Source organism: Melanaphis sacchari, unplaced genomic scaffold (assembly GCF_002803265.2).
Source record: "Melanaphis sacchari strain LSU unplaced genomic scaffold, SCAv2.0 Contig113_pilon_pilon, whole genome shotgun sequence".
In the NCBI taxonomy this organism is placed as follows: Eukaryota; Metazoa; Arthropoda; class Insecta; order Hemiptera; family Aphididae; genus Melanaphis; species Melanaphis sacchari.
This window is the reverse complement of record NW_020270439.1, coordinates 613,093-685,181: the sequence shown is the minus strand read 5'-3', so window position 1 is coordinate 685,181 and position 72,089 is coordinate 613,093. Positions and strand designations below refer to the sequence as shown.

General features: G+C 27.3%; 6 protein-coding genes across 15 annotated transcripts in view; 4 read left to right on the top strand and 2 right to left on the bottom strand.

Annotated features, from left to right (window-relative positions):
• LOC112603915 (serine/threonine-protein kinase 10) overlaps positions 1 to 943 on the bottom strand; it is an 11,898-nt gene extending 10,955 nt beyond the window's left edge. For 2 of the 7 annotated variants that reach the window (XM_025352743.1, XM_025352742.1), the window contains exon 1: positions 387 to 942. The gene's annotated coding sequence lies outside the window, so the exon portion shown is untranslated. Of the gene's footprint in view, positions 7 to 134; positions 190 to 228; positions 346 to 386 lie in introns of those variants that run through there. The other 5 variants (XM_025352737.1, XM_025352739.1, XM_025352736.1 and 2 more) reach the window with 4 other exon arrangements.
• Positions 944 to 1,165: 222 nt separating this feature from the next.
• LOC112603916 (rho GTPase-activating protein 19) lies at positions 1,166 to 5,058 on the top strand. Of its 2 annotated transcripts, XM_025352744.1 has the most exons (10): positions 1,167 to 1,399; positions 1,471 to 1,681; positions 1,741 to 1,904; positions 1,972 to 2,181; positions 2,238 to 2,449; positions 2,541 to 2,693; positions 2,760 to 2,978; positions 3,037 to 3,105; positions 4,005 to 4,319; positions 4,490 to 5,058. In XM_025352744.1, exons 2-10 carry the CDS (start codon positions 1,551 to 1,553, stop codon positions 4,877 to 4,879), a joined length of 1,863 nt encoding a protein of 620 aa, XP_025208529.1. In that variant the 5' UTR covers positions 1,167 to 1,399; positions 1,471 to 1,550; the 3' UTR covers positions 4,880 to 5,058. The 2 variants fall into 2 exon arrangements, with proteins under 2 accessions (XP_025208530.1, XP_025208529.1); XM_025352745.1 differs by lacking the exon at positions 4,005 to 4,319 and having other exon boundaries at positions 1,166 to 1,399.
• Positions 5,059 to 7,626: 2,568 nt separating this feature from the next.
• On the top strand, positions 7,627 to 12,723 carry LOC112603911 (neuronal acetylcholine receptor subunit beta-2-like). The gene is made up of 9 exons (XM_025352732.1): positions 7,627 to 7,690; positions 7,771 to 7,940; positions 8,971 to 9,015; positions 9,992 to 10,101; positions 10,946 to 11,174; positions 11,347 to 11,521; positions 11,609 to 11,761; positions 12,257 to 12,441; positions 12,511 to 12,723. The coding sequence occupies exons 1-9, from the start codon at positions 7,627 to 7,629 to the stop codon at positions 12,673 to 12,675; spliced, it is 1,296 nt and encodes a 431-aa protein (XP_025208517.1). The 3' UTR covers positions 12,676 to 12,723.
• A 5,832-nt stretch (positions 12,724 to 18,555) lies between these two features.
• LOC112603895 lies at positions 18,556 to 30,581 on the top strand. 3 transcript variants are annotated; one of them, XM_025352706.1, is made up of 17 exons: positions 18,556 to 19,050; positions 20,857 to 20,942; positions 21,008 to 21,148; positions 21,217 to 21,362; positions 21,419 to 21,606; positions 21,673 to 21,806; positions 21,874 to 22,029; positions 22,099 to 22,174; positions 22,242 to 22,457; positions 22,874 to 23,227; positions 23,760 to 23,946; positions 24,623 to 24,837; positions 24,906 to 25,341; positions 26,040 to 26,563; positions 26,663 to 26,798; positions 27,326 to 27,469; positions 30,013 to 30,581. In XM_025352706.1, exons 1-17 carry the CDS (start codon positions 18,823 to 18,825, stop codon positions 30,213 to 30,215), a joined length of 3,570 nt encoding a protein of 1,189 aa, XP_025208491.1. In that variant the 5' UTR covers positions 18,556 to 18,822; the 3' UTR covers positions 30,216 to 30,581. The 3 variants fall into 3 exon arrangements, with proteins under 3 accessions (XP_025208491.1, XP_025208490.1, XP_025208489.1); XM_025352705.1 differs by lacking the exon at positions 30,013 to 30,581 and adding an exon at positions 29,117 to 29,202 and having other exon boundaries at positions 27,326 to 27,718; XM_025352704.1 differs by having other exon boundaries at positions 18,823 to 19,050; positions 27,326 to 27,718.
• Positions 30,582 to 33,652: 3,071 nt separating this feature from the next.
• Positions 33,653 to 41,462, top strand: LOC112603914 (chromosome-associated kinesin KIF4). Its single transcript, XM_025352735.1, has 21 exons — positions 33,653 to 34,051; positions 34,949 to 35,181; positions 35,266 to 35,456; positions 36,165 to 36,308; positions 36,385 to 36,485; positions 36,548 to 36,750; positions 36,819 to 36,994; positions 37,056 to 37,235; positions 37,298 to 37,423; positions 37,491 to 37,840; positions 37,912 to 38,056; positions 38,132 to 38,353; positions 38,421 to 38,609; positions 38,679 to 38,817; positions 39,249 to 39,385; positions 39,504 to 39,617; positions 39,675 to 39,920; positions 39,979 to 40,062; positions 40,126 to 40,314; positions 40,677 to 40,753; positions 41,291 to 41,462. Exons 2-21 carry the CDS (start codon positions 34,959 to 34,961, stop codon positions 41,349 to 41,351), a joined length of 3,297 nt encoding a protein of 1,098 aa, XP_025208520.1. The 5' UTR covers positions 33,653 to 34,051; positions 34,949 to 34,958; the 3' UTR covers positions 41,352 to 41,462.
• A 7,814-nt stretch (positions 41,463 to 49,276) lies between these two features.
• LOC112603912 lies at positions 49,277 to 50,176 on the bottom strand. Its single transcript, XM_025352733.1, has 3 exons — positions 50,125 to 50,176; positions 49,567 to 49,782; positions 49,277 to 49,479 (listed from the first exon to the last, which is right to left on the bottom strand). Exons 1-3 carry the CDS (start codon positions 50,174 to 50,176, stop codon positions 49,277 to 49,279), a joined length of 471 nt encoding a protein of 156 aa, XP_025208518.1.
• Positions 50,177 to 72,089: the final 21,913 nt, after the last annotated feature.

Genomic DNA, 72,089 nt, shown 5'->3' with positions numbered 1-72,089 from the left:
AATAAACTACTACACAAACAAGTAATGACACATATCTTCTTATCTCTGATGCATTTACATTGGTCGTAATTAATATTATTATTATTAGGTACAATGACGATGTACGTAGTAAGAACCTAGGTGGTTTATCGCACCTGTTTATTGGAAACGTAGATAACGTCGTTTTCGAATGATATTATTATGAAAAAATTAAAATTTACGATAGTTATAAATATAATTGTTAATTACTATAAATATAATGATTTCGATTGTAGGCAGTGTGGAGCATAGATCGTCGGGAGTACTCGCCGGAATAACGCATCAAAAATAATAACCGTAGAAAAATCAAAACATGTAAAAAAAAAAACATCACAAAAACACAACTGCAGTATAATATTTGTCCTCACCACGCCTGGACGACGGTGCCTGTGATAAATGACGTCAACAAGGTGAACGCGGCTTTCTGTGGGATGAGATTTCAGCAGTACTTGACGTCCTTGACCATGTTTTATTGGAAATCTCCGAGATTTTGTAATGGCCCCGTCGACTGTTTTTTTTCTATTAAGTCCAGACACACAACTAATCGACGATTGCTATAACACGCTGGTCGTTGCAATGATGTTTGTGTGGGTAGGGGTTTGACCTCCGGGAGCGCACGGTCGTCTGGCCAAAATATATAGCGGGACGTTCGAAAAATAAGGACTTGGAGCTTTTCAGCCTTCAGGGGATAATCACGCGGCTGGACCCGCCGAGGGACTTGCGGGCAACGTGTTACGGGCGGCGCAAGTTACGAAGGACATGTCGTTAGGCCGGAGACGAGCGGCGTTGGCACGCACGAATACACGACGTATGAACAATAAATGCTCGCGAAGTGACGGATCTCGACTGTTGTGAAAATACCAAAACCAAAAACGCGACTTTTAGGAAGAAAAAATAATAAATATTTATTAAAAAACAATAATAATAATAATAAAAATGATATTTAATAGACGTCCAGCAGAAGCCAGTGTGGCCAGACAACGGGAACTTTATGATCGCATTGTGATCTTGCACTGCGCCCACACTAATATGATCTTTTCCGTTCCTACCTTCTTTTTTAAAGTCAGTACTCGAAAAATTGAAAACGCTAAGATAAAAACCGTTATAATTTTACAAATGTTTAATTTAATTATTATAATAAATAATAATATAGTTCATTAATTCAAGTGAATAAAAAATAAGAATAAAATAAAATATTGTCAAAACATTAGTTATGTTACTCCTGCATGGATTTGCATCGTAGGACATAGATTTGTGTATAATTTGTTACTTTGGATGTTTTAATTTTTTTAATTCCGATATTAAATCATATTGTTCGTTTACTATTCAATATTACATAATGACTGTAGCACTGTGTCCTTTGGAAGTTTTGGAATTTCAGGTATTTAAATATTATTTTGTGTTTACATTTTCAACTAACTATACATTCATATTCTGTTTTCTACTGCTTAGATTAAACAAAAGAAATATTGGTCCTGCAAATGAGTTGATAATTTCACATTTTCTTTTAAATATCTTACAACTAAATAAAAATGGCAATGGAATTATTGGACATGAATGAAGATTGGAAATTAGCTAATAAACTAAGAATAGAAGATTCTGAACAATTTTATACATTAGTTAGAATGCATTTGTCATTTATACTAGAATCTAACATTAAAGAGTGAGTTAAACATTCAATTTTTTAGTTTTATATCCATGTTTATACTTTTTGATATTCAGAGGAGAATGTACTATTGAAGAAAAATCAAAAATTAAACCCATTAAATGGTCTTTTATGAAAAAAGACAAATGTTCTGTGAAAGGGGTTATGGATGGAGCACCAATTACTCAAGAAGGAATTTGTCAAGTGTATCAACTTATTGATTTCTTGTCTCAGGAAGAAAGTATGAACTTTTATTTTGTACATTTATTTACTAAAATATTAGATACATGATGAATTTTAAAATCTAGATGTCATGCAAGAAGGTATATTTCGTAGAAATGGTTCAATCACTCGACAACAAGAACTAAAAGCACTTTTAAACCAAGGGCAAACGTTAGATTTATACAATGGACAGTTTACTGTTCATGATTGTGCAACTGTTTTGAAATCATTTTTAGCTGAACAACCTGAACCAATAATGACAGAAGCATTTTACCCAGCATACTGTCAAATCTCAGGTATTTTTAAATTAAAAACTTAATAATATTGAACATTTATCATGATTTTATTTTAGAATTATGTCAAAAAATAGAAATTAACAATAATAGTCAACGTTTACTGAGAGCGCTTCAACTTTTGTTATTGTTACTGCCATTTGATAATTTAGTATTATTAAAAGATATCATAAAACTACTTCACTTCACTGCTAAGCATTCAGACAAGAACAAAATGCCACCAGACAATTTAGCAACATTATTTACTGGTCATTTAATTGTTCCAAGAAAGGTATCTAGAAAGCCATTATGTCATTTAATTAGAATCGTTTACATGTATTTTTATCAAAAATATTTGAATAATATGTTTTTGCTATTCATAGTTACCAGCAGAAGAACTTTATCAGATAACTCAAAATCTATCACATATTGTAATTTATATGATTAAATTAGGATTTGACTTATTTAAAATCCCTCCAAATTTATCAGTAGATATTAGAGCTTATTGGTCTAAAAAAACTTTACAACCTGTCAAGGTAAAATTTGTTTATTTAATATTTTGTGTCTAAATACATAAAAAGAATTATTCAATGCATCATTAGGAGGAAGGAACAGTTGCTACAACAGTATTTTCATTCACTGATCGTACAACTACCACTAAAGAAAATGAAGAAAATCCAACAGTTAAAGCATTAGCTGAATTATATGCTCATGTACATAATTTACCCGAATCTGCTGAAAAGCGTAGGATGTTTATAAAACGTGTTAGCAATCACAATTCTGTAATTACACCAAATAGAAGTCTTACCAATTCTATCAAAGTATGTAAATTGAATTTCATACTCTGAGTATTTAATAGTATTGCATTTTATATTTTAGAAACACATTTTTAAAAAGGGATCAAAGTTGAAACAAAGTTCAATAAAGTCAGCAGAACGACAATTAAAGGTAATAAGTAACAAATTATTTTTGTGCAATAAAAATTGTTGTATAATATGGATCCATATAACTTAATTAATAATTAGTAATACTAATAACTAACATTTATATTTATATAAAGTCAACTTTTAAACTAAGAAAAATATAGCTAACTTGATATTAATAAGAATTTGTGTTTATTACAATTATTACAACTAATAAGTGTTTTAATTTATTAGAACATACAAAACTATAATTAAAAAAGAAATAATTCTTGAGCAATATGTCTTCAATATTCACTCCAAATTTGAATTATTTTTTTTAATCCACTCAAATAATCTATTTAAAATTTATAACAATAATATTAAAACTAATACTTCAATACAATAATATCAATATAAACAACTGAATGATACTTATCCAAAATTCTTTAAATGTGTAATAATAATTGAATACTAATATGTAATACAATACTATAGACATTATATTTTTCTTTTCTTTTAAAAACTAGATTAACAATACAAAAATTTTACATTCTATGTATTCTAGTTAAATAAAAACTGATTTTTCTCACTGGTCATAATTTACTTTTATAATAAAAATTATAATTTTTTTGAATTTTAACTTTATTCTAGGTTACAATTAAGTATATATTTAATATTTACATTGAAATAACAATGAACAATCAAAAATAATTTTTTAAATTACACTTTTCAGCAACTATTAGTTAAAATTTTATTAATCAACATATTTATATTGATAATTAATAAAAAATAAAATTGGTCCATTTTACAATAACCCAAATAAAAAAATGTTTGATACTGTATATGTTAAATTAAATGCTTTAATATGTATTGTGTTACTCCTATTCCTTAAAATTGCATGAAAAAACTAATCTCTGCATGTTGTGTCCATTGGTATATGCTCAGCTTGCAGAAGAAAAATCCAAACCATCTGCAGCTACTTCATCAGATAAAGAAAATAAAGATGATTCATTTAAGATTAAGAAGAAAGGCTCAAAAAAATTACCAATTAAAGAAATGAAGTACTCAAAAATTGAAGACCATTGTTCACCTAAATTAGATCTTGATACACCAGTGGATTGTTTTTCTACTCCTAATGTTGTTAAACGTATTAAACGTTGTACTAGTACTCCATCATCAGTTACCCCACACCAGCAACATCCTAATGACGATATGTCTCCAATTACGCAGTCAGCTCAAAAAATGACCAAATCTATGCAGGTAGTCAAGATGAGTTTTTTATATGCACAAATGCCAAATACCAATGTATGCTTTTTTTTTTAAATTAACTGCTGTTAAGTTATAATAAGTTGTGACTTATGTTGATTTATATAATATAAATATGTATATATATATATCAATATAAACTTATTACTCTAAATTTTTTTCAGGAAACAATGATGACTCCAAGAAGTCGTAAACCTGTTGTAGCATTATCAAACTCGAACATACATAAAATGAAACCTTGTAACAGTGATTCAAGTATTTCAAATTTGCCAAGCCGACAAAGTTTAACTTCTGTATCATCTAATCCCTACTATTTAATGACTTCTGGTGATTCGTTGTCCAGTTCATTTCGTGACTATTTATTCAGTCAAAGTGTACTGACTGCTAGTCCAGTAGATCTCAGTTTTGGTGATACCAGTGTATCATCCACACAATCATTACTTTCAGATTTGGAGGATGATCAATTACAATTCTCTAAGTGTACTTCGTCTACAGAAAGTTTACCAAAAAGAAAACGTATAACAAGTGAAAATTTTAATGAAACATTGCTGTGAAAAATTGTATACATTTTATGTTCAATTGTTTTATTTGTATAAAATTAGAAATGTATGTTTTCTTCATTTTTGTGTCTTCCATGTAATAATTTAAAAAAAAGATTCATTCAAAAACAAAAATATTGAATTCTCAATTCCAGAAGTACATAGTCTGTATGAATTTGTTTAATTAATGAGTATGGTGCTTTGATTTATCAACAATTTAAAACAAAAATTGTAGTTATTATATTATATTAAAAATTTAAGTTTCTAAAGCATAAAATATTATAAATTGTACATGATTAATTTTTATTTATACTTGTACAGTATGTTAATAAAATTGTATAATTATTTTTTAATTACGCACCATAAATTAAATATTTTATTCTTATTGTTGATTATCTACAAAATTCAGTGATTTAAAGTTTAATTTCAATAATTATGAAAACATCAAATTAACAAAAACATGATTGTTTTAACACTTTAAACTATTTGAAGTCATTTCGTATTTCGATTTTTCAATGATGTAAGGGTTTATTTTTATAATAATATATTATTATGTATATATGGTAACTAGTTGGAAAATTTCTTTAATTATCAAGTTTAAAAGTAGTTTCTGATAGCAAATTAAATATAATTTGTAATTTAGAGAATCCGCAACTAACATTTCCCAATACCTACTTTTCAAAAAAAAATTGGACAAAGAAGAAAATTTTTTTTTTCAAAACTTTATAGCAAATTCAATGATAGTTTTTTTCTTTCAGTAAAAAACTATCATTAACAAATCAATAAACACTTACAATTTTCATCAAATGTGTATTTTAACATGTCCTATGTATATATAATTTTAAAAATATTTGGTGTTAGAAATCTTGATAAAAATAATTTACTGGCATATAATACATACAACTTTAATTTAGATTTTTTTTTTAGTTTATCATTTACCAAATAAAAAATATCAATTATACAAGGTCACATTATTTCTTTATTAGTGTTTGAATTTAGAATGTTTTCAAAATTCATTAAATTCCAAAATTATTTTGTTATTGAAGATTCATTTAAATGTATGATTGAAAATTAAATATAGAATTCCTTCTTAGTCATAAGATACTTTACCTATAAATAATAAAAAAAATATTGAAAAATCAAATTAATGTTTAGAATATTAGAAATTTAAATTTTAATGAACATTATCAAAACATTCAGTTAACTTGTTTTTGTAAAGTTTCTCATAAATAATTCTAACAGATATTAAAAAAAAATTTGATAGTGATGTAAGCGATCTACCAACCTTGTGCCTAATTTACAATCAATTTTCTATGGTAATTTCATACTTAACAAAATATTATAAATTGTTATTAATATTTATACTAGTAAAATAATCAAATCCATAGTGTTAACTTCAACTTGTAAATATATTCTTAAACACATTGAATATTTCAGTACAGGGAAGTGGATTTCTTCATAGCCTTCTACCCTTTTAATTAAAGCTACCTACTCAAAAAAACAGTTCTCAAAAGAATTAGCCGAATCATAAATAATTCTAAAATGATTCCTAACGTACCATTTGGCTTTCGAAATCACCATTCCACAGTTCATCAAGTGAACCGTATAACAAACAATTATTAAATCTCTTTGCTTTTAGAAAAAAATCTATCACAATTTTCATCAATTTTGCTTAAGTTTCGACAGAGTTAGGTCTTCTAAAAATTTTAAAAAAATCAACATGCACTTTTAATCTAATTTTCAATTCTTATCCCGAAAACCGTCAATTTGCTGTTCAATACCACTCAAGTCTCTTATCAATTTCCACCATACAAACCAGAGTTTCCCAAGGGGCCATAACAGCTTCTATTATTTTTAAATCTTTACAGTTGATCAACTTTCTTTTCTCTAGAACTTTATTGTAGAATACGCTGATGCTAATGTAGGTAATGAATAATGATCTACTATAATATCATTGTATAGCCTAAAGACAATGAATAAACGGTCAAGTTGTATACAGATAACGGTTATATCTAATATAACTCTTTCATCACTGGTAAAAAGAACAACTCGCGTTGTAAAGGTCATGTAGAAATGGAACGTAAACGAGCGACTCTTATGCCACCACAAGCTGGGGATGGCCGGATAAGGGTGTTTACCACTAAAAAAAGGGCTAAGTCCTCGGAAATGTAAAGGTCTTCAATAAAGTCACCAGCCACTCAGTCAAACTTAACCATTAACAATGTCCTATTTTTAAGCAGCGCTTGCGTAACGATCACTCAAGCAATACCTCTCAGCACCAAATTCTGCGAGCAACAACTGGATTTCACTTTTGAACGAGCTAAATCAGAAATAAGTTTTTTTTTTTTAAAACAATATCAATAAAGATTTGAAATAAATAAAAAATATATAAAATGTTTATTACAGTCATTATTTAAAATTTTATATTTGAATTTAAATATGCTATACATAATGTTCACAAATAAGTACCATTTACCTACTAAAATATATAATTATTTTATCAGTGACTTTATGCATGCATATATTTTAAAATTATTATTAAACAGTAGACATAATGAGTTCAATAATTAGATACAAAGAAGAAAAGATTATTTTGTTGAACCATGAGGTTTAAATTACCAAAAATGTCAATGATAAGCTATTATTACTCTAACATAAAAATAATGATACTTCACAGACATCGGATCATAACTGATTAAAATTTAAAGTGGGCGTTTATTATACATTTTTACAGCTTTAACTTTTAATTAGTACTTATTTTTATGTTAAACAAGATGGGTGTTTTGAAAGTGGCATTATTTTATACTTGTGTGTTTTTTTTTCTTGGTAAATTAAATTATGTTTAAAAGTTAAACTATTTTATTTATAAAGATTAATGAATTAACTAAACCTTAATTTTACTCTTGGTGGCATTCGCAACAGTGAAGGATGCAATAATGATTTAACTGGCGCATCTGCTGCTGTACGACTCTCAAACGATTTGTTTTGCGCTTACGATAGAAACATAAGGCCTGTAATAAATCAATCATCTCAATTAAATGTTGAAACCAAATTTTATATTTACACTGTTCATATGGTAAAGACAATTTTAAATACCTATCTGTATATTTAGCCTATATCTACGTCCTACTATTAGATTATACAAAAAATTGGGTATAACCTACCTAGGTATATAGCTTGTGCACATATATACAATTTAAATATGGAATTAATAATATAAAAATCAAACATTTTATTATGATATTATTATAGTTTATCGACATCATAAAATTGTTAAATATTGATTTTTTTTTTAAATTATAAAGAACTGCAAGTATAATGTCTATATTAAGAAACATTTATTTGGGAAACAGTGGTTAGAACCCCTATTATGAAACTGGTTTAAGCTGGTTATATTATGTATTCATAGGTGGTATCTTTATTAAGAATGGGAGCAGTAATACAGTATCAGAATATCGGAATAAATTATTCTAATATAGTGAATAGAGATATGAATATCCAAACCCGGTTTTGTTAGATTTTAATTTTATTAAAAAAAAAATTAATTTTTACCTAATAAATGTTGAAATATTAAATTGTAATTTATTATAACATTCTGTATAATGTAAGCAATAATAGCACATACTGTAGACTTGTATACATTATATATTGTATATATGATATATTATTGTAAAGGAAGCATAAATGCTGACTTCACAGATTTTTTACATAGTATGACAGTATTCATATATGCATAAAAATTTTTTACGTAGGGTTTCTAGATGATGAATACGTGTAGTTGGTTGAGTAACATGAACTACAATCGTTGTATGCTCTGTATATTTATTTACAAATTACAAACTATTTTATTAACTATTTAGTTATTTTGGATACTTTATTTACTTCCTTTCAACAATAAATTATAATAAAATTAATAAATGTTAGTTATGTCTATTAAATTTTCATAAATTGCTACTAATAGAAACATTTTTATAATAATTAAGCATGAATTCTGACTAAAAAAATAAATTTCAAGATACTCCTCTATTCCTTAATTTTAAATCATTATATTAATATAGTCAAGCTATTACCACAACATATTAATATTATTATTATTATTATTTCAGAATGAAAAATGGAACATTTTACAAATGAGTATTCAATTAATTATGGTAGGTAACAACTTAAATAATAAATTATAAGTGTTTTTTAATGGCGCAACTAGTGAGAAGATGTATAGAGAGGCTTTGCCTAAAATATTATTTTCTGCAAATCCAGTCTAAGTTTAATTGTACAATGATTTCCAATTTAATAAACTTTATAGGTATGAGATATGTAAGCATTTAAAACTATTCTAAAAATCTAAAATTTATAGTATAATATACACAACAACTAAATAGTACTAGTACCTAACTATCTAAGTAATAATTAATAATTAATTTTATGTTCTAACACAGACCATAATTTGTGTTTCACTTTTTTTTTAAATACTTGCCCTCATATTTTTTTTAAACAATAATTTAATTAACATAATGAATTTTAAATCTATAACTTATAAATTATAAATATGCTTATAATGAATATCTATTTTCAAACACTTTAATTTTTATGTAACTTAAGGAATATTATATGGTGATTTAAACTTTTATTTTTCAAATAAGACCACTAAGTAGTTTACTATTTTTTATAAAAAATTTTGAGACGCTTTTATTTAAAATGTTGATGTTCCTATTTATAAATTTTAATTAAAAAAGTTAAAGAAAATTACTTGTTCAAAATTTTATTTAGAAGCATCAATATTTTCAAAAGAATAACCTGATAAACAATTTATAAATAAAAATTAAGTTAATAATTTATTTGTATTGTCACAGGATATTCCTTAAATAGTATAAAAAAACCTAGGTGTGTATATGAAAATATAAATATTATTATTACCTAACTTTACACATGATGCACAGTAGTAGATATATTAATTTATATAATATGTACTTATTAGTTATTTTAAAGATACCAATTTTTCTACTATGCATCCTCCTCCAAAAAAAAAAAAAATCTTAAATATTTTTTACCTAGTTGCGTCAATCATTTCTATACTAATTTACTGTTTGTGAAAAAGTAATAAAATATAACAAATATTTTTCCATTTAGAATTGGAAAGATGAATTTTTAGTTTGGGATCCTTCAAAATATGACAATATTGAGAGGATGAGTGAAGAATCATCCCGTCTTTGGATACCTGACATTATGTCATATGATGTGTAAGTCAATATTATGCTCATCTATTATGTAGTTTGTCAATTGGGTAAAGAGGTAGAATTAAATTGCATTTCCTAAAATGTAAAATTTAGTTTTTTTGGAACATCATTGCAATATAATTGTTGAAAGAAACCTCTTAAATATAACATAATTACATACAATTTAATTATTTGTAGCATATAAATAATTAAAAATCATCATTAAAATTCCTTTAGTTATAAAAAAAACAATTGTAATTATATAAAAAAAATAAAAAATGGTTAGTTACTGTGTATATTAATTGGTAGTTAGTTCGTCATTTGAGTTTATTTGGAATAAAAATTTAAAAAAAAATACAATTTATTTTTATTGTGAAGTTTATACTCTCAAATTCAAATATTATTATATAAAAATGTTTTAATTAAAATTTAAAAATTTAATACAGTTTCAATTGTTTTAAATGTGCTTAATGAGCTATTTATATACTATTTAATGTTTTGTCATTTTTTCCAATTTAAACACAATTAACATTAACAAAATAATATATGGGTTGATGTAAGCTTTACTTTGATTGCTATCTATCATATGTGAAGTTCTCTACATTGTTTAATCAATTTTGTTGTTTAATAAATAAAATGATTAATTTGTTATTGATTTTTGAACGAATCGTTTCAGTCATTTCAGACTAAAATATTTTGAAATTAAAAAGATTAAAAAATCTTATAATATATTTATTTTATAATACAAAATAATATATATATAACTTTAGAGTGGTATACTATTGTGATTAGCATATTTATACACATGTATAATCAAATGATATTTTTTTTATTTTACACTAATAAATAATTAATTAAAATATTTTAGGGGATTCAATGGTGATGATAATAGAGAATCGTCTTACTTTTTACCAACAAGTATGGTGAAAATAACTAATAAAGGAATAGTTAAATACAATCACCGTATAATTCTAAATTCTCAATGCTCAACCAATATAGCTAAATGGCCGTTTGATTCCCATAATTGCACTTTTTTTATAGGATCTCCTGTGTATACCAATGTATATGTAAACTACACATTTACAAACGGATATTACGTGAGCACATATTTTATTATTATATTTTTTAAATATCAAGTCTAAATGTATGATGGTTCTATAAAAAATAAAGACATAGAAGTTTAAATAAATAAATATAATAATCATATAAAAACCATATATTTCTATGTATAAATTTAAATTATTATTTATTTTATTACTATTGTTATAGGATATGTTTTTTTATAAACCTAATCGAGAATGGGAAGTTAATAAAATAAGTCAAGAATGTTTGTTTATCACTTATACCAATTCAAATACATCTCAACACTGCGTCTTACAATACGATATAAATATAATTCGATATTCAACCATGTACTATTCATCCATTGTAATCCCAGCAGTTGGTATGAGAAATAATATAATCTTCTGTAGACTTTAAATTTATATACTTTTAAATACTCATTAATAAGTATTTTTACTTGAAATTGTAGTGTTATCATTGATGAAAATATTTACGTTTTTAATGGGTCGTGAATCAACACTTCGATTAATTTTATTAAGTATAATTTTCATTTCTGAATTGCTGTACATACAATTCTTGGACATGAAATTACCAAATAATGGCAAAGAAACAGTATACATAAGTAAGTTAAAAATCTAAACTCTACATTTATGGCTGTTATAGGTATTTTTTTAAATCATGTCTCTACACAGATGAACTGTCAGGTGGGACATTGGGAATAATTTATTCCTGCTGGATTGTGGACTTTTTAAGGTTGCTAAGCTATCCATGTAAATTTATTATTTTTTGGCTAAAATAATATAGTAATGGCTATCAAAATAAATATACTTAGGAATATTTTTATATTATACTCTTAAAATGGTTATAAATGAGGTTTTTGCTATTAAATATTAATGAAAATATAAATTTGATTCAGCTATAAATTTTATGCAAAATCTATTTTTGTGCGAGGTTTTTAATAACTTAGGGAGAACTAAGCTTCATCCAGTAAACCTTTTGTCAAGTCGATTCACCCTACTTTCTCACTAAGCTAGAAAACTCCCAGTACACCTCTGTATACCTGTAAAATAAAAGTGTATTATAAGATATTGTATTAATTCTGTAATTTACATTTCAGTTCTATTGTATCGCAACTCCCTAATTCTAACAGCAATAGCACTTATTGTAACTGTGATTAGTAATGCATTTTATAAACATGGTACTGATGATTTTCCTCGCAATGGTCCTGAATGGCTCAAGTCTGTATCAACATTTCTTTTAAATAAAAAACCGATTGCTATGCTAACTAATTTTAACACTCAGGTAAGATATATTATTTAATCATACTTTAAATGTTATTATGCTTCAATCTTAAAACTTATTGAATTTTAGGGAGCAGAACTTTTGATAGAAAAAAATATGGAAGAGGAAACACCCAATACTCAAAGAGATGAAAATGCTTTATTTTGGAAAACACTGTCTATCTTATTAGATCGTCTATCGTTTGTAATTACATTAGTAATTTCATTTATAAATTTATGGTTTTTAATACCCTAATTAAATTTACTTGTGAATTAAAAAATACAATTATAACTTTATTTAATTTCTTTTGTAATCTTAAAAAATTACACAAGATAAATGATATCTATATACTGATTATCATATAATATATCAATTACAATAATTGTACCTATTGTTTTTATTTGTAAATTATTGTAATGAGTAATAACTATACATAGGTATAAATAAAAAATTAAGAATTATAAAGAATATTTACCAAGATGCTTTTAGAGTTACTATTGCAGATTGAATCACAAATTTAAATTAGTTATCAACCTATACCTAAATACATAGATATTTAAGAACTTATTGTATTTGCAATTTCCAGTTTATAATCTAAATAGGTATTACATGGAACATTGTGTTAATTTTTAACTAAGTTAGGTATATTGTATTATATTTGTTAAGTATAGCATAATTATAGTAGCCAATAATACATATAATATATATATATATTTAATTGGTCACCCTTTGAGGACTTTAGACTGGTAATATACATATTTAAAATAAATCTTTCCCTGTCAAAGAGGGATGGTAAACCAAAGTGAATAAACGCTTAATTCATTTTATTCTTCAACACCTGTACCAGATACTAGGTTACATAAATGTGGAGGTGGCTTGTAGGTATGTAAAGAGAATCTTGATTATGATCCAGGGCCATATTAGCCATTAGGCACTAAAGGCACTGTGCCTAGGGCCAACAAAAATGTGTGGCAACAACTTTTTTGTCATATTTTTTTAATTTATTTATTTATTATTATTATTATTATAAGTTAATATACATATTAGCACAATAAGTAAAATATAATGTATATAAGAAAATTATTTATATAAAAGTTTAGATTTGATTTATACATTAAAAATATTTTCATTTTAAAAAGCTTAACAATGAAATTCAACACATTCTTTCTCAAAGAGAAGGTCTCTTAACTATCTGTATCTAGGGCCCACAATAATTTTAATCCAGATTTGTTATGATCTCTAGACTATAATGGTAGCTAAAATACATTTAATATATTCATAAAGTTAAAATTAAAGTCAGGCCTGGATAAAGTTATTTGATGCTCCTCTAGGCAATTTTGCCATATTGTGGAGAAATTAATTAATTGGTGATACATATCTAAAAAATAAGTATTAAATTTATAAATTTTTACGTCTATAATATTAATATGAAAATTTTACTTCAAAGTCCAAATACGAAAGTTTTATCATAAAGTTATGAATTGAACTTATCAATATATAACCAATTATTCGAAATACTATTAATACTTACCTGTAAATATATGTAACCTAATCATCACATATTCACATAAATCATTCAGTCTTTTAAAATTATTTATGATATGATAACTAAAAAATTTAAGTAGTATAGTAGGTTCAAGTTTTCTGACTCTTCGACAAAAAGTGAAAAGATTAAAATATCGGTAGAAAGTAATTTACTATAATATTAAAAATTATTTAAATTAAGAATAATGATAATAATAATTAGAGTTATGATTTTATAGCACTTAAAATTGCATAAATATGTGCTATAATATTACCTTAAATATCGCTAAATTTGCAATAAAAACAACAAAATTTCCAAAAAAAGAAAAAACAACAAAATAAGCTGATAACAAAAGTTTAAACCTAATACCTAATACGAAATTATCGTAATATTAGGTATATTATCGCTGTAATTGTAAGGTATTACATCAGCGTAATCGGTCTATTTACTTAATCTATACATTTACAATTTTTTTATTGTTGTTACTATCCAACAAGTATTATTTTTATTCTATTTATAGGTACATAAACAATAAACATAATAAATAAAAATACATTTTTATATTAATAAAATAATTTTTCAATTAAATTTAATTATTATTGAACATTTCACGGGCTCCATTCATTCATGAATACTATATAGGCAGTAGGCATAGTGCCAACGCCTAGGTTGAGTCTTAGTTACTTAACTGTATTGGATATTATTCAGACTTCAGAGTAACAGTTGAGCTATCCTGATTTACGTAGAGTAAACGTTGTGTAGATTGATTAATTCTGGCTAACTTTAATTCACCATTTGATGTACCACACAGCCACACAGGCATAATGATTTTTTAATTTAAATGGAGCGTTTAATGAATTTTCACTAATGGATAAGACAACTTAGTAGTCGACATAAACCACCCCAATAGTGTGCTATACGCGATACGACCTATGTATCTATTTGTTCAGGTGTAAATATAATTTAATGTGGTGAAATATTTCATGACGATAGACTTTATAAACTTCAGTCTTGTAAGCAAAAAAATTATTAAATTTCTTTTATGAGGTCGATGAAAATTTATACTAAAGTAATTTTTTGTTTACTCCACAAGGTTCTGTCTAGAAGAAAGTTTGGTCAGTTTTTATTCGTATACGTCTGTTTTATATTTGCCAAGCATTTTTTTCAATCAGTTATCTAGATAATTTGTTATAGGTATGCGCCTTTTATGCATGGGAAATCGTGTGCTTTGATAACGTGCTCTTGTTCTGCATTTTTCAACTATTAGTGAGGAAATCTGTTTAGAAAGGATATCAAAGATATATTAGCTTTTTTATAAGTATTTAAACTTTAAAGTTCAAATTTCGAAACTATGCAAATTATTTTGTAATTTTAAAAATTGACTGTTTAATTTTTATAGCTATAAGGGCTTAAAAATTGAATAGAAAGGTTCTTTATAATTACTTATGTAGTTATTCTAAATTTCTAATCTATAAAAAAATAGATATTTTAAATATCAAATAGACAATTTTTTCTCAATGATCTTTTATTTATTGCGACACTTACTGATGCAGTTAAGGCTAATTTACAGATTTTATTAGTCCATGGTAAAATGTATTTTCATTTCTTCAGATTTAATCTATCAAATGTATTTGTATTACAACATTGCACATTCCAATTAATATTTCCATCTTTGCTTAAACAGCATCTATGTCTTTGCATTTTGATTCTTCAGTATCAAAAGGAAATAACACCAGATAACTTTTAATGGCATCGAGTGAAATGTTTTCCTTTTCAAGAAGATAAGAAAACATTAGGAATAATGCTTAATTTTTTTCAATACAACCTTTCAAATTGTCTTTTGATAAATTGATTAATGTTGATACGAAAAAAAAAATTCACTTAATATAAAAATTATAGAAAAGTGTTCATGTTTAAAAGCTACAAACGTCAAACGATGTTACCATTTACCTTAGACCAGCGGTTTCCAAAACTTTTTATGGCACGACACATTTTGGAAATTATTTAAATTTTGGCGACCCACAATAAATTGAATCAATATCTAAAAAAATGCTTTATTTAAAAATATAATGCGACCTGCAACGGCTGCAACCCACTAAAAATATGATCGCCAACTCATAGTTTGGGAACCTCTGCCTAAGATGAATACTGAATAGTAAATAGTCGAGTAGACGACAACTATCGATTGCAAAAATAATAAATTAATATTGTATAATACCAAGAATAAGTTAACGGGTCTGATAGAAGAAAACTTGTCTATTTATAGAATTCGGTGTATTCTAATAAAATTGTCGTCGTCGATTTATACAAACATTTCTTGTAAATAGTAAAATACTATCTAAATTCTGACGATACTGAATTGCCGACCACTTTAACTAGGTGTCAAATTTGCCGACTAATTATTGAAAAATCATAAATTAGTTAAATTAGGGGGTTAGAACCCCCCCACGACCCCTCAAAGGACGGCCCTGATTGGCCTGATTATATGGTAATTTATTCTTTAATGGCAAGATAGTTACACTCGACATTTCTTTAACAGAGCAGTCACTCAGGTCCTTTCCTATATATTTTTTAATGAATTTACATATAGTTAATAATATTATCTATGATTTGTTTCTAAACCACGAAAGAGTTTTAAGATCTGTATAAAAACTAAAAACATTTTTTATAGTTTTGATTTTGGTGAGTAAATATTAATAAGTCTTAGTTATTTACCTAGTTACACTTTATAGCACGATATTTGTTCAAAACATTATTTTTTTTAAGGTTTTTGTTTTCAAATTAATATAATTATTCAAAATTCTTCGTTTTCATAAAAACATCTTCCAATTATTACTTGTTCCAAAAAGATACTTCTTTTAGTAATCACTATCTACATAACACTATTTCCTTACATTATCACATTTTTAGAAAAAATATGTTTTGTTGAAACTATAGATATTATCATTTATAGAAATTTATTAATATAAACCTAAGATGATCATTTAGATCAAAAGGCGTAACTATACATGATCGTACGCACGGTAAGGCCTCAGGCCCCTCTCAACCTACAATACAATTTGTGTATTCAAAAGTTTGAATTTTGTTTTAAAATTCATGTCATACTGTTATAGAGACTAAAAGAGTGTAAAACATATAATTTTTCATATAAAAGTGTGGCCCGGGCTGGACTATTAAGTACGTTTATTATAAATTTAAATATATATACATATAATATGTACATATAGACAAAAAAAAAAAAATAATCAAAGAGTTCATTTAACTTTATTTTATCAATATAACTTAGAAGTTATAAATGTATGAAAGTTCTGTAAGATATAGTAGGAATAATGTAAAATTGCATAAATTAAATAAACTTTAATTATACAAACTACTGTTTTTTTTTTTTTTTTAATTTAAAAAATTGAAGAATTTTAATAGCATAAATAGATGGGGACCAACACTTGATACTTCCCCGGGACTCTAATTTATAGTTATGCTTCTGGAGTTAGGAACAAAGAACAAATAAGTATTGGCTACTGGCTAATGAGTAATGAGTTATTACGAAGGTTATAGATACTATTCAAAGTGTATCTTTACCCATGCTAGCGACATGGATTATTGTGGAACAATTGGTGTTTAGGATAAATATTCCTTAAAAAATGTATATTTTAGATAATAATTCAATCTGAACAAATTGACTTTGGAACAAAAGGTGATCAGTGTCCCGTGACTACTTGTGTATGCCATAAGGGTATGGAACTATAGAAATAGAACTACGAAGTACGAACATGTGTTGTATAATATTTAACGATAAATTAATAATTACATTTTTAATATGTCTATAGTATATACTATATACCATGTAATTCGTGGCGTTGCATAGGACCTTTATTTTATTTTTACATGATATAAATTATTGTTATTTCGATTTTAGACTTTTGCGTAGGTAGTAATAACTAAATCACGGGAATGCTAATTAATTTTAACAAATTAAGGAGTTCAATTGTCGTCTAGCCGACTACCGACGGTCGAATAATTTGCGTGCAACTTTCAAAAGTGAACGAACGATAACATGAAAAAAAACTATCGTAAATTCGTAACTTATTCCATATCAACTGGTTTATGCAAAATCAACGCGACAGACTTAAGCATAACTGTAACGTTTAATCGCGTCGCAATCGAAAATTATTAAACCGATAGATTTTTGTACAGTAAACATTAATGTCACCGACGACATAATATTAAAATTATTATTTCTTTGACCGGTTTGTTTTGTTGTATTCTCTCGTAATAAAATAAACCGTGAATTGTTGCATCACAACGAATATCAACTATCAAGTCAAGCGCTCGATGCCAGCAGCTTGCATAGACATTAAACAAGAACACTAACATAGTAGCCACTAGCCATTGCAATTTAGTGTTTACAGTTTACAATGTCAGACGTCAGTACGTACACACTACACAGCGAAGGCGAACCGTCTGCCCCTGCACTATGACGACGCCGCCGCTGGGCGCACAAATGCACAATATCACCGCCGTCGTTGGTGCAGCACCGTCGTTATGATGTTGTGGAGGAGGAGGAGGAGTCGTCGTCGTGATGTTGTTCCAACAACAATACCACTACTACGCTCCGCCACCACACTGCCGCAGACGCCATCCGCTCGTTATAATTCTGTCTCTGTTATCAGGCGTGCGACGCGTTGTTGTTGTGCGTGCGTGACCGATCGCGTCCATTTACCCCGTGTGTCCCCGAGACACGATATCATCATCATATACATATCCACCGACCACCACACATATACTCACAGCTCGCACACATACGCGCGCGCGCATACGAGAATCCTTTTTTCGTTACAAGAGATATAGTTTTTTTTCCCTTAAAATTAGTGAAAACCATGAGCATTACCGTTGCGGTGAACGCGACCGACGGTGCCAACGGTCCGCAAGCAGCCGTTTGTCAATCGGCGGCGCAACACAACAATTGTGGCGACTACAACGGTGGCAGCGACGGCAGCGGCGGCGGCGGCGGCATCAGCATCGACGGCGGCGGAATCGGCGTCGGCAGTGCCAACGACGACACGGCCGTTTTTAACCACGAAAATGAGGATAAACGACGCGAACAGGTACGAAGCGTTCTCGCAATAATGTGGTTTGTCGTTTGTCAGGACGACTCTATTGAGTTGCGATCTGCTCTTGTCTCGTCTGGTTAGCGACAATATTTGTTGACGAGCTATCCATGTGCCACATACCGGCGTTGAGTACTGATGATTAATTCTTTGATCGGCGACTGTTCAAGTTTTATTTTTTGTGCAATCTTCCGTTTTTGTAGGTATTGTTCGGCATAAGACGGTCTGACCGGGTGACGATATGAAATACTGTTGTTGACGTTACCATTGGTTTTGCACTGTGCTTGTAATTTACAAAAGTTTCTAATTTTTACATTAATTAGTTTTATGTTGTTGAATTATATTTTTGTGTGGAATAGTACTGATACATAAACGTATTTTTAAATTATATGAATGTCTTATGAAGATGAACTGTTCAAGCATTATGTTTCTACTATTGATTAAAATTTAAATTCTCAATGTTAAACTTACTGAATTACAACAGTATAGACTTGTATTAGATTTGTAGTTCATTGGTTCCTATACATACATTTTATTTATTAAAAGTGCAAAACTATTTAAGCTTGTAACTGTTTTATCTTATTAGTATGGTCCATAATAGCATTTACACATTAAACATAACTGCTTTTTATAAAGTATACAACAAACATATTTATATATATTTTAGACATACCAATTAATGTTGTGCTATTACAATTTCATAAATTTCATATGTTTTTCTCCTTATACTTATGTAAACCGTAACACGTTTTCTCAAAAGCATGGTACAATTAATGCTCATATATCTAATTACAAGACATTTTTTATTCTAAATTTTTTTATTTATTTTTATTTTTTAAAAGTTATATACAATCTGTTCCTTAGGAACAATAAGAATATGAGATAATAGAAATAAAATACATGAAAGTTTGATGGGAGGAGTCACCCAGTGGTAAAACTGCCTTTACTTGATTTTTTTTTTTTAAGTATTTTGCTATACTTAATTACTCATTGAGAAGATCTCTACACCATTTCCTTCTGAGCCTCCTGGGAGGGTTCCCAGGAATTGCGAGAGTAGCAAGGTTTGAAATGAGGGGATTGGTATGAGAAGGGAGTTGAATTCTAAAATTTAAAAATATTAATTTTAGTATTCAATTTAAAGACATTTTTATTAGAAATTTGGTTTATTTCTATATCATTAAAAATATTATTTTTTTAAAAAAAAGGCCATAAATTAATAGTAATAAAATAGCTAGTATACTTAAAATAACCAAGAAGAGGAACTCGCATCTAACATCTTTTGAGAGCATTAAAACTAAAATAGATTTTTCTTCATTTACCAAATTAAAATAAAGTAACGGTAGTGATATTATGTATAGTATAATTACAAAAAAAAAAAATGTATTCGTTTAATTGTTTTTAATGATAATTATGAATTATTCATTTTTATGAACATATTTTTTTTCAAAATTTTAGTTTCAAAATAATAAAAATAAAATATTTTTAAATATTGTTTTTAATAATTTTTTAGTTTTATTGCTTATTAATTAGTATATACGTATCTTTCAATACTGAAATATCTGAAAATATGGCGATTGATGGTGGTGAATGGTTCAAAACTTATTAGATATACAAATTTATATTTTATAGTTATTATTTATAATTCAATAATAGTTAGGTATTTTTAAAATGATTTTACATTATGTGTTTAATTAAGGTTAAATACATTAATTTATATAAAAACATAATTTGTATCTATAAATTTACAAAGTACTTTAATTTAATTTTAGTATATTATTAATTTATGTATTTGGGTTGTTTCAGCTTGAAAAACATTGTTTAAACCTTTTAAATCAAAAAGACAAGGAGTGCATTAAATTACGTGAATTTATTAGAAACAAAGAATTAAAGTAATACAATAAATTTATATTCTTATATGTTACATGTTACTTATATAATTGTTTTTTACCTCTAGTGAAGCAAATGAAGTGCAAAAATGGGAAACAAAATGGAATTCTCTTATGTCATACATTCGTACAGTATACCGAATGGCTATGGATGGTGTTGAAGTTGAACGCTATCCACCCCATAATATATTTAAAGAAGCCGCTTATGAGTAAAATTTATTTATTTATAAAAATATAATGTTAAAAAAGTAATAAATTATCATACTTAATTTTCTAGATCTAAAAGTTGTGATTCTTATCATGTATTTCAAAATGTAGAAAACCTCGTCATGGAATTTGTATTAGAAGCCAGGTCTAGGCAAGTGCAAATACTAGAAAAAAAGAATAAAGAAACGCCAGAAATGCCTCAAGTCTTTGTATTTTGTAAGTTATTTTAATTATTTTATTAATTTTTATTTACAGTTTTTGTATGTCTATAGGTTTATTAGACAGCTATCGAAGATTAATGGCTGCTACTGATCATTTAAAAGAGGTTATTAAACCTATTGAAGAATATCATTTATCAAAATTTAATTTATCGTGGCGAATGATGAATCAATATTTGTATCACAGTCGACTTTATGCTGATAGAACTATATATCATCTTGTAACTACATTTATAGAACAAGTATGTTTTAAAATTTATAGTTGATTTAAATTTATTAAAATGATATTCAATTTTTCTTTTTTACAGATTTTATCAATACCAATATTGTCAAAGTCGTTATTGAGTGCTAGTTTAATTCATGATTATACAAAATTTGTAAAAGAGGTAAAACTTAATATATCAGAATGGGCTGAAGCAAGGACATGTATTCATAATATAAAGTAATCATTTTATAAAACAATAAATGAAATCTAAACTAAAATATTTAATACTTATTTAAATGAATAGATGTAATGAAGTTTGGGCTATGGGTGCTAAAAAATATAAAGAAACTATGTTAAAAGAAGAAAATGAATTGTTTTCTTCATCACTGCCACCAAATGATGATTTTGTAATAGATCTTACCATCCCAACTCCACCTCAATCACCAGCTCCTGAGTATCAGTTAGTTTTAACTAAGTTGTATTTTTGTGTTTAAAATAATAATAATAATAATTTATTTTTTATTTTTAGAGAAAGAGTAGATAATGACAATTGTGAAGATATAGAAGATGACGGTGTTTCTAATTTTTGTGATTGCATACACACTGTAATTAATTAATTAATTAGTTTTATTTTACATTAAAAATTGTAATATTTCAATTTTTTAAATATAGGTGGAAACTCGAAAAAATTCTTCAGTGGATTTTGATCAGTATGTGCATCATGTAAAATTTACTAATTTACAAGAAACTGAAGAAATCAATTCAATTACTTTTTCCTATTCTAATATGAAAGAAAAAATGCTATGTTTTTATAGTGGCGAAACATTTACTGATGAAGATGAAAAGCCAGTATTAACAGCAAATATTACTAAAAATCTTGGGAAAAAGGTAAAAAATAATTTTTTTCAACCGTGTATATATTTTTTAATGAAGTTAAACTATTTATCTAAATAATTTATTTGTGTTGAAATTGGTTTTAGTACCTATTAAATATTTGAATATGTGTTATAATTTATTTTGTTAAAATTATAAATGTAAATTTTTTTTAACAATTTACATATTTGAGTAGATAAAGAAACGTTTTAAACATTATTGCAACACAAGGTAGATGCCATTGTTTTTTTTTTTTCATTTTATGTGTTAGGTTTATAAAAAAACAGTGTTCTGCTATGTAAAATATTAACTAATATTCAAATTTTAGACAGAAATTTGTGATGTTAATATAATTACAATTTTAAATATGTTTCAGATTTTGTTTGATTTTTTTTATTGTATTTAAGTAAAAACATTGATATTTTTTCAAGGTACTTAATTCAGATGCTCAAATCAAGTCTAAACCGGTGGTTAATGTAAAATGTCCATCAAATATAGACAGAAATGTAACATGTAAAGTAGAAATAGAACAGTTACCTAAAAGACGATATCCATATCCACAAGTAAATAAACCTACAGAGCCAACAGTTAAATCCAACAATCGTCCAGTGCATGGTCATTCATGTCATAAACATACTGAACATGTAAAACGTATGCATCACCACGATGAAACATCAGAATGTAGTTCAGGTCGATCAAGTCAAGATGATAGCTGCTCTGAGCGTTCTTCTTCAAGTCCAAGGCAATGTGACTGTTGTTATTGTGAAGTTTTTGGCCATGGAGTTGTAAGTATTTGAATGATGTAATTATATCTATAATATTTTAACATTTTTTGAAATATTCTTTTTTTACTTTAGAGTAGTTACTTACTAAATAATTTTTTTTTTTCAAATTTTTTGAAAGTTTTTCTTTTTGAATGACCTCTTACAATTTTATTATTCTTCTGATTCAAAATATTATTTGGAGTATCTATTTATAAAAATTTAATATAGGATGAACAGTTAATTAAGAATAGGTTATAAGAATATAAGTTTTGATTGGTGGAGTAATTGACCAATATCATTTATAGTACCCCTGTTGTTACATTATTTAAACTTAAAATACTTTTTAAAAACACACTGTATTCTTTAAAATATTCTGCTTTAGTATAAGGAATTAATAATGTATTTTGGCATTGATAACATGTAAAAAAAAATATTCCAAGAACATTAATATTTTTTGAAATAATAAGTTATTTTTATAAAAGAATCAAAATGTTCTGATATATTAGTATCTACATATTTAGTTGATAGTGAATTATTTTAAAACAATTTTTAGCCTTCTGTTGCACCAGTTAGTCGTAATTATCAAGAAATGAGAGACCGATTGAGAAATCTTTATTTGTTAAAAAAAGCCAAACAAACTAATGAAACAATCAAACAAAAACAAAAAGAACCTAATGTGCATAGACCACTTCCTGTTCATCCACCTAAACATCTTCCTCAAACAGTAGCTGATAAAACTGGTGAGTAGAATTATGTTAGTTTAAGTTATTAAATAATTTTAAGCATTTATTATTTTTATATTAAGTTATATTATTTTATTCTTAGATATTTAGATTTAAATAAAAATCTAATATATATATATATATATAGTTATGTATATTTATTTCTATAAATAATATTTAGTTGTGTACTGTTGTATAAAAGTGATTAAAAATGTATGAACCAACTTATCAAAATCACTTAAACTAGAAAGTAGTCCTAAAAAAATTGTTAATAATACTTGAAATTTAAGTCAATATATATTATTCTTATGTTAAAAAATTTAACAGGTTATCTGTTAGTATAGAATCGTTTAGTTTGTTAGAAATACGATTGAACTTGATAGAACAGTGTATAAAATAATAGACCGAGTGGTACACGTGTATAAAGCGCAAATGATGAATGACAATTTAAAAAAAAATGTTAAAAATCTTCAATAGAACAAAAGCTATGGCAATTGTCAGTTCACCATGAAACATCCTGCATATATATATAACTCGACACTTGTTTGAGTCTTGCTATTAAACATCACCTTATAATTTAAATTTAACATTTGATATATTTTTATATATTTTTTTTAAATTATTTAATGTTACCAATATTTAAAATTTTAACTAATTATTTTCTAATTATACATTTAATTTATTTTATGTTTAGGTGCTGGTAGTGGAGTTCAACAACAAAAAGTAGAGCCATTAATTGTAACCAAAGTTATAAATGAAAAAATGAAATATAATAATGAAAATATTCCCGAAAACTTTATTAAAGAATTATCTGAAAAGCCAATTGATGAAATAGTCAATTTCATTGAAGGAAATAAAGCAATTAATGAAAAAAGAGCGGCAAAAAAAGCTAGACGTAGAGAAAAAAAAGTATAATTTTAAAATATATTGAATAAATAAATAACTGTGTTTAATTCAATTCTTTTTTTTTTAATTAGGAGGAAATGGAGAGAATAAAAAGAGAAGAAGAAGAGGCTGAACGTAAGAGGATTGAAGAAGAACATAAAAAACAAGAAATAGAAAGACTGAAGCGTGAGGAAGCATTAAAAAAAGAAAAGAAAAAAGGAAAAAATCAAAACAAACAGCAAAAACAAAGTCAGCAGCAAAAACAAGTTACTAATTCTAAGACTCAGCAAATAACCAAGCAGCAAGTACAGCAAAATACTCAATCTTCTAAAAAGAAAAACAAGCAATCTCAGGGAAATGGTAATAAAGAAAATATATCAACTAAAATAGATGAAAAATGTAAAAAAGATGACGTGGAGGGTGCAAAAATGGTAACAATAAAGAGAGATTCAGATAGTTCTAAAGTAACCATTACTTTTAGAGGAGCAGTTGAAGATGATGTTTTGTGCACTTTATATGACAATGAAGGTAAGAATATTTTTAATAATTTCTTCTATATTTTTTATTTTTTTGAACAACTGAAATATCAGTTAGTTATTCGTTATTTCGGCCACAAGACTTTAAAAAAAAAAAAAAAGATCCTAGATTCTGATTAGAGAAAAATGTCACAGTATGTGTTTTTTGTGTATATGTCATGTTTTAGTACATAAAATAATATGTTTCTAATTAGAAAAATAGAAATTAGTATCAAGGAGTTAATTCTCTTGAGTAGTTTCCAAGTACGTTTTCTAATGATTGAGAAAAATCTTCAGAGGACTGTAGAAGGAAATTTTTATGCAATACCAGTTTTCGATTAAATTGTTTTATTTTTTGTTGTTATTCCAAAAGAAACTTAGAATTGAGACTGATTAGAGACAAGTACTTTAATTTTCAGCATTGCTTTTTGTTTAATAACTTATTCAAATTCAAAATGTTCATTACAGTGACATACTTTATAAAAAGTACATTTAAACATACTATTCAGCAGGAGCAAGATTTCTTGTTTTATTTTTCAATGATTTTATTGTTATATTTATTTAATTTGTAATATTCTTTTTTCATAATACCATAATAAAGATTGTATTTCCATAGTGTATGTTCTTAGTAAATTTTCATTTTTCTTCTCGGGGTGTTTATTTATTATTTATAAAATAAAACTTATATGTTGTATCATTTTTATTTTTTAGCTATTAAAGCAATTCAGAGATTATGTGATAAAAGTAAACAACCTCAAAATAAAATAGAAGAAAAACCCATTAAAAAAAGAAGTAGAAATCGTAAAAAGAAACAAACTGAACCTGAACCTAAACAACTTGAAACTCAACTTAATTCAAAACCAGTAGAAAGTGTCTTGATTACTAATAAAAATGCACCAAAGTTACCAACAAATATGAAATGGTATTGTTCGCCAGATGTTAACATTATACCAGTACCAAATACTTCAAATTCTGTTCAACAAAAACCTAACACAGTGTTAATAAAACGAAGTAATAATAATCAAGTATTCACACGCCCTCTACCACCACCATCACAGCCAATGCCACTTACAAGTCCAACTGCTATACAAATAAATGAAGCTGTTAATAAAATATCTTCATCATCAGCTCCTATTGATATTGATAAATTACAGTTACCACCTGGAATTACTATTACTAAACTTGACCCTTCTGATTATAAACCACCAAGAGACATTCAACAGTCGGCTGAAAAGGTAACTTTTATAGTTAGTGTTGTTCATACAATCATATACCTAACACATGTTATTGAACTTTTATTTTAATGTTATATTTAATATTTTTTTATGTTTTAGCCTAAACCTGCACCAACATCGCAACAATTTCCATTTGCCACTCCTGCTGCTATGACACCTTTTACTATGCAGCAAAATGCTCAAAATAATGTTGTAGTTGTTAAGACTGATGGTTATGATTATGAAGGATCAACTGGTAATTATTTAATAAAAAAAATCTACTATTTAATTTCTAAGTTATGTAGTTATTATTTTATTTCCTCTGAACATATGTGTATTATAAACAGTTGTAGTGTATAGTATTAAAAATAATGTCAAGTAATATTTTTAAATGTCCGCATTACTTTTGAGTTTCTCTATGCAGATCATTTATTGAGTTAAAAGCTTTAATAATCTAGTACAATCTGTTAATTTATAGCTAATGTAAAATAATTTCTGACATTTAGTTTATGTTATATAAATTTATTTATGTAATTTAAAAAAATAGACAGATAATATTCAATGATAATGATATATTTTTTGACTTATGAACCATAGTCATATTATTTGGTTTGAATTCAAAATTAATTATTTTGTTTAATTTATCTATAATTTTTATTTTCTTATATTAATGTTTCTAATGTAAAAACTAAAAATATTTTATCTTTTATAAATAATTTTTTATTGGATACTTATTTTTGATTAAACTATAAATAATAATACAAAACATAAATTTACTTGTAGAATGGAGTGGTGCAGCAAGTAAACGTCATAGACGTCGTAAGAAAATCAATGGAGGTACTTCAGATGACACCAACTCAGAAAATATTCAACCAGGTTTTACAATAACTCAAAAATCATCAACAAGAGATCCATGTAGTGAAGAAGGTAAGACCATCGCTGGACAAATACCAACTAACACACCACGAACTATGCCGTTGCCAGTGATTATTCAAAGGCATGGTGGTATGGTTACTATAAGAAATCCACTGTACCAGCGCAATGATGATGCCATTTTGACAGAAAATAAAGACTTACAAGTTAACGGTGGCGACGACGACAACGCTAATCCGTCTGGTAAGCGAAGACGTCGTCGCCGTCGGGTTAAGGGCGGCTCCAAACAAACGGATGTTGAGGGTGAGCTTTGCTGATGTCTTCCTTAATTTCCTGTAAATGAAAAATCCTTTAATCATATTTTTATTTCCTATGTAAATATAAGCAATTAGCTTTTTTAAATTTTTTAATTAATATGACTATAAAGTAAATTACACTTGTATAAAACAAAATTATCACCCAAAATATTTTTTTAACCTATTTTGTAAAGAAATTTATTGATGTTATTTCTTAACTTTAAAATTACAATAATTATATAAAATGACAATGGCAATTTTAAAGTAACAATTCCTTAGAAATTTTGAGCACTGAAGTACTTATTAAAATATAATTTTTATTAATTATTTAAATTTTAAATTAAAAATCTGATTCTATTTATTCAATTATTATAATAATTGATTTACACATGTTATTAAAAATACCTCTTATTTAATATTAATGGAGTTTAAAATTCTCCATTGGCCTGACATTATTATTTTGAAGGATCTGACAATTTATTTAAACATTTTTTAAATTTTTTTATTCAAAATTTGAATTATTATTTCCTTTTATTAACTGAAAGCTTAAATCTTATAAATCATCTATATTGGGATTGACCTATTAAATAATACATTTAATGTATAGAAATCATTTTCATGTTTTCATTAAGTTTTCTCCTGAAAAATTTACAAATAATATTTTTAAATGTTACATCATTTTTAATTCATAATTTATTTGCCTCCCATTTAAATTATTTTATATAAACAGTTCGGTTATAAAATAAATATAAACTATTTTAAACACTAAACAGTAATATGAAACTGATACCATAATAATGAAATGTGGCATTTACTTTTTAAATTCCAATCTATGTGATGAATGTATAATAATTTATTATTTGTTAAATATTGTGTTTACAATGTTTAAAAATACAAAATAGCTTTTTAATTTAACAAAAATATCTATCACTGCTACATTAAACTAAAAACATTATTAGCATTAAAATGTATTTAAATTAATACATAATGTTACAATTGATAAAATAGAATGTCCACTAACAACTAAATTATTTAATACTGAGAATAAATATCTACTATAAAATTGTATAATATCTACCTCGTTTATGTGATAATACCTATATAATTTTAAGTTATTAACTAATAGTACAAATTATGCGTCCAATGAAATGTAAATACTTGATACTTAAAATAGGCTGCTTTCTTATGGTGATGGCAATTTTAGTCTTGTTAATGAAGATTCAAACTTGTTGCATGCTTGTTTTTGCAGCTTTATTATTATTTTTTAAATTAATATTTCTTTGGCTTTTACTCGTGTTTTGATTTGCTTAAACAATTAAATAATTTTTTTATACAAAGTTGTATTTAGATAATTTGTGTAATTTTTCTATCAGTTATGACAATTTATACTATTTTTATTTCACAGTGTTTGAAGTTTGAACATTGGACAGAAAAATAATTATAAAATTATATTTTTGTTGTACTTAAATCACAAATAATAGTATTTTTTAAAAGTCCAATTTTCAAAATATGATTTTATTTTGTTTTTTATTTTATACATTTTTTGTTTATTTTTTTTTTATGTTTAGTAATTGTTACATAAACAAACAAAAATCATTATTCTTTAGGTAGCTCTAGAGGTCTGCTTTTATTTTGTTTGTATCAAAGATACGAGTTGAGTTTTTCTTTTGTTTTTTTTTATTCATTTTGTGAAAATAATTGTTGACAATTATATATATTTATTTAAAGTATTCTTACTATTTATTTCTTAATAGGCTTTTTTTTTTTACTTACAAGCATTTTCCTATAAAATAATTAACAGCTATTAAAAATATATATATATAAATATGAATAAAGAAAAAAAAACAATCCTTTTATACAATATAATTTGCTTGATGGTTTTGGATTTCACACTCGCACGTGTTGATATTTATATATTATTATAAATATATTATTTTTGTATAATTTCATAAAGCACATTGCTTGTGTGGGGTCTATTAAGTTAATTCCAAATTAATTTGGACCGTGCTTTCTCGATCGTTAGCTTGTACAAATCAAAGAATGTAACATTTTCTATCAGTTCCTGCCAATGGTATTATTCTTTTTGCGAAACTTGTAACAAATAAATTAAAATGGTAGATTTCATATCATGAATGTATGATACAAGCACAACTACAACTTTTTTTAAAATATAAATCTAACTTTTAAAATCAGCAAGACTCATTAAAATAACAAATGATTAGGTTTCTTATATATATATACATACAATTAAGATCGAGAAAGTAAATCTCCAAAAATGAGTGTGTTTGTGGCCGTTTGCAGAAAGCGTGTTCGAGCCAAAAGACATAGACCTGGAGGATGGAGAGATGGATGATGATGAACGAGAATTAGAAGCATTTAAGCGGTTTTGCTTGCAGTCGGTGCCGCCACAGCGCAAAGAAAAAGTACACCTGAACATCAAGGACATAGTTTTGAAGAAAAAGAGTACCGCCGCGGCAGCAGCTGCTGCAGTTGGGTGTGTGTAACATTACATTTTATCACTCCTTTCAAATACGTTGTGTTCTTTAGATCCCTCATTATTTTTCATATTCAACTGTAAGTCTTGCAGTGTTTCATTGTCTCTCTTTTGAAAAACCTATTTTCCTTTTTTTTTATATGTCTGACGTGATTCGTATTTTAAGTTAAACTTACAATTTAAGTAATTTTTAGACCCAGACTTAACTTATAAGTATATTTTTTTTTTTTAATGTTACTATGCATGATATAATTTGTGCTGTATCAGTGAATGTTTCAAACAATTGATGTAGAACCAAAACCATTGAGCACATTTAAAATGATTATTTAATATTATAATAAATGGTATTTGAATATATATGTATATGTATATTATATATACATACATATATATATATATATATAATATTACATACATCAGTGCCTGTTATTAGTATTATGTTAAAAGTCAACAAATAAGAAAATAAATTTGGTGTACATATATTTTAAATACACTGTGTATATTTACATGTTTAAACATAATGATTTAATTCATTGGTAATAATGAATTCTCCTTTATTTTTATTTTACTCAAGAGTTGTTATAGATGGTTAATATTATTTTTTATTTATTGTATTAAAACTAACTAGGTATTCAATAAAAAATAATTATCAATCATCACATTAGAACTGAAAAAATTATTGGTTTTAGTACTTGGTATGAAATTCATCACAATAATTGTGCATAATTTATTTATTTGATACAAAACCAATCAAACTATTTTGATCTACTGACCAAAACTATAGGGTTTTTAAAGGATATACAAATGACTGGTAATGCTAATAATATTTATGTATTCATCAGTATAACATCATCTTATAGAAATTTAGTTGTTAAAAATTTACAGGGCTGAAAATATGTTACTTTTTGAAATAGAACTGCTTTTAATCACCTTTTTTGAAATCTTATGGTCTTTATCAATACAATTGAAATTATATTTGTTGTTTGCCATTACATTTTCATAAATGTGTTTTTTTTTTTTAAATGTTTTATTTTTATGGACTTTTTCCACAAACTACTTATGGAAATATCCTAGAAAATAATAATTTTTACCAAAAAAGTAAGTAAAAATCTACTAAATTATAATTATGTCAAAGTAAAAAAAATACATAGATTATTTTTATAATTCAATTCAGTCATTTGTCACTTTTAAATAGCTTTATCTTCCAGTCCTGAATTGCCTATTAATATTTTTCTTTGATATGACTAACAAATTCTTAGATGCCAAACTATAAAGGTAGTTACTGTTCTATTGTTTTATATAGGCAAAATATTTTTATCAATAGTGCTCTAAACTTGAGATTAGAACTGAATTCTCGTCTTACAACAAGAATTAAGTTCTCAATCTCGTACAATTGTTTAACACTACAATACAATTTACACTGTAATATGATGCTGTCTGGTAGTCTAGTGTAGTAGTACCTATAATAACAGCCAACACTCAACAGAAAAAATTAAAAAATCTGCTCGCAAATACTAGACGTTACAAAATAACTATGTCAATTCATTGACTATTCAATTATGCTGGACAACTTATTCTAAGAACAACAGAAGTATTAAGAATCTGAAACTATGAAACTACTCGACTTAGTATTTAAATTGAAGGCAGGAGCTATTTCATTTGAAGTGCACCTCCATAAACGTGTATTGTATATGTTATTTATATCTACTATTTAAAATTAAAATATTTATAATTAGTTAAACATATTAATAAATACATTTAAGTCGCTTACAATTTGATCACTGATCAAATTAATTATTATAGTTAATCAACTTTATAGTATGTAGGTAGTTGATATCAATTACAATTAAGGGGATTGGAAGCGGCGATTCAGCGATTGTCTGTCTTTGTTTAACACACGAGTGACATAGGATTATAGACGTATTCTATTTCGAATTTCGAACGTACAGATTGATATAATGAAGTGATAAGAATTATGAAAACAGATTGAATTTTTCGTCAAGTCTACTCTAGATCCATTAATTTCTCACATTTTTTATATTATCCTCCCAAAATCCTGAAAATGATGTATTAAAAAAGAGTAATAAAAAAATGACATATTTCAATTTTTGGAGAAGTTAAAATCAAAAATGTGAGGAAGTCGATCTAAAGTAGACTTGACAATAAATTCATATCTGTTTTCATAATTCTTATCGCTTCAATATATTAATCGGTACTTTGAAAAAACGGAAATAGATTACATCTATACTGCCGTCCTAAGGAAGAATGCCGTAAATAGAAAAAAAAATAAAATGAGATTATTCTGTATTACGTTTAACATTACAGTTTTACACGTTTTTTTCAAGTAAAAACTAAAAATGCCGTAACTATGGTTATCCATCGAGAAATGTGTGTTTATAAGAATAGATAGATTATAATAATCCTATGTTATACGCGTGTTAGACAAAGATAGAAAATAGCCGCTTCCAATCTCTTTAAACATGCCAGCGTACCGTCTGCCTTTTATGGACAATTGAAAAATCATTTTAATACATTATTATAGACTATAGTACAGTTTAAATTTCAAGATATATTAAATAATATATTCTAAACCGTAAATAAAGGTCCTAATGTCACGAACATAATGTTGATGAAATGAAATGGATTGGAATCTAAAAATATATTGGTAAAACCTTACTTAAAAATTGGAACTCATACCACCTCGCAATTAAACCATCCAATGAATCTTAAACGTAAGTATTCGATATTTTTCTATGAAATACCTTGGTATTTTAATAAAATAATAGGAATAGTTTTATGTTATGATTATTGTAGCTAGTAGCTACTCTAAAAATATCGGTATCAAATCTCCACTTATATTTTAGAAGCTGTATTTTAGCCTTTAGGTGTTTAGAACTTGCCTACATAGGTGAAGTTTAGACAATATTTTAGGGGTACGCAAAATTATGAAGAGCAAATGCCAGATAGATCCTCGAGTCGTGACCCTTATGGTTTTTAACTCATTTTTTATAACTATATGATTTTAAATCTACACTTATATACAGTAGCTATTTCAATTTAAATTATAGAGGTGTTTTAATTTTTATATTATACTTCTTAGTTCTTAATTCTTGTGTAAAATGTACCTAAATTATATTTGTTAAACAATTTAGTTTATAAATACGCGAATACGCCCAATAGTAGGTACATATTAATTATTATAACAATAATACATATTCATGGTTATATTAAGTACTACGTTTACTACGTTTGTATTTGAACTGGTATGACCATGGAAAAGTTTTCTACATAATAATTAATAATATATAATGGAATAAAAAACGATTTAAAGAAACTACATTTTTTTACATCATCACAAAGACCACATTGAAATTTATCTCATTGTTGGTAACACTGTCGAGGTAACTGTCAATTCTTAAATTCAAATGTAAATTTTGTAATCGTAAATACGTTTACGTAGTGAACTAATCGGATATTCGAAATTGAAATACTGACTATGAGTACTGGTCACTGAATAGTGGGTACGTTAGTTATTCTTTATTTTTTTTTTATTAACTAATCTGTTTCATGTTTCAACATCCTTGAAAAAGTTAAAAATTCAAAATAACGATTTTAATTAATAATGATACAAGTAGTGATTGTCAGTTAATTTACAAGTTATTAATTATTTCGTGTAAGTCATAATTCGTATAACTGTAATATACCCATCGCTGTTTAGTGTACCAGTATTACTTTTCAGTACTTTTAACTTTGAGTGCAGTGTGTATAATTATAAATTTTACCCATTCTTTTGTCTGTATTGTATACAATTTATCAGGTTTTGTATTTTTAATAATAATTGAAAATGTAAGTAAATCAATAAAATTAATATTGTATAACATAGTTAAGAGAATGACAGTGCTGTATTTGTTACTTTTCTAGTTCATATTCGAAGTGTAATGTAGCAAATTTATGTTTGTTTTATTGTTAAAGTGACATAACCTATTAAAAGTAAGAATATTATCAACCTAGGTTATCTCCTAAGATTTTTAATTATTTTAAATGAATCATAAGTATTTAATATTATAAAATGCACTAAATATAATTTATAATTAAAATATCAATAAAAGATTATTAGATTCCCTAGATAATACTCTTGTCTTGACGATTAATAACAGGTCAATTTTATTCATTAAAATATTAAAACAAACATCAAATTATTTTGTTTGAACAAAAATTTTCTGTAGTTATTTAAGTTAGAGAGAGAAAATAAATAGTTGTTACAAGAGCATACTTAAGGGAGTTTTCTGGTCTGGACCTCCCTCCTATCATTGATTGACAAAATTTTTAATTCTTACATAATATTGTTTAATTTTAATTGTACTTATACGTTTTTATACTTATTTCTTTTACCAATTTAAGAGTTAATGAATCATAATTTTTGGTGTTTTTTTAATAACATAGGTAGTTTATTTTATATTTTTTACAAGTTAAAAAAATTTGAACACCTCTCTTTGAAAAATTCCTTGGTATTCCCCAAAGTTGTCATCTTCATAAGAACCTTAGTATTCATTTTTAAAATTAACCAATATAAAATTTACAATTATTGGTTGTTTGGAAAAAAATTATTATTAGCAATCAGATAAATGGCTTGAATATAATTGGCTATAAAGTTCTTTAAGGATAACTTTATGGTGAAGTGTACTTAGAGTAAATATATTATGAAACAATAGTTAAAAATTTTAATAATTATTTATTTTTCAGTTTTAGTAATATGGATTCAATAAGAGTAGCAATTCGTGTTCGTCCTCTTGTAAAATCTGAATTAGATCGTGGATGTTCAAATTGTGTGTTAGCAGATTCCGTTAACCAGCAGATAATTGTGAATAATAATGCTAACTTAACATTTACATTTAATTATGTATTTAGTCCTGAAAATTCTCAAAACCAAGTTTATCATTCAGCTGTTGAAGATTTAGTTCAAAAATTGTTTAGTGGTGAGAATATAATTTTTTTTTATAGGTTTATATATTTTTATAATTGTTTTCTTATAATAAACTGTGATTCTGATTGTAATTTAGGATATAATGTTACCATATTAGCATATGGCCAAACCGGTTCTGGTAAAACTCATTCAATGGGTACAAATTTTGTAGAGGATGACAATGAAGAAGAAAAGGGTATTATTCCTCGAGCTATCCAAAATATTTTCAATGAAGTGCAAAATAAATCGGAAGAAGCTAAATTTTCAATTAAAGCATCATTTATTGAAGTATTTCATTTTGTTTAAATTTATTTCCTTTTATTAATTTTATCAATATTATAGTTTTTTCTAGTGTGTCATTTGATACTTACTTTTTCTTTCTAATTCAAACCTATACCAAATACTTCTGTATTTTTTTTTAGTATTTTCCTTCTCTGTTAAAGGTCTTCATAACTATCTTTTTTCAAATAAATTTTTCCCTATCATTGCTTTTACTAGTTTGTTTTGACTTCTTCAAGTATACCTAGATCACTGAAGTCTCTTTAATCTTATTTAATCTTTTATATTTGTACTCTAGAATAAAATCTCTAGCTCTGTATTTTTCATTCTCTACTAGTTTTATTTTTGGTTGGTTTGTAGATTATTCTGTATCATTTTTTCTAGTTCTAAATTAAATTAGATAGGTAATACATATTACATTAATAAGTAATTATCTTTTACATATACTTGCTAGTGACATAAATTCATGTATTCAGTACAAAATTAAGAAAAACACAAATCATTTAAATCTTGCACTTCTACAATTCTGTAATTGCTTATAACTTATAAGTAATATATCTATTAGATATGTTGATCTAAAAAATTAAGAGGTATTTTATTTAGTCTTGCTTCTTCAATTCTTCATTTAATTCAAGTTTTGCATATATTGATCATAATAATATAGTGTTATATGTTTAATTGCTTATGTATATTAAATAATTACAAATTAATTTACAGCTTTATCAAGAACAAGTGTATGATCTTTTATCTCCTAATAGAGCTACTCTTGACATTAGAGAAGATGGCCGTGGAATTTGTATTCCTGGTTTAACTGAAATAGGTGTAACTGATTTTTCTTCAACACTTCAATGCTTAGTACAGGTGATTATTTTTTATGATTTGGGTATAGAGATAATTTTTACAATATCTATTCATTAAATGTCTTAACTTGTTTTAGGGTTCTAGTGGTAGAGCAACTGGTGCAACTGCAATGAATGCTCAATCATCTCGTAGCCATTGCATATTTACGCTAACTATTAGTCAAATGCAAGAAAATGGGTATAATATTCTTCTAAATAATCTAATTATTTGTTACTAATTAAGTAATACTTTTTATTTAGAAATAATACAACTGCCAAATTTCATTTGGTAGATTTGGCTGGATCAGAACGAAGCAAAAAAACAAAAGCTACTGGTGAAAGATTTAAAGAAGGTGTTAATATTAATAAGGGTCTCCTGTCTTTGGGAAATGTTATTACTTCCTTATGTGAGAAATCTGCTCATATTTCTTATAGAGATAGCAAACTTACCCGTTTATTGCAAGGTATTTATTAATTTATCAATCAAATGAAAAACAAAACATTTTTATTGTTTTATAAACTTTGTTTTCAGATTCTTTGGGTGGAAATTCTGTTACATTGATGATTGCATGTATTAGTCCTGCTGACTATAATATGGATGAAACTGTTAGTACTTTAAGATATGCTAATAGAGCATTACAAATTAAAAATAAGCCAGTTATAAATCAAGATCCCATTACTGCCCAAATTTCTGCACTTTCCAAAGAAGTAATGAATTTAAAATTTACTTAGATATTCAGTGTTTTATGTTACTTTTTTTTTTATTTAGAATCATGATTTGAAATTAAAAATAGTTGCAATGGAAACTAATGGTTTTGTCAGTTGTCCACCAGAACATATTACATTGCAAAAAACTAATAAGGATTTACAAGAAAAGATTCGTGCTATGAGTCAAGTATTGAGTGAATACATGACACAAAGTGCATCATTAAACATGAAAGCATTATTAGTAAATATTTAATACTTTTCATAATTGGAATTTTGAATTATTAATACTTTTTTTTATAATAGGCTGAAACTGGACGTGATACAATGAAAAAAAATCTTGAAGAATTAAAATTAGATTTTGAAAATGCACTAAAGTGCAATAATTTAGAAGAATTTTACAATATAAAACATAAGATTGGCTCAATTATGGTGTGTCACTTAAAAAAAAAAAGTTGAACGTATTTAAAAATTTAAATGTATTTTCTTCTACCTATAGGATGAGCATAATCGAACTGAAGTAGAAATTAGCGGAGATGACTATGTTACTGCTACTGAAGACATAGATGAAGATGATGTATCTGAGCCAGATAATGAAACTGATCATACTAAGGAACAAATGGTTATGGAAACAATTCAGTTAAATCGCGAACTTAACAAACTGAATAAAGAACTAGCTATGAAGGAACATTTAGCTGCTAAACTAATTGAATCAGTTTCTCATATTGGCGAATATTGTCCTGAAGAAAGTACTGAAGAATTGAAAAATAAACTTGAACAATTAAAACAAGAACGTGATCAATTAGAAGAAGCTCTTAAAGCTGCTCAAACAAACAATATTAATTCTAAGTATGTTTTCTTTATTTTACTTTATAATTTATAAAATTTATATTTTTATAAAATATTTTTTTTTACACAAGGTTATCAGAACAAAGACGTAAAAAGTTGCAAGAGCTTGAGCAAAAAATATCAAATCTAACTAAGAAATGTTTGGAACAAGATCGAATTATTAAGATGAAAGCTAAGAATGATAAAAAAGTAGAAAATTTAAATAATGAAATAAAGGTCAGTTATAGAATTTTAAAAATATTTTCATTATAATTTTTACTTTCTAATTTAATAATATGGAATTTATTTTAGAGTATTAAAGTTATGAAAGTAAAATTAATTCAACAAATGAAAAGTGAAAATGAAAAATTTAGGCAGTTTAAGTTAGAACGTGATCGGGAACTTTGTCGATTAAAAGAAAATGAACGTAAACAAAAAAATCAAATGATTCGTATGGAACGATTACATGTTAGGCAACAAGCAGCTCTGAAACGTAAATTAGAGGAAGCTGCAAATGTTAATAAAAGACTCAAAGTAATTTCATTGGTTATATATTACAATAAATTAGTTATCTCTTTAAATATATATAATTATTGTTTAGGACGCTCTTGCAGTTCGTAAAGCTATTGAGGTTAAAAGAGATGAGGCATTTATGCCAAAAGCTCAGCGTATTCAAAAATGGGTAAATGAAGAGTTGGATGTACTAATGAGTACAGTTGATGCGGAAAAAACTTTAGAGCAATTGGAAATAGACCGAGAAACTATATATAAAATGATACAGAGATGTGAAGTAATAAAAAATATAATATTTAATAATTATAACTGTTTTATTTTACATGGTAATGATTAATATTTTTAGGAACAACTGGAAACAACAGGACTCACAGATGAATTTAAATTCAGTTTAAAAATGGATAAAAATGAAATAACTGAAGAATTACAGTTAAGAACTGCTCAGATAATGGAACTTAGACAAAAAATATTTGATAGTAATGAAGGTATGCATCATTTAAATAAAACCATTAACTAAATATCTGTATTATTAGTTTCATTTTTTTGTATTATTTAAGTTTTGGAGAAAACGTTATTTTTAATTGTTAATTAGCTTAATTCTTTGTCTTATATTGGTACAAAATAATGGTATTTTTTTTGATATTTGAAAGTATGAGAAAAAAAAAATGTTTAATTTATATACTTTTAGTATTAGATTTGTGTTGCTTTATGTGTCTTAAGGCTAATTTACTTTCTTTAAAAATTGTTCTATCTTTATTCAATTAATATTGCTTGATTCAAGAAAATTAATTTAATGTTATCATGAAAAAATACCAATCTATCCATTTATTATTCATAGATCAAATTTATTGTAATTTTTGACTTTTAATAAGTATAGATGTGGTATTATTTTTAAATTAATTATCTATTTTTACAGAATTGATGAAAAAAAATCGTTTTGATCATTTAACAACTATTGCTGATACCAAAACTGCTTTAAAACATGTATTCCATGTTGCTGCCGATAATAGGAGAGCTATGTTAGAATTACAGAATCAAATCGAGGATCTTAAAGTACGATAATTTTTAGGTTTATTATTTATTAATTAACATTAATAATTTTGCAATTGCTAAAAAAGAATTAATTTGATATTATTAAAATAGTTAATATTTTTGAGAATTTTTATTTTAGGCATCTTTACTTGAAAAGGAAGATATTATTAAAAGTGGAGAAAAAAAAATATTAGATTTAATGAACAAACATCAAAAGCAAGTGGAACAACTTCAAAAAGAATATGAAGACAATGTAATACTATTTTTAAAGTTATGGTATCAAAAATAATTAACTAAATATTAATTTTAGATTCTAGTTTTACTGAGACAATTGAATGAAAAAGAGAGAGTATCAAATGGAGGTAATGGTGGTGAATTTGCAGAACGATTTAGGATCTATGATGATCAACTTAGTAAATTTGAGCAGCTAAGAGATGAATTAAATCAAAAAGACAAGTTAATATTAGATCTTCAAACAGTTGTAAATAATGGAATTGGTTCACATCATTCAAAGTCTTCAAAATCTAAAAATATGAATACTTCCCCTATAACTCCAGTAGGTTAAACTGTGATTATTTTTAGATGTGATTCATAATTATTAATTATTGTTATAGACTAACATTGAGGTTGATGATACCAAAGAGAATTGTGTAGATATTACACCATTACGTCGACGTTTAAACAAGCTAAAACGAGAAGTAATTTAATACAATTTATCAATATACACTAGAATTTATTAAAACAACATTATAAAACTTTAGAGCAGGATGTTTGAACCTTCCGAAGAACGTGCAAACCGCTTGAATTTAAAGAGGAATGCTGAAGGACAACCTATGTGTTTATGCATTAAAAATTGTTTAAAAAATATTTGTATGTGTCAAAAAAAGAATTTGTCATGTTCCAAGTATTGTAAATGTTCTGCTGCAGTGTGCACTAACAGACATTCGCCTGTAAGTCTTGTAATTTGATTTTAGAGAATATTTTATTGGACATTAGGATATTTTTTTAATTTAAATTAAATGATTCAACAATTTTAGTAGTAATAATTTTTTTATTTATAAAAAATATTTAATTGACTTGCATCTTAAAGAAAAAAAAATTATTTTATTTCATTTTTTAAGAAATTTAATAAAAAGTGATAGTAATGATTATTATATTGAATTAATCCCAATTAGTTTCTGCAATGATTTTCATAAAGAGTTTGTTAATACATATAATCTATATACATATATTTAGAACAAAATGCTTCAGATACTATTAGTTTAATCACTAAATTATAATAATAGAAAAATATATTTATATTTTATTGCAGAAACATGAACCTATCCAAGAAGAAGAAGAAGAAGAAACTTTTGAGAATGTTTTGAATCAAACATTTAAAAAACCAAAGTTAGTATGATTATTTTATCCTTTTTATAGTATTTAGTAATTTATTATTTTTTAAATTTGTTTTTAATTGTCCCTCTAATGAGCAATATAAAATGTATTGCTCTATCACTAAGTAAGTTACATTTACAGTGTTGAAATTAAACATTAAATATTTTTAATATTTAAAATTGTATTTTATATTATAATCACGTGACTAAGATGTGTAGTTTCAAATGCATACTGGTATATCATATTTTACTAATTTAAATTAAAATAATACCAAAAATTAGTTTTTATGAGTTATATACCACAATATTTAATACCAACGCTGAGTTTCTGTAATAAAATCATATATTTTAAACTAATAAAATTTGTAGAAATAGTCAAGAAATGACTAGTAAAGGTTCTTTAGGATATAAAGTTGTATGTTTTTGTGTTAGTTTATGTGTAATTATGAAATATTATCTAATTATTTTTATTTAAAAGTTTTGTTGTGATATAAAGATGTTAGTTCAATGACAGGATTATAACAAATAATTAATATATTTTATTTTTTAGAACTGAATTGTCCACAATAGCAGACATAGCAAATGAAACATATGATAAAATTTTAGTATAATAAATATAATTTGAATAATATTAATGTAGATAAATAACATTTTTAATTTATACTCTTGTATCATGTTTCATTTTTAGACCAACTCTAATTTATTTATTTATTTATTTGTTTTATTGGATTAATTTTTCTACATTTGGATATTTTAGTATAATATGTACATGTATATATCAATTTTATGTGATTATTTTATTTAGTTTTTATTATATTTTATAATTAATAAATTAAAAATGTATTGTAAATTTCCTGTTTCCTTAATAATAATTTTTAAGACATCTGCTACATTATCTAACTATAAAAAATATATTAAGTTTGCTATGTGTTAAGGTAATTGTAAATTTTGTTAAATGATTTTTATCATAGATTAACATATTCTATTGTCTTATAATTTTCCATTGATTAATATTTAACAATAGTCAAATTTTATTAATATTAAAAGGTAGTTTTTTGAATTTATGTGTTTTTTCTTGTGTAAGTATTATAGTGCGTAAGGTCCCTGCAAACGTGTCATTTTCAAGGAGTTGTGTTTGACCGTTAGGGTCAGTGTTCGTCTTTGTGTGCAGTAAATGATCATTATGATTTATAAGTGTGTATACTACCCTACTACTACCCAATGAACAGTCATTGCTTTTCTTTTCTGATTTTTCAACAGTCGGACATAAAAATAACACTAAATATGAATATATATGTATATTTTAACGCGCAATTTGTATATTACATTGTAATTTATACTGTAAATAAAATAGTAAATATAATTTATATTACCTATATTATTAAATATTAAAAATCAATTTATGAATGTTAAATAACCATAGTATTGACAATAATTAAGTTACTTATAGTGATTTGATTTAGATAATGTTAAGATGTTTGAGTTGGTAGAATAGTTTACTTTACATCGGTTGGAACACTTTTACCGTTTTTTGCAAATTTTTAACGAAAATTAATATTTTATTTAAAGTACAATATGTGCTTCCATCAATTCAAAGTTAACTTTACCGATTCAAACATCTTTACATTTTTTAAATCAAACCATTAAAAGTACTTAAAATTTTATCTGTCGCTATGGTCGATTTTATGAAAAGTTAATAAGGTTTGCAGGGGCCTTAAATCCTAACTGGTCAACTGTACTTATAAATATTATCACGGATTATAAAAAAATACAATTTTTGTCTGTATAACAGTAAACGGATTACGGAAAATTTAAAATTTAAAAAACCAATGGTAATACTGCTACATAAAGGTCATGGGGACCTTGATTGGCTTGATTCCATTGGTTTTATAATATAAAAAATAAAAGTTAATGATAGTATCAACTACCAAGAACCTATATTTTTTATGTTCTGTTGTCAACTCTACCAACAAAATAGTATACGTTCGGTTGCCTAACTAAATCGCCTTGAAGACCAACTCTACAGTTAATCGAACTCCCCGTGAACTGCACAGTGCATATACGCCACATAGACATCAGCCATAGCCCATAGTTATAAATTATAATGTAGGTGCCTAGTCAGTGAAAACAGTTGACTACCTTGCGAGTTTTATTTTCTTAATGCGTAATATATTTTAATATTACTTATGTTAGATTTTTTTTCGGATCATTTAACATATGTTTTTTCGGAGTGATAGGGAAAATTGTTCATAATATTAAGTGCGTATTTTGTTAGTTTTGAATGTTGTGGATTAGAACGAAATATAAGCAGAATTAGCTTTGTTCGTTAATGTATAATTCCTCTGTTTTGATCCGATCGAACTTATCCAGGCGAATAAACTTTCACAACTGTATATTGACGTTAATATTGAGTGTGCTTGAAATAAAACACTTTTTTTTTAAATAGGTACCTACAACATATCATATCTGGAAGCAAGTTTCAAAACTTACAACATTTTATATTTAGTAACTTACTATAGAGACTTGAGCTTTACGTTACTATTTATGATATCATTATTTACTACCAATAGTCTATACCTATGTGGTCTATGTACATACAATGCATTTTTCAAAATATTTGATTTAATTTTAACCAATTTTACTACGAACCAATATTCATTGTTCTATGGTATGTCAGTATTATCTTATATAGACTTATAATGGATAGTAACATTTTAAGAAATAATATTCTAATACTTATAGCGTGCAATTTATTTTTGGTTAAAGTTAGTTTAACCTACCATATGTCCATATCTATTCTTAATAGAAAAATAAATTACTTCCATACAATACAAATGTCTTCATAGAAGTATAGCTGACGCCTGACAGACAGCTTGAGTGAATCGTTTTTCGATGGGTACAATGGCTTATGATTTATTTTTTCAATCATTTTAATTCAAATTTAATACATCCGTTTTAGTGACCTCAACACGAGGTACACTGTAGATACATAATACTATTAAACAGTGGTATAATTTTAAAATTTGTGTCCGAGAACGAAATTTTCAACGCCTCCCTCTCATCTAGACATTATACAACGAGATTTAAGAAGGGGAGTGCATTCATCTTACTAAAATTATTTAATACATTTTTTAAAAATATTATCGCATGTCTTATTAATTTAAAAAAAAAACATTGTATTACTTCAGGCCTGCAAAGTGAACTGACCATGGTACTCCTGCACCTTCTGAACCTTATGCAGTTATGCCATTATTACTATATAGTAGTGCGACTTCCCCATTTTTTATTTTTTATCGAAGGTGATAGCAAAATTGTAACTTAAATACGGTATTGTAATATTTGTAATACTATATTGTCTATAATTTAAACCCAATTAATATCTATAGAGTATTATACAATCTATCTATCTATCTGTATTATTAAAATGTGAGACAATTTTTTTGTCAAGTCATATCTGAAGTTTTACGCATAATTGATTTTTATTTTTTTGTTTTTAATGAAAGTGCTCGGTAATAATTTTTAGTGGAGGACTGGTGTGACGTCACGCCAACCCCCCTGAAGGGTTTTTGATATATCTTAGCCCCTTTGATCGTACAAATTTAGTGCCACTGCGTACAAATTCGTACAAATGACGTTCTAAATGATAAAATAATATAATTTCCATATTTTTAAAAAGAGGGCTGGTGTGACGTACGTAATCATAACCCTCTACAAAGATAAATAACTATAATAATACCATTTACTGCTGCGCTATCGTCATCGGCAAAACCTATATTAAATATGGGTTATTCAAATAATCTCTTTTTACTTACTAGGCGTAAATTTTCAATAAGAATTGTTTTGCTATAACAATAAACAAAGCACAGAGACAAAAATTAAATCAAATAGAGTTGTATTTGCCCCAATCTATATTTAGTCATGGCCAAATTTATGTAACCATGTCCAGAGTTAAATCTTTTGAAAAATTAAAAATACAAATAATACCAAAAAACAAAAAAAGATACAATGAATATAGTTTTTAAAGAAGTTCTATAATATAATAGTAATACACAAATACATTACAATTTTCATTTAACTGTCAGTTTGTTTGTGTTGGATGAAATATTTACAGTTTTTTCCGCATAAATATATTATGCGTATATTTATATAGGTAGTTTAAGAACTTAAATTAATTTCCATTTTATGGTTTTTCCTAAATATTATTGTCGTATTATTATAACTATAAGTATATTCATTGTTCATATATTATATAATTATTCAAAAATCTTATTTTTTTTACTGTAACCCGGCAACGACGGGTAATTCAGCTAGTTAATTTCTAAACGCTGTCTAAGAAGTAATAATGTTCTTGTGTCATATGTGCAAGTCGTAACAGCAGTATAAACAATTTGTACGAATGTTTACTTGGGATGTGTACGGTTTTAGCTTATTCGTAAAAAACACATAGAAGTGTGTATAAGTTTATCAACCAGTTACATATTCTCATAATGTTATACTCGTATATGCATGCCATTATCTTTATGGTATTAAATTTAAATTTATTAGACATTAGTGTTCCAATTGGAAATTTGGATAATATATTTATTGTACCTATATGTTGTTGAAGTGTTACCTAAGTTGTGTGAATACTGAATAGTTATAACAAAGTTATATTGCACAATACATAATAAATAGTCTAATAGTGGAAAATTGATTTTTCCTAATTAATGTTTAAATTGTGTACATTTCGAGTATAGAAATTACATATTAAATTTTGTCGATAAACTGCTCTCGCGACTTGTAACTACATAAATCATACTAATTTTTCCATTAAAATGTGGTGCTCATTATAACTTAATGTAGGTACGTACTACGTAGTATGCGTTATTATATAGTAAAAAATAAATAAAACAAATTGCTACTGGCTGCAACTCTATTAAAATTACAATATCTGCTCTTTTGTTTTTACACATAAAACTATACTGAAATTTTACTTTAAAATTTAAACGTACTTAGGGTAAATAGTTATTTACACGTTAAACAGGTAATCACGCACGCAATTACCACGCCATTATACTATGCCACACAATTGATCAATATTTTAGTTTTATTTTCAATATAATATTTGACTATATTATGAAAGTATATATTATATACAATACATAGATTTTGTTGAGAAATATTTCACCAAAATATTTACAATATGTTTATCATAAACACTGATTTTCAATAAATTAACCTACTGTACATTTACATCGCCCATGTACATTTTCACAGCCATCGAAATAGCGTGCTTATACATCTAAATATGAATATTCCTGCAACCGTATCATCATTTATTCAATCACGAATCGTTTGTAGCCGTATTAAACGTACAACGGTTAGATATATAACTATAGTCTACGATGTAAGTTAAAACTTATATTGTTTTAAAAATATATTCCAAATGCGTGATGAACCCTACTATCCCACATATGTGTGTAATGTATATAATTATTGTTATATAGTTTTCGCAGGCTGTATAAATCTTCTACCGGCCATCTCTGGGTTTGACGGGTTTTGCGAGAATAATGTTTATACTAACTGTACTTTGTATATATATATATATAGATTTTATATTAAGTCCATACGATATAAGTCCGTAACGTAAAACGCCCTTTATGTCCGAGGGGTGATCTCGCGCAGTGTCCGGTGCGGTCGTCGAGCAATGCAATATAATATATTATAATACAATTCGGGCAGGGGAAGGGTGGAGGCGGCCGCGTTTGGATCAGTGTTATTTCCGCACCCGAGTAAAACGCATTGCGATTGCCAATTAATGGAAAATAACTAATTAAGTAATAACTAATAACTATACAATATTGGGTGCAATAATCGTGTTTAAAACTCTTTAAATCTTCGATTAACGATTATATTCGTTGCGCAGTGACTATATAAATGAATGACTGTAAATTGTTTTACACTGTATACGAGTAGATTATATTGGTATTATAACATACTTACCATAATAGGGGTGATATTATCGAGGCACCCCAGGAGCTCAGAATTTCGATCTCGGGATCATATCATTTTTTTGTAACTCTTTAATTGTAATTAATTTCAACCGTACACAATTTCGAAATTTATCATCTATATTATTAGGTTAGGTTTGGAATATAATGGTACAACAAAATCTGATGTTGGCTTTTGATGCAACTGTGATCGGTGTGAAATTTCATACAAAAAATAGTTGTTGTAAACATATAAATATTTTAAACAGTTATACAGCCAATAATTGAAACAGTAGACTTGTCAATGCCAAACGATTTAATATTTAATGGTAGCCGATTGGTAGGTATATTGTGTTCAAAACATTTACCAATTATCTTTGGTTGATTTTGAATTTTTACGTGCGTGAATATTTAATATTTAACAAATAAATCACAATTAATTTTAAAAATTTAATGAAAAATTGAATTGTTTGTTGATAGATCTGTGAAAAATGAGAAATTTTTCAAAATTGTATTTTATCATTACATGAACAATAAAACACGAAATATTAAACACATATAAGATATATTACCTATATACGATATACTCGTACGTATATTCAACACCATTGCGTAAGTATATTTAGTCTATTAAATACACTACAATTATAACCGTTATAGGTATCAAAGCCGGGGAACAATACAGAATACTTATCGGTTTAGTTGAATTTATGTGGAGGTTATTTCAAATGTTATATGTATTTGAATTTTGGAAGGTTCATATAAATAAAACAAATTTGTTTTGATATTTATAGTTGATAAAAAGGAGACAACCGAAAATACCTTTCAACAATTTTTGATATTTTAGGTATGTGGAAGACACTGTTTGATTGATGGTACAATGTTACACAAAATATTGTATTATTATTATCATCATCGTTGTTTTTAATAAAAAACAATTATTTATTTCGACCATGACGCTATTTTTTATAAAAATTTTAATAAGATTAATAAATAATTATTGTTATTGAACCAAGTGCCGTAAGTCATAACGGACAATTGTCGGCTGGCACCACGTAGGGAGGGTGTTTGTGCGGACGCCTCGCACCGAACGTGAATTTTTTTGGCTGACAACGCTCAACGCACCCGTTGGCGGACACTGTGAGGTACGCATGTGGTGTGTTCGTGCAGACATTGACCGGTTGTGATGATATGCCGAACGTTCTGGCCGGTGCGCGGTTTTTATACACATTGGCATTCGTCGAGTTGTAGGCCGCCGGCCCAGGACTTCTGGCGCCCGTCGCCTCGATACCCCAATCCTTGGTCCTCCATTTTCTAGCGTACAGAAACAGAAAAGGTAACGATGATGTTGTACTTGATACCTGTACGATAAATATATCGAGAGACGCGATCTAATCGATCGGCGTAACAATAACGAGGAGGTAGTATTATTTCTGACGGGTATGGCTGGCCGCTCTGTAGAACAGCGGTTCCCAAACTTTTTCAGTCTCGGAGTCTTTTTTTAAGGAGAAGTTTCTCGTGGAGCCCCAAGAAATATTTAACGTTCATTTGCATTTGCCTGTGTTCTATGAAGCATAATTAACACGAACTGTATACATACGGATAATAATGAACGGAGCCCTTGGGAAACCATTGCGGAGCCCCAAGGGCTCCGCGGAGCACAGTTTGGGAACTGCTGCTGTAGAAGTATGTTCTTACGATTACACGAAGAACTTAATGTTTTTATTCATTCGAACTGTGTACAAGCCGCCATGATAGTTTATTTTTCTTATCAATTTTGATGTACGATAGCAATAACTAAAGAGCTAGGATTTTAATGACCTAAAAAATATACAAAAATGCACCAAAAAATATATGCAAAAATTACCTAAAACTCTAAAAAAAGTATTTAAACGAGCAAAAAATAATTTAATTTTAAAATAATTATTATTTATTCATTTTTATTTTACACAAAATAGGTAAAAATTTGTTTTAGGAAGTAAATTCAACAAATATATTCAAATTTGAGTTGACAATTGATTACATTACTTTTTTAATATAAATGAACTAGAGTAGGTACCTAATTGGGATACCTATACAACACATATTAAAAAAAAGCTTAAAATAAATGAAAATGAGTTTAAACACATAAAATTAACGTAATATTTGTAAAAATAACATTAAAAATGCAAAAAATACAAATAAATGCAAAATAAAAATTACATATTCTAAATTGTTATACAATAAAACAAAATTGGTTTTGGTTAGAACTGTATAGCACTTAAAGAAAAAATGCAAGTCATCAAAATCCTTGCTCTAGTAATAACTATTAAGTAAATAAGTCTTTGTAAATTCTGAACTTTGTGTATGGTGGACATTGCAGATCATTGAGCTCATAAATATATTTTTTGATACTCGAAAGTTTCTAATGTTTTTAGTGATGAAGTTACAAGGTTAGTACACTTTCGATAACAATTTTTCACAAATCTCGGAGTTATTATTACAATTTTTTGTTATCTGTAAAAACACCTGTGCCTCGTGCATATTGTATCATATTGACAATCCGCTGACTGCAGTGCATTTAAAACTCACATTGTGTATCCTTTTCGCCTACTCTTGATCGACGACCGATGCTCGTCGCGTAACGAGTACGCATTGGGTGACGGACCAATATTTCTCTCTCTGTCTGTCAGGGATGTTAAAGGTAACAACAACTTTGGAGTTGGCGCTCGTTTCAAATTCGGAAAGCACGGCAAGTAGGCAGCTGGTCCTGGACTCTGCCCGTAGTCATCTATAATGGTATTGTACGAAATTATTATAATTTTATGTATATAATATAAACTAGTTATTTGTTTTTCGAAAAGATCAGTGCACACACTTTTATCGAGTATCAATCCAATCTTAACCTTGGTATTCGTGAATCGACCGTGCCGCGTGATTTGGTCCACTTTGTACACCGGTCCGGGGCTCGAAACGTAAATTGGAAAATCGATTTGGCCTCTCAGAGAGAATGCAGGGGATTGCCAAAAACTTTGGTCAGTTTTCTTTGGAATACCGATCGTTGGAGCCAGGTGATACGCATTGGGCGCGGGACCTTGAAGCCAATATATATTTTATATAATACGAGTAAAAAAAATTAATGAATATTTATTTCTAAAGAAATCATAGAAAAATATTGAAAACAATTTATTAGTGGTTTTTAAACGATTAACGAGTTTTATTTATTTATCTATTTATAGGTAATTTAACTTTATATTATTAAATGAATTTATGTTATACATAAACTGTAATAAAAAAGTGATTTTCAATGGACCTTAATACTAAAATACTGTGATAGTATGACTACAATTAATTAATAGTAATTTATTATTATTAATATTAATTTTAGATTTTAATATTTATAACAACTTTATTTTTTACTGATAAAATATTTTACTTAACGAGGTATCCATATTTTCAAAACATTTATCGTACGACTTTTTCGTCATTTTTAAAATAAATTTTTTTAATATTGTTTAATAGAATAGATGATTAAAAAAAAAAAACGTGAAATTTAATTATTGATATATTTCTATGGAAATAACGAATGTCTTATAAAAACGATGGGAAAATTTACATTTGGTTTATGATCATAGGTATAAAAGATGCATTAATATAGTTTACAATTTAATGTTAAGTTACAGTGTAGGTTAAATTGTAGAAGAAAAAATTTTGAGGTTAATAAGTTAGCTATTACGAGATATAGTTACACAGATTTATATTGGTGGTGTATTAATTATTACATAGCATTCGCTTCCTATACTGGTCAATAGGATTTACAGAAACAGAAAAGGTAATTACATCTTTTCAGACACTAAATGGAGTGATTTGCAATTATTAAATGTGCACTATTTTATTTTTTACTTATTAGTAATATTTTTAACGATAACTAAAGATATTTTCAAACATCACACATAGGCTCGACATTTGATTAAATATACGCCATCAAATTATCATCCAACAACATAATACTATACTTACAATTTGTTTTCTGTTTTCATTCAGTTTAGACAGATTTGCGCGATGTTCTAGAAACCTGCGTATACTGCGCAATACAGGCAGGTGTGAAAGTGTGAAACTCTAATGATTATAAATATAGTCATACAGATACCGCATAATATAAGTACTACTTGGCACTTATCGTACAATGTATCTTTGGAAACAAACGTGTGCGAAGTACGAAGGCATTGGTGTATGACATGTTTAATATACCTTTAGTAAGTATATAAAAGGTGTATAATCACGTGCGTGTGTTATGTTTATTATAGTCTTCATTCGTATATTATATTTGCTTGTAAAAAAAAAGTAGCGTTTAGGAAAATTATTATTGTGTGCACTTGCGGTGTATAGACACAATATGTATGATACGTAGTTATACAGTTCTGCAGACGGTGGTCGGTTAGCAAAGTGTATAATATTATTATTGAACTGTGAGCATGGGGGACGTCTGTCGGACTGTGAGAACTTTGTCGCGCTATATATTATTATATATTTTTACGAGTGGTTGAAAAAAAGAAAAATAATCGTCGTCGAAACGTATTTATTTTTTTATCATCATTATTATTCCGAATGAATGAAACCCACTCGTAATCCATCAGACAAATCCGCAAGGTTTTCTGCAGCCGCAGGTGACGACGACGACAACGAACGCCGCTCAGACATATAGGTACATCCTATCATAAAATATATAAACCTATATAATATGCTATACACACACACACACACACACATATATATATTATATATATATATATATATATATATATTATTATATTATATATAATAATCGCGTACATCCAAATCACTATGTTATATTCATCTATGCTGAAGTATCGAGGATATATATACATGCGGTGGTGTACAAACCGTGAGTACGTATAAGTATATATACTTATTTAATGGGGCGGTAGTGTGGAGGGGAGGAGGGTAAACCACAGACTGCGTATTTCAAATACGTGCGAAAACCGTCATCATAACGCGTTTATTGTGGTCGACACAATGATGCACCATATTATTATAATATATATGCATTATACGAATAAGTAAATCGGATTGCGGGCCAAACGCCGATATTATTTTATTTATCAAATGGGACTGTATGAGAGGTGTTTTTTTTTTGATCGATCCAAAATGGACATGACTCCTGTAGTCGTCTACCGCGGCGCAGTCTCTGCATTGTACCTAGTTGTATGTGTATATAGGTACAGGAAGGTACTCATAATATATATGTATATATCTACTGTGTGTTTTCTCAGGTGCTCGCTCGAATCACTGTCACCGCTCGTCAAACTGACCACACGCATCCGGCTGGAATTATACAATATATTACTACCTACCTTATATATGCACTCGTACTCATCACGCCCAACACATATAATATGTGCACGCATGTACCTACATATTATGCGTGCGGGCTACAGCAGGTAACAGCGACGTATGTGCATGTGTATCCTTTAATATTATTATATTATTATTATATCGTATTGTTCCGTAATACAAACATTTATCCAGGGGCTATATTATACGATCGTTTATACAGCTATACAGTTTCGTATATATTATGTAAAGGTGCGTAAATGCACTATGCGTACGAATACCTATGTTATTATGAATGACAGCAGTGTACATATAGTTACAGTAAATATCAATATACCACGACGGTCGAATGTATTATTGTAGAGCAAATTTAAATACATATTTTTAACAACACTCTACACTTGCACTTATAATATGTGTCATCGTCTATATTAATAGTCAGCATCGTAAGTTTTAATGTATATAAATATGTGATGGGATATTGTGATATTTCCAAAAATTCTAAAAAGTAGATGAAATATTCGTTTTGACTTAATATATTATTATTTAGCCAATGATATAATAACAACTTCATTAAATACTACTCTACTGAATTGGGGAGCTTTACGCATTGTACAAAACGTAGAATTGGAACTGTCTTGTAGTTTAGATTAAAGCATATAGCCAGCGAAGTTTGCTTGTTTGTATGACTGTGTGCAATAATAATAAAAGATTTCTGTAATAGGACTTTTCACTATAAATGGAAATTATTGTCTTAAGATGTAAAATATGAACTTTTTAATTTATAGTAAATTACACAGTAGTGTAGTGAGTCAGTGTTTAGTTGATAAGGCTACGAGGAAAATATTTACTTATGTTTGTGAAGTTTCTGTTCACAGTTTTGATAAATATTATTTTAACAGTTGAGACTTTGGCGTTAGGGAGCATCTATTTTTAGAATTGTAAATGCAAAACTTCCATTGTCTAGTGAAAATTTAAAAATTAATTTATCATTATTATGAATCCCAATTCACGATTATTCGTTAAACTTAATAATGTAAAATTAGTAATTATATTTTAATTCTTCAAGATATTAAAATTTAATGTATGAAACAAACAGATTTAATCACTTCTTATTTAATTTTAATAATGCAAATCGTTAATCAGTGAATACATTGTCATTATTATTTAAATATGGCCAATATTTTAATACGTATCTTGTATATCAAGTAGTATCTACAGTTTTAAAATACATAATATACAAAATAGCTTATTCCTTTGTAAGTAATAAATAGTAATATAGAAAATAGTTCCGAAAAATACTGTTTGGTTTGGTAAAAAAATTAACTTGAATTAAAAAAAATATTTAAATAATAAAAAAATGGCATGTGTGGAGAACTTAAAAATTTATAAACAGTATTTAATTTTTAAAATATAAAAATTGACACAAACACATAATAATTAATTTTTAAATATTATTTTTTGATTTTTTATTATTTTCGTGATCTTTTTATATGATTATATTTTCATGAATCTGTCATAAGTTTATTTCTTATTTGAATTTTTGGCAAATACATGAATTTATCGTCAAAAAATAAAAACTATATAATATAAACATATTTTTAATAAACAAAATATATTACGCTGAATAATATTATTAAGTTATATGGTTATTTTTGATAAAAAAAAATAAATCGTCTAATTTAAGTGAGTAATTATTATTCATGGCTTTTCGTTAAGGCCCTTTGTAAGTCAATTGCCAGCGAGGCCCACAGTACTTACCCCTTCTCCTCAAATCTGACTTTGTGCATTAGTCGACAAACCTATATCAACGCATATATATTATAATAGGAATAACAAAACCCACGTTATAGCGGGTATCTATAAATTATAAAGCTGTATAATTTTATCATCCAAAGATATGTACGATACAGTAATAAAAAAAAAAAAAAAATGATAATTTTTGTAACATATAATATAATATACACATAATATATAGTTATTACAGTTTAATATTTACTTAATTAAGTACTGATGCTGAGTCTACTGTATACATAATATATCATATATTATAAACTTGTCGTGTACCATTGTGCGTACACATGCGTATATGTGTAAACGACGGTGGTAAGCACTATTGCACTAAGTATACGGTGCATACACATATACACACGTACAGACTCGCGCGCATACGATAAATGGATTTATTCGTGGTACGAATTCGAGTGGCTAAGCACACACACACATGTATATAGTATATATATACACATACACACGCGACGAAATGCATTCTGTTCACGTTGACAAATTGGCTGCGGATATACTCCAAACTCTCCTCCACCGCGGAGAATTTGCGCAATTAAATCGACTACTGATGCGATGCTGCGACGAGTAAGAGGAAAGCGTTCCACCGCCCGGAAGTTGGGAAGTGCAACACACACACACACACACACATGTACAAATATATAATATTGTATTATTCTGCGGCGAGCCATCGCGTTCCAATAACGCATCTCCTACTTGCGAATCCGTAGCTAATATTATATATAGATTCGTTTCCACCACTTTACACCGGGAAACTAAATTCTATTTTATACTATTATGGGCAAAATATACACTCGTACACGTTACATGGAAAACAGGTACTTATGTGTTCAATATAATATAGTACAGTGGTGTATTTAACTTAATTTTATGGAGGGGGAGGAGGAGGGCAAAAATAAAATTATACCCTTTTATTTTGTCCTATTGATTAGAGCTCTGATACAAGTTTTCAATTTCGAGGGAAATTTTTGGTAGCAATTCGGATCTAGTTTATACTTAAAAAGGTCAAATGAAGCAAGTTCTGGTTAAAAATGTCATTATCAATTAATTTTTTTCATAAAATTATTTTTGAAAATTTGTCAATAATTTGTTTAACATTAATATTGGTATTTCTGTTATTTCTGTTATTTCTGTGTACGTGCAGCAAAGCTAATCCATTTGGTATGTCTTGCCCCATTCTTGGTCTTAGTCGTGATATCTTATGCATTTTTTTTTATGGTTGGATATAGCATATTGTCACAAGTTTCTGATAAACTGATAACATCTAGGATGATTTTTTTACCGTGAGAATTCTTTCCTAAAATACAAGAAAGCGAAGAGCTGTTATAGCTTTTCTCGTGGATGTCAAATAAAATTATACACATTTCAATAAATAAATAAATTACAATATACTTTTATGCCTTAATATCATCAACATCATAGTATTATATAGTATATATTCCTACATAGAAAATAAAGGATATGTGGAGAAGGTATTTATCTCGATTAGCCCCTCTTCAAATACCTATTCCACTGATTTATTAATATAGATAACACCTAGTAATAATAAATATACGAAAAAGTTATCATATAAATATATATTATAACACTGTTTATATTTAAAATCGTCTCGTCTACAAGTGACTATTACTACAATTATTATCTACGAGCACTGAAATACGATTTATATTTTATAAAATGGGGTTTTTTATGATTTTCTGTCATTGCTTTAGTTGAATTTTTTAAAAGTATGTGTAGGTTTATTATTTAATTATAAAATAGTATAATGTAATAATTATATATATGTATAATAAATAAGTATAAATAAACAATTGTTATTTAAAAATTAAAATACAATATGTTTATACATTTAAGATAATTTATTCATATTCTTGTGGATATAACTGGTATAAGCAATAATAAATTGTTCAGTGGGTTAGCAGAGCATAAGAAATTCAATTCAAAAATATTGAGGACTGCTATGTTTTGAGTAAAAATAATACATAATTCAAATAAAATAAGTCACGATAATATTATAATGTTATAGTTTAGTAGTTTTAAATTTTTAAAAGCACTCGAGGCTTGTATAAACTCATTGATAAGTGAGAAGCCATATACTTTTATATTTATATTTGTATCGTGTAGAGTTATTTTGAAAATGAATTTTTCTTCGAAAACTTATTGATTGACAGCAGTTTATATAAATTAAATTGAAATATGTTCTATACTCATCGCGCATGTAATATACAGTGTGAATCATCAAGTATGTTCCTCCCCTTTTTCAATTAAGCAATTATTCAAAATCTGATTTTTGGAATTTTTAAATATACTTTAAGATCATGTTTCCAAATTCTTAAAATTTTACATGGTGATGAAAAATTTTATTTTCCAAATAAAAATTTCTATTTTTTAAATTTTAGTTCAAATATGAACGAGTAGTTTTTAAATTATTTAACTTGCGCACTAAGTATAGTTTTAGGTCCATGATATTAAGTTTAAAAAATGCGAAAGATATGGCGATTTGAAAACTTGAATAATTGATATAAATTAATTTATATTTGTTATTTCTAAAAATGGTAAAAGTAAAATAAATAATAATTATTAAATCCAATATTACATCTGCTTTGATATATTTTAGGAAGTATTATTGTTATAGTGTATGTTAACACTTAGATAAATTACACATTTTAATTTTGAATTAGGTACATACAAATAAAAATAAAAAAATATCTACAAAATAATTTACAGTGAAAAAAGGAGATTTTCATTTGAAAAACTTTTGTTATTATATCACATTAAGAAACTCTTTATGTAAGTAATAAAAAAATCTCAATAGTTTTAATAAATTAATTGTTTGAGGAAAAAATAAGGATGGACATGTTTGGTAAATTAGTGAATCACTCTGTATATACATATACATTATACATAATACATACCCATACCCGTCTGTTATGTTCACTTGCAAACACATTTCAATCGATTAAGTAATTTATTACCGGTGCACCATAGCTGCAATTTGAGGGTTTTATGCAGACACAGACACACAGTATGCTAACTATTTCGATGATTACTGATGATTATTCGTTATGCAATGCACTTAACAAAAACTAGATATACGAGTATGATAAACAGTACCATTTAATATGCTCGATAATGTTAAATATTTAACTTATTTTGTTTAAAATATATTTCACACATTGTTATTATATTTTTAACTATTGTTGGTGTATATTAGTTCATTGATCTTTTAACAACTCAAATTAATTTTATTTATATGTTTATTGACGGATATAATACATTTGATCTGTATCATAAAATTGTGTATTATCTTATATAAAACCACATAGCGCAAGATTTATCAATGATATTAAATTATGTGAAACTTTTTATCAATGGACTAGGTATTATTTCAGAACTTGATGATTTTATTGTTGATTTTTAATTCTTTCAAAGTATTATCATAACCTTCATATTATATTAAATTTCTTTGAATTAACTATTTTATACAAAGATTTCATTTGTATTATATGATGTATGCAATGAATTGAATTAAAATGGAAAATGTTTATGATTTTATATTTATTTAGGTTGCTATATTATTTTCTTGCAAAGACAGTTTTTTTAATTCCGTTTATCTTATTTTGTAATATTATTTGTATTTTTGTGAACTTACGATATTGTATAATATATACGATATATGCTCTGCTGTATTGCTATTTCAGAATTAAAAATAAATGTTTTTATTCATTTTATATCAATTTTAGTACTCCAATAGTATTTATTTATTTAACAATAAACCGGTCAATTCTAATGTTTATAAAATTATAAAACAGTAATGGCATGATTATACATAATAAAAATATTAAACAAAGTGATAGAAATAGCTAATAAAAATAGGTTTCTTAGAACTAAAAAAATAAGAATATTGAAAATATAACAATTTAAAATAGTATAGATTAATAGGGATTCCTATCATCAATATGCCAATTTCATAATTCATATAATACATATTAATATAATTGATAAAACATACAGAAATACGGAATGGATATAGTTATGGTAAAATATAATTTTAAGGACTCTAAAATTAAATTTTACAAGTACATTGATATAACCAACCATATAAGCTTGGATATAATAGACAGATTCACGCCAGAATGAGAGTGACACTCTCCTGTCATTTCTAGTAGATATATTTAGACATTATAATATTGTTGAATAATTGTTTTGTAACTGATGAATATTCAATATGTAGAACAAAAATATCATACTTTCAATACATACGTTTTGTTTGCCCAAATTGACAGCATTTTTACAATAAATAACGAAAAATATCTACTATACATACTCTAAAAGAAAATGAACGAACGGTCACGGAGCAAGGCCGCAAAGGGCTTGCAAAGAGATAGAAAAATCGAACTCAGTTGACATAAATTTAATAAACTCAAGAAGTTATAAATGCTTACTAAGAATTATATTTCTACTTGCTTATGGAAATTCAAAATCCGATAAAATGGGACACCAAGATCTATAATATGATCCTGTAAAATTTTCAGATAAATACCCCGTTTATTGTGTATTTTAAGTACAAGGAATGTCGAGAATTAGTAAAATAAATTAAATATTGTTTATCATATGTTTGTATCATATTTACCATAGGTATAATTATTTTTGACGAGGTACGCAGTACCCTTAAAATGTATTCTATTTGTAGTTAATCAGTTCTTATTTTATTTTAATGAATTATTCTGTAACTATTATTAAACAAATAGTCATTATTAAATCTATGTTTAATGTTTATATTGAGTAGATTACGTGATGGTAATAACGAAGTTACTTATTGTGCAATCTATGAATAAATCATGAATAAAGTAAGGGGCTTTAACACTCCCAGAATTTTATTAAAATTTTTCCCCTGCACATTTTATTGCATAATACACTATAGTTGTGTTTAATAAGTTTTTTACACAATCTGATAACTATACGACGCGGCATCCGTAATAACTATGGAATAAAAAATTGTTTTTTTTCTTTAAGAATATCATATTTGTCGTGCGGGTCAAGTTGTTGTGTGCCACAATTACGCTCGACCACTTCGAAAAAACTGTTTTTTGTAAAGATAAAAGACTCACGGGCGAATTTTGGGACGTCGCGCGTATCCCCATAGGGTATATATACTTTATAATATATTCGTTATTTGTTGAAGAATATAATATACATAAGGTCATAATAAACATATATTATATATACATATATTTATCGTAACAGTAAGAATGTAAGATAGACTCAGCGGCATGATGGTCTGCAAACATAATCATCTGCTGCAGCGAGACTATATACACATCACTCGAAACAGCGTTGATACAAATTTACGCGAGGCACTCACACACACACACACACACACTAATATATATATATATATATATATATATATATATATATAAATTATATATGTAATATACACCACGATGCGTGTATATATATTTATAGCATAAGCCCTATTCGTGCGCAGTCCGTTGAAAGAAATAAAACTCTCCGGGCCTCGGGGTGCATATACACTGCAGCACAAGGACGCGAAACCGCTGGCTGGCACGAAAATAAAAAAAAAAGTAAAAAGTAAAACAAAAAAAAAAACTAAAGAACGAGAGGGAGAAAAAAATTCGCTTATTGTTGTGTATGCTGGAAAATAATAATAGCTGTGCGTCGCAGCCGGGCGCGGGGGATCAATTAAAAAGCGCGAGCGTACGTGTCGTAGATGCCGGGCCGAGATAAGCCGACGGAACGGCGACGAAGTTGAATAGAGCACGAGGGATGCTGCGCAGAGTGCGCGCTCATATATATGCAGTGTCAGTGTGTGCGTGTGTCAGCAGTATACGCATATATATATATATTTAGAAGTATTTGTATGTGTGTGTGTGTGTGCAAGAGACGTGCCGCCGAACAATGGAAATACTGGCAGGGCTCTCGTATTGCACACGACTACGACGACAACAACGACGACGTACATGCAGGAAACTCGCGTGGAGTTCCTTCCTAGTACACGGTACATTGTGTGTTGTATAGGTACACTACGGCCCATTGATTCCGGACGGAAGTGAATACCCGCGAGCGGTCGATTTGCAAAAGAAAAATTAGAGCTCTACATGCCTATACGCATGTATATGATATTATTTTTTTTTATTTATTTTTATTTTTTTTCATTCATGATATAGCTTCAACTGCTAATGTTATAAGCTTACAAAAATAACAATTATTTATGTCACAGAAGTGTGAATACAATCTAGTGTTTAACTCGAGTTGTATGCGTTAATTTATTTTAGAAAAGAGAATCTTTTAGGGTTGACATCTAATGGGATCAGTGTTTGGTATAGGGTCGCTGGAATTTTTAATTTTGGCACGGTTAAAAAAAAGTTCACCATAGGTTAGGAACAATACTGGTTCTTCTCTTTTTATAAAATGGCCACGGGAAATATTGGTAATAATATACCTCGTATATGGAGGTATTGGACTGCTGGAATATAAAAGTACGAAATGAAATATTTATTAAGGGCGTACATATATTATTTTATGGATAGTTTTCAATATTTTTTACTTGCTAGAAATTTGTGATAACAGCCCACGAAATGTCTCTTCTGATACAACCTACTAACTTTGATTCGTAGGTTGAGTATAGAGTCAGCATTTTGGTATAAGATCAAAAGTATAAAAAAGGCATGGGATACTTACTGCAGCACCCTTGCGCCTCAGGCAGTCCGCACCAGATTATTTACATAGGTAACCTATAATAAATACGTATATATGTCAGTCGAAAAACGTCTAACGGCTATTTCATAATACTATAGACAGCAAAAAGTTAAAACAAAATTTTGAAATCTATCGGCCGTTTGTGTTGTTTTATGAAATATGAACGTGCGTATTATAACTATTAAATATAGGTAGGCGCGTAAAAAATATTTATATACCTATTTATTATGTATTGATTGCAAGAAAAATATAATATAGCTGATAGTATATTGGTATATGTATATGATATGAATACAAATATTAACAGCAAAACTTATATAAAAATGAATGGTATGTTAATATGTACATAATTTGTTCATAAATTAATATTACTATTACGTAGTATATTGTGAAGTTAATAGTCAATAAATGATGTAAGTAATATTATTTATCTGACATTAATATATTATAGGTACATACTATTTAGGTCTTGGAATAATTAATTCATATTATGTGCTAAGTTTTAAATTTATTACACTATAATTAATGTTTTTCAATATCGAGTGTAATTTCAATTTGTGTATTAATATTTAATAATATTATAAATTTATTGTCATAATATATATAAAATAATATAGATGTGTATATCTAATATTAAATTAGAAGTAGCTAATGTAATACCTTATAAGTTAACGTATGTAATTAATAAATGAGTATAAAGCAAAGGAAAAAATATCACATAATTGGTAAAAAATTGTTTTTCAAATTTTGTTTGTAAAAATTCAAACTACAAAAACCAAATTATTTTGTATATCTTAGATTTCACTATTCGTAATTTTACTGTAGCATAATAAATAACATGTAAGAACTTTGTAAGCTAAAAACTTATTATACAATCCTTTAAGTATAAAATACTATTTATTAGCGCTTAAAAAAGTCACATATAGGTCACTATGACATCTGTTTTTATCGAATCTTTTGTTCGCGGATCACTACAATAGTATAATATAAAATTGATAACTGTTAATTTTATAACTATTATGTTTAGATTTTAATGTCAATAAAAAACTTAAAGCATTATGCAATTTTACACCAAAAAAGTAATAATTTAACTATTTAAACTATATATTATATTACAGGTAATATGTGATTATATAAATACTTCTTGATTCTTTTCAACACAACGAAAATCTTTTTGTCAAACAGTTATTAAATGCTGTAATTCTTGAATGTTTAAAAATATTCTTGAAGCTTTATTTAATATATATATATATTTAACAGTGAGTAATATACTAATATATTTTTTAAGTTTTTAAAATCTTTTGGAAATCTTTTCTGCGTTTAAGTTTAAAAAAAAATCACGAAAATGCAACCATTCGTTAAAATGTGTCTATATAAATCATTTAGTGATTACAAAATTTGGCGGTCAAAACAGAAGTATGTTTAAATTCAAAATGTACATACCATAAAAAAAAAAAGTGATAATAATAGATAATATTAAATATTTATATTTAATTAATAATATAAAATTTACGTTGTAAACTTAAAAATAAGGAAGAAAAATATGATTTAAAATAGCATTTATAATATTTTAATGAGAACTTTGAGACTAAAATGTCTTACATACTGTATCAATACATGGCGAAACTTTTGTTAAAGCGACTCTCAACTCTAATTCGATGATAATTAATCTTTCTCTTTAACTATTTTTAATTTTGTTGAATGTAGAAAAAGTTACCTTGTACTAATATGACGTCGAAATTAGTAATAACTAATAAGTAATAACACAGAATGAGTTATTTTTGTTAAATTTGTATATTCTTTTTTTTGTGTATATTCAAAAATTCAAAATTCGTTAAGCTCTAGCTCATTAAACTTAATTTGAAGAGTACAATCGTTTCTTACCTCTGCAAGTTGTTTTTCCTCTGTTAATAATATAGGTGCATGGTTTCCAAACTAGAATTATATGGATTTCACACCCAATCAAATCTATGTCACAGATACTACAAGTATTGACCAAATTCTTAAGCGATCGTTACGTTTTAACTCATTACGTAATAATATCTGTTTATCTGATATGATAATATCATACAGGTACAAAATGCAACACGATATTCTTCGTGTACAAACGCAAATATCTACATGCCGATGCACCTACATTATACTGTGTATAGGTATATTGTTTACGATAATATAATATGTTCAACCCTTCGGTGTACGGTGTGCGGGCTAATCGAAAAATTTCAAATAAAATCAATATGATAATATAATATAATAATATCATATCCGGCGGACGATCGGAAGCGCGGAGTATAATAGTTTTACACATTCTACGAGAACGGGGATTTGTGTCCGCAGACCTGTCGGCGGAACAATGCAATGGAAAACGACGTGTCAAAATCACGCGCCGTGCCGGTCCCCTTATGAGAAAAAAAATCGGGTGCAAGTCACGTTTGTCCGTGCGTTTAGGACTACACGCACATCGCACACACACACACACACACACACACACACATATGTATATAATATAAACGTAGATGCACAATTGTGATTGTATGCGTGTGGCTCGAACAATGCGTTCGAGGTTCAGACAGCAATAATGATTATCACAATAACGGACAGCAGCGAGCAGTAACCGCGGTTATTTTAACCAGTGGTTATTCGTATTTTTATTATTTTTTTTTTTTTTTTGGCGGAGACTGCCGTCTGTAGTCTGTATAATAATATATGAAATATTGTGATATTGTTGAACGTAGAAGTTTCGAGTATGTACAGCGGACGACGGCGCCGGTAGACTTTGCATCCGACTTTCTCCATTTGAATTTCCATACACCACGTCTTCTGTACACCGCGACACATTTTTGTGTATTTAATCACGAAGCGGATACGCGTACAGCACTCGTATTGTTTCTGCGTGTACGGAAAGTAAGCGCGCGCAATACAAATTAACAGTTGTACCTGTACTGTATTGTTATATACATAAGGAAAAAAATACGAAAAATGACGCTGAAAGAATTTAAACAACACCCTTTGAGTTTGGTAACTTTTTGTTCTCGCGCTTTTCCGAAAAAGGAAAGTCACAAAACGTGTAAGTAGGTACTCGAATTTCCGTCTCTCGTAATGTATACATATATATTATGTAAAGTCAGAAGCTGCCTGCACCGGCGTCTGCTGCAGCACGATATACGTATTCAACGTCGTCGGCTGTCGAGTGACCCGCGAGAACAAAAAAATAAACCCTCGGCGGTGCTCGTCGCGTACTACTACTACACGACAGTCGACAGACCATCAAAGGGAGACCACCACCACGCAATCATAATAATAATAGTAATAATAATAATAATAATAATAATTACACTCGGGGTCGCACCGCTCCAGCATTGTTTAATTATCGCTGTACGTGACCGAGGGCATTTTAGTGGGCTGTCACGTAATATACAAACCGTGTAAAACACAAGCGTCTATCGTCGCGTATATATAATTGGGCTCTTTCTCGAGAGCTTTTGCACTGCAGTTCACCCCCGCCGTGACTTTATACCGTATAGGTACCTACGATATAAATGTGTGTAAATTGTGTAGTCACTGTATTGTATGGTACGACGCCGGTAGTAGTGGTAGTGCTCCAGGCGTTTCCCGCCAATATTCTCAAGTACGTCGACAATATATATATATACACTATAAGATGCGCATTGTATTTATATATATATATGATTTATAGCGTGCGTGGTTTAGTTTTTTACATAATAGAGGTAACCGCATTTCACATTGTTCGCGTATGTATTATAATAATCGTATGTATAGAAATACTCGTAATATACGAAATACGTATATTCGGTCTACATACTCACGTACATTATAATATGATATATCTATTAGATATACATATTATATTATTTGTATATTATAGAATATAGATAACGCATTTTTATTTAATATCCAACTTAACTTTTTCGTATAATAGAATCATTCATGTCTAGCGTATCTGCGTTCGATTCTTACTGCTTGTTGACAATATTATTGTGTTGCTAATTTATTTTACACTATAAATAATTTTTATATATGTGTGTGTGTGTGTGTATGTGTGTATTACATATTTTGTTAGTTTTACATTTATTGAATGTTTATAATATATTGTAAATAAATCTTTTTAGAAATGCAATGTTTCTTAGAAGATTTTAATAATTATTACTAACAATACAAAAAGATAACAAATGATTTGTGCATTAATGGACTTTTCGATTTACAAACCGAACCGAATTCAAAAATCTATAGTTTAATTTAATTATATTCTACATTTATTATTTATTTTGACGACATCGGACATGTTTAATTCAATAAAATATACTTAGATATTAAGTTGTTATGCATAAGAAATATAAACAATAAATGCAAATTACTTAATGAACAACATTTTTGTATTTTTTATAGTTCGTTCGAGTTCAATATAAATGTTAAATAGTTTGGTTAAAAAAAAAAAAAAATTGGTTCGTGTTTATTTTGTACTCAGGATCTGTAGTATCATTATACCATTGTAATACAAACACTTATAGGTATATTATAATTATAATTAATAGAATTGTTGTCTTTCATGCTCTGTCAGTGTAGTCCATATAACTATGAGTATACAACATCAATATGATATAGAATTCAAGGTAAAACTATTATATTATTAATAATTTTTAATGATTTTAATCAAATTCAATAAAACATTGAAAATAATAATTCTATGAAATAAAATATGAATATATATAATTCAATTATTTGACCAATTATTATTATTGGTGGAAATCTGTAAATACAAATTTTGTTGTTTAATTAATTTACAGAAAGAAATATTGGATGAAAAAAAAATAATATTATTTTAGGCTGTATAATGAATAATAATAATAATAATAATAAATTTTTTTTTAACATAATTATAAAAATTATATTATTAATATAATATTAAGAAATATAATATAATAATAAGAAATAAATTATCCGGAATTGTTTACGAAGAATTCGCTTTTATTATAATGAGATAATCTAAAAATATGAAATACTTAAATACTTAGTCACCTGTAATATAATAATTTAATACACTAAATACTTACTTAAATTTATTTGGATTTATTATTTTAAGAATATTTAATTGAAATATTAAACATAAATATGTTTTTGTTGTTTATCTGCTTTAAAATGTATACATTTTAAAATAGTATATAATAAATAAGTTACTTAATAATATTGTACTTAATAAAACAATCAAATTATAATGTTAAAATATATTTTTCTTAAGTAGGTAGTTTTCATTTTTCAATAATATTCTTAAAATTGTCCGTCAGCTTTGTTATTGGCTTACCATTAATTTTTTTTGAAATTAAAAAGAAAATATTCATTTTTTTATTCTTGATTTTTCTCTGAGTTAATTATTTAGTTAAAAAAATTTTAATATATGTATTCATTTTTTTATTTATATAACTTATTAAGTCCCTGTATAATTTAGAAAAGAAAGTTACAATACATTAATATAACCTGTAAATTATTCTAAAACAACCTTTAAACATAAACGGCGTTTAAAAAGAATAAAATGAATCATAATAATATATTTTAAAGAAATGCAGCTGTATAAAACATATATATACATCTAAATAACATATAATATTGAAAAAACAAAGTATTCGTCTTATTCTCATACATTTATACAAGGTACATTTCAAAGAAATGAAAAATGTGTTTATTATATACTTACGGCAGTTATATTATGTATTCGAATATATAAGCCTAATTACAATGTCAAAACAGATATGCGTTAGATTAAAATTCTTTTTTAAGAGTACTCGGATGTCTTACTCAACAAAAAAATCCAAAAAAGTACCGTACGCAAAAAGATGACAAGGCCAAAAACATTTTTCAAGGAGACCTCCGGGGGTATTATGTGTGTGATGCGACGATGATAAAAAAAAAGAAGGAAAGAAAGAGGAAAAAAAGCGTTAGACAAAAAGTCAGAAGGGGAGTGAAATTATTAAAAAATAAAACATAAGACCATCTATATATAGAATGGTCGGTTGTAGTGGGTGGAAGAGCGGTGGAAGCAAAAGAGAGAAATTGGCAACGACGATAAAGTCGAGTGGTACCGAGAAAGTTACAGGAAACGACGTGCGGTGTCGGCAGCGTCGGCGTGGGCGGTCGGGGAAGAGGTCGGCACTCGAGTGCACTTGACCCGAACCGTTGTGCGTGCGTGTGGCCGACGAATAAATCGCTGTCACCATGGTGACCGGACTTTGGTTGCCAGGCGACACGGTGTAATACCGCGGTATGATCGACCTTTGCGACGCCCTCACCTGCCCACCCCTCATCCCGCACGTTCTAACGTGATGTGTATATATATATTTTAAACACCTATATTGACCGACAGTCAAAGGACCACGGCACCGTTGTTATCTAAAAGACTTAGTGGCAGATTAACCTTTGACGTTAACAATAAACCCGTCAGACTTTACAAGATGAATTATTTAATATTGTCTTCGACGTTTTTTGGGTGAAATTTATTATACACCGATATTTTCATGGCCAATAAAACGTCCCTCCGACTTTTTTTCTATACAGTAGAACTTAGGAGATCGCGGAGAATTTAAATTTTTTTATTTCCCTTATATTTAGGCCTAGAGTAAATGTATAATTTCATCGCCTTGTTATAACCACACTACATTTAATGACTCATTATTATAATAGTCCTATTTGCATAAATATAGGTAGGTATACAATATAACTTATTTAAAATAAAATTTATACAATACAAATTTAAAGAGGGGTAATCATACATTCGGAAGTACTTAAGTTGTTAAATGCTATTTTGTATACTACATAATATTATTGTATATTGAAGAACAATACATATTTCATTGAAATAACTAAAAGGAGTTTTAAAATTGTTTTGTAGCAGTTCTGGTAAAACTTACTTTAAAACTCTTGAAATATATTTACAAAATGCCTACTTAAACCAATACAAAGTTCAATTTTGTTCAAAATCCTAAGACTCAATGGTCTAATTACCGCTAAATGGTAAGTTTAATTTCCTAAGTGATATAAAATATAACTATGGTAGACACACCTACGTTTAACAGGGACGTTATTGTTAACTTTATTAGGTATCTAGGTATCATTAAAAGGGATAAACATTTGAAATTTTGAATGATAACACACATATAAAAATAATTATTTAAAGCTTTATGAGTATTTGTTTCGTATTGATTGTAAAATATTATACAAAAGATACAATTTACAAAAAAAATATATATATAAAAAAAAAACAAATACAATATGATTGTAACATATTTACATTTGGTATTTATATAATCGAAATGTAATGAGTAATGACTAATGAGGTACATCATAATATACGCATTTATGCATAATATAGTGCCTATGGATCAAATACTCATATAAATACAAGTTAAATTTACTCGGGAAACGGGATTAACATTTTAATACAATTTTATGTTAAAAAAGTGATGTATATACAATACAAGGTACACAAATAAACCAGAATATGGGTGCACTATGCATATACCTATATGGAAATAAAAAACATTAGATATTTTTTGCAATTCAAACTTTATTAATTATTTTGCTTTTTGCTTATACCGTAGCTTTTTATTTAGTAATAATATATTATATATAATTTGTGTATAATATTGAATTTTGTACGGTTTTATTTTTATTGGACTACAAATTTACTATAGTATACGTGTATAATTTGATAGAGTCAATAAAAACATTGTAAAGTCATAACATATCACAAAGGTATAGGTACCGATTACCTACTTATCACGCGTATAGTGTATTCAAGTTTGTAAGGGTAAATATCATAAAAACGTTTATTTGCTACGTATCTAATTAATAACTATTCGTCAGTATATAAAGGTTTAAAATGTGAAGTTCAAAATAACGAATTAAAAGTTAGAAACAAATTGATTTAAAATGTAAACAATTGTAATTTAATGTATAAAAATATAGATATTCGTATACTTATAACAAGGATGATAAATTATAATATATTTCCTAAATATATTAAATAAAGAAGTCGAGAGTAAAGTAATTGATAGTATTTATATCAATGTACATATACATAGAATTATACAGTAAGCACCTGCAGCTACTACATAGAGCATATTGGTATAAATATAAAATTTAAATAAGCAAATATATCATAGATGCTTTATGTGATATAATTAAGGACATTTGCAGTAATCGTAAAAACGTTTAAGTCGCGCATGTATACAGCATTATAACCCCGATGCATTGCCTTTGATTTGAGTTTTAAATGCTTCCACCCGGAAAGTAAACCGATTGGCGATCACTATAATTGCATCACTGCCAGCGTGACATGTGCTTCGCACCATCGTACGATACTTGGGTAATATAATAAATAATAGTTTTTGTAACCATAAACAACTTTAAGGGTCCGTTAGGGGTTTAAAAATAGCACATTTATGCAGATATGCGCAAATGTAATAATAATACATAATAATATAAAATGTATTACTGTAAATTATTTTGGAGGATAATTTTTCTGAAAACTTCGACGTACAAAATTAAAATTTGAACGATTAGTTTTTCATTTCTTCAACTCTGTGTACTTGATATACGTAAGCCTATTACAATGGGTTTTGAAAATATAATTCTTAAGTAAATTCAAAAGTTCTAATGATTAGAATTTGAACAAATCTATAATTAAATGAAATAATAGGGGTGAACTTACTTGTTGAACTATCTTGGATATACAGTTAACTTTCGATATAACGAATTTTTTTCTCGGTCCCTTGAAATTCGTTATATCAAGTTAATATATCTATTAAATTCGCTGTAACGAGATTTTAAGGAAAATTCAAAATTTAAATCAATAAAAAACAAATACATATATATTTAATAATTGTATTTAATTGCATACATATATATAAAATACATGAGTCATATAAGTATGTATTTATTGTTTAATTTAAATATAGATGTGTAATATTGCTAATAAAAATATGCTATAATAATAATATTGCTTTTATTATAATATTATCGCTGTGAATTATACATGTGCATTTATTTTTTTTAAATTTCCAACATACGAGTATTTATTTTTATATATATTTTTCATAGAATTATACACTAGAGATATCTATCTTATCCTAATTAAAATTAAAAATTCGTAATAGCAAGCTCCAAACTTGTAAAAATTCAATAAATCGCGAGAGTTTTGATCAAAAAAGCTCCGCTTTATCGAGAGAACCAAAATACATAACATTTTTTCGTTATATGGCGATATTTTTAAAGGACTGGTATAATTTTATTCGTTATATCGAATTTCCTTATATCGCGAATTGACTGTATTCCATGTTTATAGATTTTTTTACTTTATAGTTTATCATGTAATTGAATTTACTATATTATAATATGGTACACTATTTTTTTAAATTGTTAGATACTATAAATATCGCGATGATAATTAGTCATTATTTTTGTAGATATTTATAACAAATAAAAAATTATTACATACAAAAACATATTATTATAATACGAGTATATTAATCCTATCTTTGATTTATTTAAATATTATTAATAATTAATTTTTATATGAAACATTTCTGATTTTTAGACATATTGGTAGCGTATACATTGATGACAGGATGTAGTAATATGTTAATGTGTCTACAATGAAGTAAATAGTATAGGTGCAAAGGTGCCTTTATATTAAAAAATATAAACAAAAAAATAAAAACAATAAAGCAAATTTAAAAAAAAAGTTTTGAAACAACTTTTTTACATAGTATACATTTATACACGTACGTATGTTGTATTTACGACATAATATTATACGTATTAATATCATAAGTACAAAATATTTTTACATCCATTTTAAGTTATTCTTCTCGCTTCAAATTTAGTCGACCATCGTTTAATACGAAGTTCTACAGCTTTAACGTTCCAATCATTATCGTAATCGGTGTTATTTTTGTAAATATAATATAAACGGATACATCTACATACTGACAAAGTATAAAAGTATACAATTAATTGTGTAAACATCACATTTTTAAAAGCTCTTTCTTTGGATTTTGAACAAAAATGTAATTTTATAAGCTTTTATACGACATTATAAGTAACACATTGTACAAAACGTTAATTCCTAGGAAAGCCGAGGGGGAAGGGGGAGCGATGGCTCTACACGTATGCTTTACCACCCTGAAATTACGTTACTGCAGCAGAGACGACAAGACATCACGCTGAAGCTATACGTAGACTTACCAATATAATATTAGTAGATGGACTGCCGCCGTGTATTGTCGGCAGGTCGTTATCGTTTAACGCCTATCTCTCTCTCACACACACACACACACACACAATCTCATAACACGCGGACGTCAGTCGTCAGTCTATCGGTGCCCGTCATACACCTGACGTGCGGCGACGGCGATGTCTACGACTATGTATGTATATAGCGTGTATGACGTCGCAGGACGACGACCACCCACGGGGCACACGACGGCGATGACTTGCCGTTCGTCGGGCCCGTTCGGGAATTGGCCGCAATCTCGAGTCAAAACGTACGGTGGTGTAGAAACAATAATAAGACACAAGTTCGCGGTGGCGCTTTCACCACGCCGCGATGGCGCCTTCCTTCGGTGCGGTCTCAGCATCGGTCGGACGACGTGGCACGCCGTTATATACTGCTAACGGACCTGCGTGTCTTAGTGCGTAACGACTGTACAATAATGTATGCAGTTGTATTGTGCTATTGAGATATTAAAAAAAAAAAATAGAACCATCACTTTGTACTACGTTATAAATACACATAGACATAAAGTGGGAACAATTATTATTGACGCGTTTGAAAAACGATTTGATCAGAATTCAGTCAACATTCGGTTAGATCGTCGTTCCAAAATCTGGAATTTCTGCGATTATTTTATTTGTCCGAATTGAAACCAAACATATCGTACACATTTCGTATACTTTTGCTTCGTGATCATTCCTGCCACCTCAAAATGGCAAAACATCAAACATCAGTTCTAGCTAACAAATATGAAACCGGCCGGCTATGAGAGTAAAAAAACTTATACCGACTTTGAATAATTGATCGTTACGATTCGGATTACAGACAGCATAATATTATGAGGTGTGATAATGACAGAGAGCCGTGATAAATTCAAATAACGAATAACCGTAATATTCACTCTGCCGTCATGTACAACACTGCGCATTGGTACGTGTGGTTATTCACATTTAGTCTCTAGTACACTCGGCACAGCAATCCTTATAATCCTACACATACAATACTATTAAAGTGTCGTTTTGTAAATAATAATGCGATTGCACCTATACGTACAGTAAAAAAATATAAGAAAGTTGATGTTTTAAAATTTTTTTTTTCGAATTGTCGCAACTGGACCGTGTAATAAAATAAAATATTATATATAATTATTATTATTCCATAGTTCAGTGACAGAGAGGCTACCGTATACATTTAATATACAGAAATAATACATACATATATATGTATATATACGG

Coding starts and splice junctions, on each gene's coding strand:
- LOC112603916 (XM_025352744.1), top strand. CDS start 1,551: ATGGCAATGGAATTATTGGACATGAATGAAGATTGGAAATTAGCTAAT. Junction 1,905..1,971: donor TTTCTTGTCTCAGGAAGAAA/GTATGAACTTTT, acceptor TTTAAAATCTAG/ATGTCATGCAAGAAGGTATA. Junction 3,106..4,004: donor CAGCAGAACGACAATTAAAG/GTAATAAGTAAC, acceptor GTATATGCTCAG/CTTGCAGAAGAAAAATCCAA.
- LOC112603911 (XM_025352732.1), top strand. CDS start 7,627: ATGTTAAACAAGATGGGTGTTTTGAAAGTGGCATTATTTTATACTTGT. Junction 10,102..10,945: donor GACATTATGTCATATGATGT/GTAAGTCAATAT, acceptor AAAATATTTTAG/GGGATTCAATGGTGATGATA. Junction 11,762..12,256: donor CAAAGAAACAGTATACATAA/GTAAGTTAAAAA, acceptor TTTACATTTCAG/TTCTATTGTATCGCAACTCC.
- LOC112603895 (XM_025352704.1), top strand. CDS start 18,823: ATGAGCATTACCGTTGCGGTGAACGCGACCGACGGTGCCAACGGTCCG. Junction 21,807..21,873: donor ACATGTATTCATAATATAAA/GTAATCATTTTA, acceptor TTAAATGAATAG/ATGTAATGAAGTTTGGGCTA. Junction 22,458..22,873: donor CTAAAAATCTTGGGAAAAAG/GTAAAAAATAAT, acceptor TATTTTTTCAAG/GTACTTAATTCAGATGCTCA.
- LOC112603914 (XM_025352735.1), top strand. CDS start 34,959: ATGGATTCAATAAGAGTAGCAATTCGTGTTCGTCCTCTTGTAAAATCT. Junction 37,236..37,297: donor TAAACATGAAAGCATTATTA/GTAAATATTTAA, acceptor TTTTTATAATAG/GCTGAAACTGGACGTGATAC. Junction 38,057..38,131: donor ATTTAAATAATGAAATAAAG/GTCAGTTATAGA, acceptor AATTTATTTTAG/AGTATTAAAGTTATGAAAGT.
- LOC112603912 (XM_025352733.1), bottom strand. CDS start 50,176: ATGACGAAAAAGTCGTACGATAAATGTTTTGAAAATATGGATACCTCG. Junction 49,783..50,124: donor AAATATGGATACCTCGTTAA/GTAAAATATTTT, acceptor ATTGGCTTCAAG/GTCCCGCGCCCAATGCGTAT. Junction 49,480..49,566: donor TGGATTGATACTCGATAAAA/GTGTGTGCACTG, acceptor ATACCATTATAG/ATGACTACGGGCAGAGTCCA.